This window comes from Hippoglossus stenolepis, chromosome 5, assembly GCF_022539355.2.
Source record: "Hippoglossus stenolepis isolate QCI-W04-F060 chromosome 5, HSTE1.2, whole genome shotgun sequence".
In the NCBI taxonomy this organism is placed as follows: domain Eukaryota; kingdom Metazoa; phylum Chordata; class Actinopteri; order Pleuronectiformes; family Pleuronectidae; genus Hippoglossus; species Hippoglossus stenolepis.
The window spans coordinates 5,414,318-5,486,110 of record NC_061487.1 but is presented as its reverse complement, the minus strand read 5'-3'; the positions used below and the strand labels follow the sequence as shown (position 1 = coordinate 5,486,110).

The 71,793-nt window shown below is 41.5% G+C and overlaps 5 protein-coding genes across 6 annotated transcripts in view; 4 read left to right on the top strand and 1 right to left on the bottom strand.

Moving 5' to 3' along the window:
• The window catches only part of hyal6 (hyaluronoglucosaminidase 6), a 12,400-nt gene extending 4,396 nt beyond the window's left edge, over positions 1-8,004 (top strand). For both annotated transcript variants that reach the window (XM_035155963.2, XM_035155964.2), the window contains 3 exons: positions 2,636-3,605; positions 3,840-3,929; positions 5,204-8,004. In XM_035155963.2, coding sequence (XP_035011854.1) covers positions 2,652-3,605; positions 3,840-3,929; positions 5,204-5,683 — 1,524 coding nt within the window. In that variant the 5' untranslated portion in view covers positions 2,636-2,651 and the 3' untranslated portion in view covers positions 5,684-8,004. The remainder of the gene's footprint in view (positions 1-2,635; positions 3,606-3,839; positions 3,930-5,203) is intronic.
• Positions 8,005-20,230: 12,226 nt separating this feature from the next.
• Positions 20,231-36,802, top strand: LOC118110245 (hyaluronidase-4). Its single transcript, XM_035157950.2, has 4 exons — positions 20,231-20,415; positions 28,973-29,962; positions 32,119-32,208; positions 32,881-36,802. The coding sequence occupies exons 2-4, from the start codon at positions 29,006-29,008 to the stop codon at positions 33,379-33,381; spliced, it is 1,548 nt and encodes a 515-aa protein (XP_035013841.1). The 5' UTR covers positions 20,231-20,415; positions 28,973-29,005; the 3' UTR covers positions 33,382-36,802.
• Positions 36,803-38,492: 1,690 nt separating this feature from the next.
• Positions 38,493-43,788, top strand: LOC118109093 (hyaluronidase-5). The gene is made up of 4 exons (XM_035155917.2): positions 38,493-38,566; positions 39,458-40,380; positions 41,146-41,235; positions 42,644-43,788. Exons 2-4 carry the CDS (start codon positions 39,463-39,465, stop codon positions 42,971-42,973), a joined length of 1,338 nt encoding a protein of 445 aa, XP_035011808.1. The 5' UTR covers positions 38,493-38,566; positions 39,458-39,462; the 3' UTR covers positions 42,974-43,788.
• A 2,052-nt stretch (positions 43,789-45,840) lies between these two features.
• On the top strand, positions 45,841-51,461 carry LOC118110106 (hyaluronidase-5). Its single transcript, XM_035157715.2, has 4 exons — positions 45,841-46,093; positions 48,193-49,153; positions 50,194-50,283; positions 50,376-51,461. Exons 2-4 carry the CDS (start codon positions 48,212-48,214, stop codon positions 50,787-50,789), a joined length of 1,446 nt encoding a protein of 481 aa, XP_035013606.2. The 5' UTR covers positions 45,841-46,093; positions 48,193-48,211; the 3' UTR covers positions 50,790-51,461.
• A 13,295-nt stretch (positions 51,462-64,756) lies between these two features.
• On the bottom strand, positions 64,757-71,575 carry gpr37a (G protein-coupled receptor 37a). The gene is made up of 2 exons (XM_035157114.2): positions 70,202-71,575; positions 64,757-66,478 (listed from the first exon to the last, which is right to left on the bottom strand). The coding sequence occupies exons 1-2, from the start codon at positions 71,153-71,155 to the stop codon at positions 65,651-65,653; spliced, it is 1,782 nt and encodes a 593-aa protein (XP_035013005.1). The 5' UTR covers positions 71,156-71,575; the 3' UTR covers positions 64,757-65,650.
• Positions 71,576-71,793: the final 218 nt, after the last annotated feature.

Genomic DNA, 71,793 nt, shown 5'->3' with positions numbered 1-71,793 from the left:
TAGTTCATTTTTATACTTATAAATACAAATACACCACAGCAAATTCACTGTATGTGTAAACCTGCTTGGCAATAAAACCAGATCGTGATTCTGATTCTGATGAAGACTCCAGTCATGTGCATTGAGAGCAGAGGGAGGGTGCTGGCAGGCAGGTCAGTTAGTGACAGACAGGTACGTCAGCAAATCATTTAATTTGGTCCGAAGGACATGAAGGGTATTTCGACCAATGAGATTGTAAGTGTTTCAGAAACAATTTACCAATTCGCCATACCTCTAAGACTCATACTGACATGGGAAATTGAGACTTGGCAAGTTCACTAGCATGGAGAGCCTTTGTTGCTTTTTCAGCAGCCCTCTGCTGATAAAAAGTATGTATTTTTTAGAACAATAATATGATACACGGAAGTAAACAGCCCAGTCAGAAGGCTGGTGTGACTGGTTGGCTAGTTTGCTTAGTAGTTCACATTAATAATTTCTGAAGCAGTCACCAAAGCAATGAGGATTCTCTGGGTATCGTGAATGTCCCTCTCTTTTCTTAATTTATGGCAATTCATTTAGTAGTTATAATTGTTGAAATATGTCAATCCAGACTGACTGTCTGCTGTCCATAGAGCCAACCAACTATGGTGGCAAAACATCAGGATGGTTAACTCAGTGTGACAGCTTACTCCCCTCTGTCCACATCTGGATCCAATTAGTTGAGTTCAGCTTCTTTTCACCGGTTTGTTGTCTCTGTGTGAGACAAAACATCAAACTGCGTCTCCTGTGTCAGTCTTGACTCAGACTTTTTGTTTTGGGGGGTCCAGCGGCTCTGGGCCTCTCGATGGTTTGGAGGACAGTCTGACTGGCTTAACCACACTTTGTTTGTTTTGGATCAGCATAACCAGAAAAACCATAACTCAGGGAGGATTATGAAACTGGTGCGAGACACACACAAAGCCTTAAGAAATGCTTCACAAAGCTGAAGCGGACACGAGGGAAGTTCTAAAGAATTCCAACCCTCCTAAAATGCTTTGCGGGAAAAATGTTGACAATTTATTTGTGACTATATAAACTCTCAACTCCTCAACCTTTCACCCTCATCTCCTTCAGCTCTCCACTCACTGATCCACATCCAGGATTACTGCGATCATAAAGTTCTTTTGCCATTAAAGTCATCAGAAAACTCAGATGAATGAAAAGTTGAAATGATTGGAGGAGCCTCAGCCCACTGGTGGTTTCCTGCAACCCTGCTCTGGTTACAATTCTGCAAAGAGAATGATGAGAGATTTTCCGTTGCGTCCTCGGAGGCAACCTCAGTGGTCGTGTTTCCCAAGAGCTGGGTCACAATGTCTTTTTCCCCCCGACTTTGGAAAACATTAAATATGGATTACTTGCATATGAGGGGGCGCCAATAGCAATTATATGGGGACAGTGTGTGTATGTATGTTAGGGGGCTCTTACATAAAGAGCTGAGGGAATAGTTTCAGATGAATGATAAAAAAGATGTGTTTGACTATGTACTGTATGTGCAACTGAGGAGACAGTATACACAGAATTAGACTTTAAACTTAATAGATGTGGTTCCACAATAAAAAATACACATTTTGTTGAAACATATTTCTGCTGTAATGTGAAACGTTAAAAAAATGTATGGATCCTGTTGTCTAAACTGTAACTTGACTTAACACTGCTTCAAGACAAGCAATTCATTTTTGAGGTCACATCATAAAGAACTGCTGAAAACCATCAATATCTTTATAATCAGAGTGTGCATTTCATTTGAATGCATTCTGTTGCTTCTGTTTTCAGCAAGTACAGAAACTGTGGTTGCAGCGGTTAGGAGCAGTTTAAAGAAATATGTTGATAATCTCAACCAGGCCTGTCATTGTTTTCATGGCTAAATGATTGTTGCTGAGTATCTTGCTAGTTATGTAGGAATATGATCTTCACATTCTGAATTTCTTCACTGCCACCAGACCAGTGGCAGATCTATGATTTTTCTAAATCAAGGGCCATGAAAGGGCCTTCCTTTACACAGATGGGCTAATTACATGTCCAACTTCCATGCACAATTGCTGATTTAGTAATTAGCACATTTAAGTAATTCCTTGATGCTGTTAGCTCTATAGTTTTAAGCAAAGCCACACATCCCTGAATAAATTTAGAAAATTGTTCCTTGTTCAAGCACATACTTAAAAATACTTAGAAAATAAAAATAATTCTTAACAAATTGTTTTACTATTATTAGTATCGTTAGCCAGTGACTAGTTTATATAAAAAATACTACTGTCGGGACAGGGCACTGTAGGGGCCAATCAGATTCCAGCCCACAGTCTGACAGTGGTAAAAGCATTGGTTATAATGGATGTGAAATTATGAGAAGTAAAGGAAAAGAGGGAACTTATCCTGATTGCTCTTCCTGTCCACAATGTCTCTGTTGATCTATGATTTGAACTAGCATCTTTTCCATTCCAGTCCATCAGAGAACAGGGGAGCTTTGTGTTTTGCTCTATTGTGTAATTTGGAGCATTCACTTCAGTGACTTCATCTCATGTGTCCTGCCACAGGCCTGCTTTATTATCTATGTTCACTGAAGCTCATAATGTCTTAATTTCCTCTCTAAATGTGTAATTTCTCCTCTCTCCCTGTGTAGGACCACTAATTGCTCCATGAAGAATCGGGGGCCATGGCACAGATGGGGCTCCCATCTCCTTGCGATGGCCTTATGGGTTGGCATTGGAGTAAAGCTCCAAGTTGGGGGTGACCAGATGAAGCCGGCCCGTGCACCTCTGATCCCCCATCGGCCTTTTGTTGTCGTGTGGAATGCACCTACGGAGTCCTGCCGCCTTCGATTCAAAGTAGACCTGGACCTCAGTGTTTTTGATATCGTAGCAAACCTCAACGAAACCCTCAGTGGACCAAATGTCACCATATTCTACCACAGCCACCTGGGATACTACCCATACTACTCCAACTCTGGGTTCCCCATTAATGGTGGTTTGCCACAGAACCAGAGCATCTCCAAACACCTGAGTAAGGCCCGGACTGACATTGACAAGCTTATCCCGCACAAGGATTTTCGAGGCTTGGGTGTCATTGACTGGGAGAACTGGAGGCCACAGTGGGTCAGAAACTGGGGCTCCAAGGACATATACCGCAATAAGTCCAAGGATCAAATCCGGAAACTTCACCCAAACTGGCCAGAGAGCAAAGTAGAGAAGGAAGCAAAGGAAAGTTTCGAAAGAGCTGGGCAAGACTTTATGAACCTGACCTTAGCTCTGGCTGAGGGCCGCAGGCCGAATGGGCTGTGGGGGTTTTACCTGTTCCCAGACTGCTACAACTATGGGTACAAGCAGCATCCACAACAGTACACTGGCGAATGTCCAAATGTCGAGCACGTTCGCAATGACCATCTGATGTGGCTGTGGAAGGAGAGCTCAGCCCTCTACCCTTCCATCTACCTTGACTATGAGCTCAAGTCCTCCCCCAACACTGTCAAGTTTGTCCATTATCGAGTCAAGGAAGCCATGAGGATTGCGTCTATTGCCCGTACAGACTTCACATTGCCTGTGTTTGTCTACTCCAGACCTTTCTATGCCTACACCTTTGTGGTTCTTTCTGAGGTAAGTTTTTTGTCTTAAGACAGATGCTTAGGGCATCTGCTCACAAGACATCTCATGAATAAGAAGAAAACCACTAAACAAAATAAAATAAACCCATCAAACTTCTTAAAATAACCTCAAACCTGAAACTAGTGTGTTTGTAGAAGGCGATTGTAGAATAAATCAGTTGAGAAAAATCAGGGAGAGTGGTTGAATTTTAATTTCGCCACAGTGTTAATTATCTGTCTGTTTAAGAGTGACCTGCTTCATACCATCGGGGAGAGCGCCGCTTTGGGAGCATCAGGCGTCGTCCTCTGGGGATCATCAGAATACTCTCGATCACAGGTAATGGTAACTAATGGTAAACATCAAAATATATTTCAAAAATGATGAGTTAGCATTGACTTAAGTGGTACAAACTTGGTTTTTATTCACCAACATGGACTACAAAGGTCTTTAAATATATTTCAATATGAAATTCATTTACCCCTCCCAAAAAAACTGAGCATTCATCATATTCTCAGATTACCACTACATTACAGCATACATTACATAAAACACTATTAGGGAACCACGGATGGTGTTATTGTTTGCGGTCACAGTGCATAAAATAAGACTTCATGATGACTGACAGTGATAATTCCAAAAAGTTTTCTTTAATTTCTCCTCCATAACCCTGTGTTTGAATCCAGAAGACAAGAGATACATGTGGTTAATTGGTTAGTATTTCCGTTGGTGACATTTTTTGCAACAAACTCCTAAAGAAAAACTTAAATCAACAAAAAGACATTTTCAAACATAACATGACACAACTGAAATTGTAAAAATAAGCTTGTGCTCACTTGTCATCAGAAACATTAATTTCAGCAACAAGTCTTACTTCTTAATTGAACACAAATGTTGTTGTTTGCTAACGCAGGGGCGGCTCCTGGCTCGCGATCTGCAGCGATGGTTTAGGGGTCTGTTCTATTTTTTCTGCTCGCCACGAGTGAATCGGGCCAGAAAACACTGAAAATCCATAATAAACAAAGTGATATATTATATAAATGATTAAATATGCAGCCTATACAGACAGACACACACAAGCACACAATCTCTTGTGGGGGGGTTGCGACTATAGGCTTGCGTAGGTCAGTCACCTGTGAAGACCATCATCATTTACCCCCGAACCGGCGCAGAGAAATGCGCTTCCTGTGTGAACAGCCAGGCGGCTGCTCGCACGAGAATTGGCGCTTCCGCCTCCGGTGTGTGTCTGCAGGGTTACTGCAGTTACAGTCAAAGATGAATCAAAAAAGGATAAAATTATCGGGTGCACAATTCAGAAGGCGCCACAAAGAATAGGAGGAGAAGAAAGAATAATATAGAAGTAAGAATCACCACGATTGTGCGCCAATCGGAAATCTTGCCTAGGGCTCCAACAGTGCCAACTTTGATTCTTAAGTTGCTGACGTGGCGTATGGTGCTGTAACAGCAAAAGTGTGAGGAAAATTAAATGGTAAATGGTCTGTATTTATTTAGCTAACTTAAAGTTTATAGTTAGGTATGAAATAAAAATACTGCTATATATAATAAACATTTTTACAGACTTATGATTGTGTTTTTCCTTCTGCCTCCTACAGAGGAACTGTCTGACAGTGAAGAAGTATATCGACGGCCCACTGGGACATTATGTTATCAATGTCACATCAGCTGCTAAGTTGTGCAGCAAAGCATTGTGCAAGAAGAATGGCAGGTGCGTCCGCAAGAGCCTCGACTCAAACGCTTACCTGCACCTGAATCCACGCTTCTTCCACATTCACCGCAGGCCGACACCCAGGGGCCCCCATTTCCACGTCAGCGGTCACCTCAACAACTATGACATCCTGGACATGAAGAACAAGTTCACCTGCCAGTGCTACCAGGGCTGGACGGGGGTTCATTGCGAGATGCCCCAGACCCCGCCTCCACTACCCCCGCCTCAGCCTGCCATCCCTCTGCCGCACCCCCACGAGAACAGCCTGCTGGGGGATATCTTGCTCCTCCTATCCCTCCATTTCTCTTGTCTGTGCATCATTATCTTCCTGGGTCTCTGTCTGATTATTAAGTGTCTCAATCTGTAGCCAACAAGACTTAAGCCGTTGTGTGTTAGCTCACAGTGTGATCAGCTGCAGTTTCTCAAATGTCCAATAGATGTTGTTTCAAGAAAACTCGGACTTTCCTGAAATAGGAAAACCTCCAACATTTCAAAGTCAGCTCTCACTTACTGACTTCACTTCCTCTAATGTGTACCTTAGTGGTGGACATTTTTGTCTGAAGGAATATTACACCAAAAATCATGTTTTATATATCTAACAACCCAGCAGACTTAACATGTTGCCCTGTAAAGTTTGTAACTTGCCCATTTGCAATGGATAATGTTAAAGATTTGACATAAAAAACATCCATAAAAACTTTAGAAACCACTGCCACCACAATAACCTCAACATTTTTTATCCAGCCCCAGGATGTGGTGAAAGCAGGCTCATAACAAGGTATCCAGAGATCTCTCTCTTCATCTATGTCCTTCAGCTTGATCGGGGGCCCAACCCACATCAAATGAATTCTTTAGAACCAGTGCCTCAACTGCAGGCTCCTTCCAAGCTTATCACTCTGTCCTTCAGGCTGAGCAGAAACATTACAGGTCTCTGTTTGCCGAGTGTGTAAGATACACTGCCTTTGTTGCTGGTGAAATCTGGAAGGAGCAACGAGGGGGAGTGAATTATCATTCAGATGTTTGTGATTTCACAAGTTTCTATGGATGGTTCAATACCTGCTATTTTTATTTTGCTGTGTCTCGTGTTGATCCATTACACCTGTGGTGAATCCAGACAAATCAATTACAGCAAGCTCCAAATATTTCAGATCCTACACGGGGTGAATATCTTCAGATGTAAATGTTAACTAGCTTCAAATTAGCTACTGCATTATCAATGGAACACTGGATTTACAATTGTACATGGTGTTGGAATCCCATGAACCTTCTGCTTTAGGTCTACTGCAGAAGAAACTGCTCTTTTGAATGTGTCATTGTCTGTCGCTGTTAAATTCTTTACATGAAACTGTAAACATTGAGGGAAACCTATCATTTCCTACTGTCAGACCACCTCCTTCAGGGGAAGCGGTCTACACGTATACGTAACCCACGAAGGTTGTTGCCATTTTGGACTGTGTTGACCACAAAGGCAGAGAATTGAGATTTCAGAAGATCTTTGTGATCTGCATCACCAGCTTGTCCTGTCCTTACCGCTGTCACCTAACAATAGTGCTGCAGTTTGACACAACAAGAAAGATTCAATGCACCTTGGTTTTTAACATGTTTACCAATAGCTGTTCAGCCTGATATTTAGGCATTGGACTTCTTGTCATTTGCACTCATCATTTTACATTTGAAAAACAATTGAAGAGCAATCCTGGCCTAGCCTAAGAAGGATCCAACCATTGGATGATGACAGATTTATTGGCCGCATTTGGAGGAGACTTTGGCCTGTACTCACCTGGTGTTCACATGTGGTTTTTGTGATCCGATCTCAAGTAGACACCTCTAAGTACAGGTGTGAACGCACTCAGATCAGATATTATCACTTATCTGTACCCATATGCTGATTTGGTTTTGGTCATCGCCAAAATATCAACACTGACCAAGACATCATGACTGTTGTTTTTTAAAATTTATTAAATCTCTCTTTACTGCAGCTGCAGGAGATTCATTCAGCGCCTCCTAACTACTCTCTCTCTCATGCCGACATACAGACACACAATATCGGACACATCTGTACACTCAAACTGGGTCAAAATTTTGTCGTAACAAAAATCACATACGTGTTCATTTGCATGTAGAGCGGGGAAGTGAGATCCGATCACATGTGGTCACAGGAGACACCTTCAGGACACATTTTAATGCCAAGTGTACTTAGCGCTCGCCACATGTGACTGGATCTCTCAGGACAGATGTTAATACAATGTGTGTACAGTGCCTTTGAAATGGAAAAGCCTAGTCACACTGCTGTGACACAATTGTTCATCAAATGCAGACACCAAGGAAGGAGGCACCCTAATTTGGACACTGCTCACTAATTGTGAAGAAAGAGCTGCTTGAGTCCTCCATTGTTAGCTATTGTGTTTTCTGATGCTGGAAAGTCTAGAAGAAAACAAAACAGCACCCTTCAAACTCATGCGCAGCTCACTCTGACTACAGTGACAACTTGTGCTAAACTATGATATTACAGTTGCTGTTGAGGGGAGGGATTTGGGGCTGTAGACTTCATTAGTCTTCTTGTAATCTACTGCATTTGTCTTTTTCACTGGCATTTATACATGATTTATTTAGTGTAACTTGTGTGTATGTGTTTGTGTGTTTACAGCCTAAATAAAAGAGATAAATAGAAGAAATCACTCTCGTCAATTTTAGTGTAGCAATGACATTTCTGATGATTTAGAGAACACATGAGAGAAAAACTGTTCTGTATTGTCTTCAGCGGGAGGACAAACGAGACGTAAAAGTATAACAACCTAAAAAAACAATCAGTAAATCAACAGAGCCCTTCAGAAGACATTTCATTTGGTCCAAAGTCTCAATCGTTAATTTGGGATAATGACTGTAATGAGGCTGACATCACAGCCAGCCCTCCATCAGGCTGCTGAGTGCAGATGTAGTTCGGTGGTGACAGTGCGTGTCAAATGAGTCACAGCGTGCCGTGGCAGGACGGGTCACGTGACCAAACAACACAACAATAGTCCCTGTGTTTGTCCCATGGGAAAGGGAAGGACAACCCTATGTCAAATGCTGTTTCTGTTGATGAGAGGACGGAGCAGCGAACTTCTGTTGCGACTGGAGGTTTGAGTTTCACGCCTCTTAAAAAGAAAAACTGTCTCAACAGGGGATTAGAGGAAGTGTTGAAGTCAGCTGATTCCTCAACAGCTCAAACTGAACAGGAGCTTGAGAGACGCGGCACTAATCTGCTGCTGCTAGAGGATCAGAAAGCTGCATGTTTTTTACCTGTAGATTTACTGTGGGGCTGTGGGTTTGATAAACCCCTCACCTTATTTACCTTATTTACAACAAAGTCAAGGGAAGAAATAGCTCAGCTTTATTTAGGGTTTGACCTGCTGTCATCTTTGTCTGCACTGAGAAATTTCTAATTTGCAAAATTGAGCCTTGATACCTACATGCCAGTGTTTTTTTGATGCTGGCGATGACCCTGTTGCAGCTGTGGCTGCATTATCAGCTGAGATTCACGGTGGGACATGAGGCTGCAGTCTGCAGCTGGCTGGATGATCACATGGCAGCTAACAGCATCTGCAGAAAAAGAATTGGGGTGTGATGAGTTATAATAAACCAAAGCCTTTGAGGTGCATTTGTGTTTTGGGACTATATAAATAAAAATGACTTGAGATGACTTTCTCCTGTCACTAAACAAGCGAGTGTTTTGATTTTGACCTTTAGGTGGCGCTAGCATAAAAGCAGATCAGACCACCACCGTCATTAGGATTCATCCTGTGTGTACACTGTATGTCTGAACTCAATTTCAGGGGCTTCGATGTTCATGATGAGTAAATGCGGCTCTTGCAAAGCATAAGCTGACTTGGCTGAATCATTGCGTCAGTGCGTCTTTGTTGCTGTTATTATTGGATTATGATGATTGGCAGCCAAGGAAGCAAACAGCCGTAACATCTGCAGTTTACAGTCCTCTCAGTTTCATGTCAGATTCTTTTTCTTCTTCACCTTCTAAATTCCAGCCTGACAATGTGAGGACAGAGAAAATGATGCTGTGTGTGACAGTTCTATCAGAGAATAATTTCTTTCCTTGAACTGTTTTTACATAACCACATCTGAAGAGTTGATGTTTTAAAAACACTGAATACTGGATCCACTTCATAAAATAAACTCTGAGGTTCATCATTCAATGTGTCCTAAATACACAGAAACCAAACACCTGTAATTTGACAGACCTCAGGCTTCACTTTGCTCCTGTACTTTAACTAATAACCATAATCTGCTGCAGCGCAGTGTCAGCAGCGTTCAGCTCGTCTGCAGTGAAGCTGGCACAGACTCAACATGAGTTTGTTCTCTGTAGAGCTAAAAGTCTCTAATTAAAATATAAAAGCTAATTAAAGAATAAGCACAGCTCCCTTCTGTTTTCTCTGTTGTCATCAAAACCCTTGAAAATGACGCAACCTATGACGTCCATTGTCCAAATCTTTCTGATTTCTCTACCCTGTCTTCGACCCTCAGACCAAAGCCCACTGGTTCCCACTAATATTTTAAAAATTGCTCACAAAAATTATATTGTTAAAAATGGCTCAGTGGTGTCCTGAAACAGTTGAACAAGAGTTTTTTAACAAACAGTAGGAGGCTATGTCTTCACCCCTTTGCGTTTGTTGGTTAGTTAGTTTTGGGGTTTTAAACAAAATTTCCACACAAAAAAAGAGAAGATTACCACAAAATGTGGTGGAAGGACTTGGGTCCAGAAAGAACCCATTACAGATCAGCGTGCGGATCCAGGAATCTTTCTTCACTTTCTTTAACATTGCGAGATGGAGCGCTTTTTTTTACATTTTCACCATTTTCTCAGAGAATAATTCATTGATAATTGAAATTGTGCAGTTTGATTGAATTTGAGGGGACTGTTGGGCCTTAGTGGAGGTTATGCTCTCTTCTGCCAGTCAGCCAGTCAGATTGACCTTTAGCCTCACCGTACCCTCAGGTTTGGCTTTTAACGTTATTGCGATTAAAAGGCAACACGTGATGACGCCAAGGTACAATTGAGGATTATTATTATTATTTTCATTATTACAACCAGTGTGACAGAGCTTAAATGTGATGGTTGCGCAGCTGTTCCTGGTCTCTCTCTCCCATCTCCCATTTATTTGCAAAAATCTTCTTCAAGCCCCAATAGCCATCAACTAATAAATTGATTTGAAAAAAAAAGAAGAAAAAGGCCAGTGTCTGTGGCTCTCGCACCACTGTATTAAACACCTGTCTACCTGTCTGTCACTAATCAACCGTACTGCCTGCATGCACCCTGCTAGTGTTGTCACTGTGCATGAGCGGACTCTTCAGCCGGAGAGACATACACCACTGAAGCAGAGACGATAGCCAGAAGTTAGCAACCCTTCTAGCAGTTGTCAACGGCAGAATGTATGAACTGAGTCCAACTTCTGTCTTCACCTCTGATTGGCTGTTTATCAGCGGTTCGTTACCAACTCTGCAGCTTCTGCTTCAGCTTCATCTGCTGCTGCTGCCGATTACAGGGCTCAGGGTGAAGCAGCTAAACATTTCTGACTTGAGTAAACAAACAATTAACCAGATCTAAACACTCACGACTGATGTTTCACCTCCAAAACAGCCTCAGGTGGAAACAAAACATTCATATCAGCTTCACTTCCGTCTCTCTGTAAGCAGAGAATGATGACTGATGGGTAAAACACATCACTTACCTCCTTTAAAAATAAAAGTATGTATTGAAGAAGAAAAGATAAACCTACAAAGTTACATGTGGACTCATTCAGCTACAGGTTTCAGGCTTGACTGAAGCAAAGGGATAAATACTCAGAATTTCATTTTCACTTTTCTCCTTTTATGTGTCCAAGTATAAATTTGAATGTGAATGTGTCGGTCAGTATCAGTCAGGTTTTGTCCTTTGTAGACAAATTTATGATGTAGTGTTAAAATGCAGCAATAATGTTTTATATTGTGGTTCAGATTGTGTTTGCAAGTTCAAAGCTATATGTTATTGGCTAATTTGTGTTTTCTTTTGGTTTTCTTGTCATGTGCTCATGACAAGAAAACCAAAAGTGTAACAATAAATTACTAACAACCATTTTTGAAATAGTGGGAATGAAAACTGTGAGAATATGTGTTTAAAATGACGTTGTTGAAACAAGACTAAGAGCCAACAGCCGTGCCAAGATCCCTGTGAGGCCGCACTGAGACAGTGGTTACATTACATTACATGTAATTTTTTTGGGGTTCAGCATAGTGCTGTTGAAATACAGTATTTATCTACAAACCACAAATATCAACCTCATGGTGGCGCTAGAAAAAAAGGCAGGCGATCACAAAGTTTAGTAGGATTCATTCTCTTGACACCATGGATATCTGACACAATTTTCTGCAGTGGTGAACTGACCGACCAACCAACTGACGCTGCTGCAGAGCCATGGGACTATGACTAAAGTAAACATCAGTGCAAAACTTGCATTGCATAAACTAGAGACCATCTTTCAATGTGATCAAACCAGTCTGTCGGTCAAACGACATCATAACTACATGAATATATGAGTGCTCAGAGATCACAGGTGAAACTTCTGTTTGATCTCAACTCCTCGATCACCTGTAACGTTTCATGACCGCATCTTGACCATAGACTCCATAAACATTTTAATGACATGACGGCCTCTCAAAAGTGAAGCCAAAGCATCTCCATTGCCACCTGGTGGCTGGCAGCAGTATAGTTCATATTCGTCCTTCTCTATGTTACCAGATGGGACATGGGCCAAACTGAAAAGTCAAACTACATGGCAAATAATTTTTTCCAAGATGGTTTCTGTCATTTTAGGTAGTTCTCATCACAATGATGTTGTTCAAGTGCTCATTTTTCGGGTAAGGTAATAAATATGTGCTTTATTTGCCTTAGTTTCATAAATATCTCGTCAGTAGCACTTGTCATGGTCCAGCGTTGGTAAAGGAAATATGGCGTGAGGACATCATGGAGTCACCAATATCATTAAGAGAGATCCTGTGGTGGTGCCTGATGGCCAAATTGCATGGACGCATATGCCTTGAGCAGCAGGTCTCTGGTTTGACTCCTGCTCTGCCAGCCATACCATTTCCTGTGTTTAATTTCCCTATTTCTCTCCCCCCTTTATTTCCTGTCTCTCCTACACTGTGATATAAAAATGTAAGACGTAAAAATGCCCCTATGATAATAGTAAAAAGAGAATTTTCCATCGTAATCCCAAAAAATTAAAAACCACTCGGAAGCGTTTTCTAGTATTGTGAGAAGAGACTCAGTTCAGAGTGAGTAGGAGTCGTCCCCTCCAGTAAAAACAAGAACTCGGCGTCAGTGTGTTGATTTTGAATCCAGTCTTCTGCTCAGATCGCGATCCTACATCAACACACAACAACTCTGTGCAGCTCCTCGAGGGCCATAAAATGCAGAGCTAGCTTGGTGGGCGAGGATGGCATCAGAAACAATAATAATGCTGTGGAGGTAAAACTGGCAGCTTTGCAACAGAACACACTGCCTGTGAAATCCACTGACACATGAGAAACAAACCACAAGAGGAGTGGAAGGGGCCGCTGACTCCTGCTGCTCACGGTTTGTTTAAAATGTGCTCATAACTGCGGATAGTAGACTAATTCTCAGTCCCTGGAGGTCAAAGGTCAGAGCCACAGAAGACTGGCCAAGATGAAAGAAGCTCTGCTCGTTTCCTCCTACGTGATGGTCTGATAAAAGCAACAGAGATGAGGTTATGACGCTGGTTTTAACAGGAAATGATAATTATGCTGTACTGTAAACTGTTCAGATGAGATAATGTGATGGGTGCAGTTTGTGTTTTTTAACTTGACAGTTTAAAAAAAATATTTTCTTAATGATTTTTATCCTTCAGTTTGGTTGTTGTGCTTTTATTATTTGTGTGATTGCATGCAAATGTTTTATCCAACTGCCCCTGAACATCACAGACACTGATGAACTCCAGGCTGCAAGTGGCAACAGGACTGGCATAAAGACCTGCAGGCAGACATGGAAGACAACATTGGGATCAGGCCCAGGATGAGCAGGGCCAGTTCGCAGCTCTGCTTTACAAAGAGGACTTCGGAGAAGGCAGAAAAACAGAGGAACAGGAAACCACAGAGAGCCAGCCGAAGCTATAGCGCGACCCTGTCGGACTGGACCATCTGCACGTTCTGGAGAAACACAGGATGGCTGGTGGTCCAGGACGGCTGGTGGCCGCCATGCATGCATTGTGTTTTTTGGTTTGTTTGCTAATTTCAGATAGTTGCACTAACTAATAACATCCAAGAAGAAGTAAGACTTGAAATAGAGCACAAGTGAGTTCAAATAGTCTATTTTGCTTAGGAACCTTCCTAACTGAGTGAAATGAGCCTGAAGTATTTCAGCGGCCGCCATAATAAGAGCTGTTCGAATTCTCTCAATGATTATGAAAGGAGTTTCAATGCTTCCTAACTTATCTCCTTTAGGATAGGAAGCATCAGACCATCCTTCATGAAAGGAAAGGAGAAAATGCTGACTCACAATTCATTGCGACAGCAACATTTAAAGCGACACAACCTTGTAGTTGCACCTGAAAAGTTGTCAGCATTATGCAGCAAGAGCTTAGCACCAGTTCAATAAGAAGGATTAAGCTGTGGTTTCCTTTGGTTAAAAGACAGGTTAAATTGCCAAATTGCTACATAGGTTTTTGGATCTTATTTTTTACATGTTTGTCAAAAAGATGAAGTATATTTTCGACAAAAGTGAAGAAAAGAAACATTTGACAAATTTTGATTGTTTTCATTTAAATTCAAAGACACCAGTGGAAGGAAGGACATTTAAAAACTTAAGGAGAGATTGAAAGTGATTTGCAGTAGTTTAAGATATGTGTAATGTTTAGATTAAAACTAAAGGAACCAACAGTCAGTGCAGTCAATATGATGAAGGAGTGCCGACTTTCATCTGCAGCCACCACAGAAATCAGTTTCCATTTTCCATTCTTTTAAATTAAATTTCTTTCGACCATCGTTTTGCAGGAGCAGGCGCCATGCACATTTTTCAGATGAAAATCAGTTTTGCTTCTCAGAAAAACCCTTCATATCATACAGTATGTACTGAACGTGAGCCGACCCTGAACCATCGCTTCCTCCTCGGGCAACTTGATGCCTCATTACAGCTGAGGCCATTAAAGCGGCGGGAGGATCCGTGCTGTCTGAGCCCACATTTTTATAACACAGTCCATGTGTTCGTGTGGAGGCTCCGACCGCCACAGCCGCGGACGCTGAGGTTTCCATGCAGTGGGTGGGTGGGTGGGTTAGGCGGCGATGGTGAGGAGGTGAGGGGGGGTTGTATGGGTTCAGGGTGGGCCGTTCAGCCACAGAGGTGATGGAAACTAATCTGCAGGCAGGATCACAACGCCAGGCCAGAGGAATCCAAATACACTACCCACCCACCACCCCCGACACCCCACTTCACTCCACCCTCTGTGGGAATGTGGTTTCCTTTACACACACACACACACACACACACACACACACACACACACACACACACACACACACACTGGGGTTGAGTTGTTATGAAATCAGGCTGTAGGTGTGTTTTTTTCTGAGTTTGCATTTATTAAAACACTGTATAAGAACAAAGTGTGTATATGTGTGTGTAAGGTTCATTGTGTCCATTAGTTTCTGTGCAATGTTCATTGGAGCTGTTGACCTTGAGAGCGAGGACACCTCTGGAAAGTGCAGACATGTTTGGTAACGTGAGGACATTTATGTAAAAATAAAGATATGCAAATTTATATCACTGTAATTTTATATCTTTAAGTTTTAAGAATGGTTAAGTTGTTATTTACCTTTGACTCTGAGAATCTATTGAGGTCGTTTTCTCTATTATCGGACATTTTATAAACTCAACAATTAATTTAATAATAATCTGAGCATCTGTCTTTTCCTTGAACACCTTTTTGAAGAATCACGGTGCACTACAATGCTGGCAGGGTGTGGGGATTTTACATAGCAAACAATGACTGAAGTTTTTTTGACGTTCAACACACACTGTCCAATATGCAAAACACACTCTCAGCAGGTTTCTGCATCCACTGGGCCTGACAAAGCTTAAGTCAGCTTACCGTGGACAAGGGTAATGTTATTAGAACCTGGATAGACAAAAAGCAACTGATCTGTAATTTGACCATGTGATGAGTGGACACATAAAAAAACGGAGACAATTAATTCGTAACATTAAATATTGCAGCTTAAGGGAATTATAAGACCAATAGCAAAAAATATTTGATGCATAAAGAAAAACTAAAAATATCACACTGCGGTTGTGTGCCTCTAACAACCAGAACAGCTGCAGTCTACATCATTTTGTTTCCAAAGTCATATACTGTAGGTCACAGTGATCTTTGACCACTGAAATCCATTCATCTTTGAAGTTAAAACTGGTCAAATTTAATGAAATTCGATAAAAAGGCAGACTTGAGATATTGTGTTAAAGAGGCTGAAAACATGTTTAATCAACATTTAATCAGTTCTTCTTTGAGTCCAGATGAACACTTGTACAGAGGTAGAAGAAATTCACGGCGTTCTTGAGATATCGCATTCACAGGGAAAAAAATGGGCTTTGTGAGGTCACAGCTACTTTGACCACGAAAATGTTTTGCTTTGGCTCCGGAGGTAGATCGGGTCGTGTGAATGGCAAAATTGTACTGTAGAGCATTTTGAGTGATCATTAGGACTAGGAACACGCTATATATATAACCCTAACCCTAAGTGCTAAATGGTCTGTATATATATATATACAGACTATTTAGCACTTACCTAGAGTCCAACAATCCCTCCTAAAGGTGTCTAATCAGATATCATGTTTGGGAAAGATGGATGGATGAATATTTTGGATGGACGGATGGACAATCTAATAACACAAAAACATAATCCAGCCATTGGCTAAAGACGTAATAAGTAAAGGGAAGCAAATAGATCAAGTAAATGTTTAGTTTGTGGTTAGTTTTTGATAAATTCACCTTCTATCAGAAGTGACTTGGAAGTCAAACTAAACACAAGACACAGCACATTGTGACATTCATCAGTGCCACATACATGCAACAAATAAAACAAAATAACACTTGTAAAGTAACAGCTCCAACTCCATGAATACTGAGTTTGCAAGTCAAACACAATCACTTGACCTTTTTTATTTACTTCTTCATCATTATTTGGATTGAAAAGCTTTGGAACATTAGTTGTTCCGAGACTCTTTGGCTGGTGTGGCTCTTCTTATTGAAAACAGCTTTGGGTCATTCAGATAAAGTCAAAATGTTTGTATTAGCAACCTAAACCTCAGGGACCTGCTGCTCACGATCAGAAAACACACTTAAACACGGTTGACTTTTCCAAACACTTTTACGCGTAATTGCAGTTCATGTAATTACAACCCACAATCTGTCACAGCTGATGGAGACTCACATTAGTTGTCAGAACGTCCCAGGCTGCAGATTCTACCTTCGGCCTGACGAGTGCTGAAACACACAAACTGTTGTTTGTGTGTGCTGCTCACAGTGCGTGCTGGAAGTGCTGCTCAGGGAGCAAATCAGAGAAACCTGCACAGGAGGCAGTAGAGAGAGAAGATCTGAAGGAATCACTGATGACTGAGTGTGCAGGAGAAAGGGAAAAAAACACATCTGAGATTGGCGTATAGTAGCTGCTGATATAAAACAGCACAGTGTAAGAATTTCTCACAGGTACACCCAGGGTCCCCCTACAGGTTGGAGGCATAATTCATGTTTTACTCACCATGGTAAATACAAGTTGCTGTTCTTCTTATATCTATAAGTTTATACCGTCCTCTGAAGGCAGAAAGGATTGCCCCCCCGCCCCTCCGATCAGCTGGAGATGGTTAACCAGGTTGGCATCTGTCCTGCTCATCTAGCAGCACCAAAAGAAGAAGCCATGGTGGCTCCTGTAACCTCTTCAGTCTTTTGAGCCCTTTAAAACAAAAAGTCCTCGACAGTTAGAATTAGTCTAGACCGAAGATTAATGAGATTTGACAGATTACAAAAGAATTTGGAGTAGCTTTGTTTCAGAAATTTGTGACCTCATGCACATACAGGACTGCTGCATGAGGGTCAGTGGTCATAAGGTGTGTGTTGTGCATGAGCCTTTACTGCCCACAAAACTGAACCTGTCCTAGTAACACCACCCTGTCCCTCCACGACTTGACAGCCTGTTGCAGACTGATGGCCTGTTTTTGTTCACCATCTCCAAAAGCCTTATAAAACAACCTGACAGTCCATTTAGTTAAATCACAACTAAGAAGAAAATATGCCTATAGAAAGACCCAAGTTTGTAGAGGTAACAGAAAAATAAACAATTCATCAAATTAATTAGAATGCTAATCTGAAACTAATTCCAGAATTGTCTGTTTGTATGTATCTCAAATATCTCGAGACACTTGACATGTGTAAGGGCCAGGGAAGTGTAATTTCGAAGTTGCAATTTAGACACACAACATGTTCATTATTTATAAAAGTTAAATAAACAGATGACCCTTGTTCTGTAGCAGGGGGCTGGGACTCATCAACAGCCCATTCGTGACAGCAGGTGCATTCATGACAACAACTGATTCCCCAGTTCAGTGTTCTGTGTACTGAGGTGAACTTGACTGAACTTTTAAAAAACAGGTGAACAGCTCTTTGTGCAGCAGTGGTGGTGCAGCTGCAGTGTTGTTCAGACTGAGTCGGAGTCTCCCTGCGGCTCAATTACTGCAGGGCACTCTAAGAGTTTCAGAAAGAAAGCTTCCACCGTCACCACAGACCAAGCAAACTGCCCTTTCCAAACAGGCAGGTTTTGAACTGGCACTGCACTAGTTTTCCTAATTTTGAATTTGCACCACTTTAAGCTTCTTAGCATGGAAACACTCTCTGATGTTCAAAGCTCATAATGAATGAACACAGAGGATCTAAGATGTTAATAAACACAAGTTTTACTGATGCCGTGAGCGAGTCAGGTTTCTCTTTTAATAATATGTTCTGCCATAATCTAACAGTACAATTAAACATACAAACTATGCTGCGTCTCTCTCTGCTACATGAAAGTGCTGTTTAGTTGGATGACATATTTCTCATATGAAAACACACGGCTAAGAAAAGGGAAAATCCATGTGTATATTTAACGGAGCGACTTGCAGGGACCGGGTTCACTGTGACTTTTGTCTCCTTGGTTGTAAATATGCGTGGTTAACCACTGGAATCTCTGCTCGGGCTGGGTTCAAGTGCTGGGTCCACATGTAATGTCATTTAATCAGCACAGTGACACTCTGCTGCAATGGGAATACAAATTAAAGAAGAATACATGCATTTGAAAATACTAGCTAACTGTGCTTCTGACAGCCTGATGTTTGTTCTGCTCCACACATTTTCTCAGGGGTTTTTGAGGATGTGTGTTTTTTACTTATTAAATTGGTCTAAAAAAGCGACATAGTGACACAGGGTCTCCCATTAGAGTCTTCAGAGAAAGATGTCAGAGACAGGACTGGTACAAAAATGTACCTTAGCATAAGTTTAGTCATCAAGTCTTTATCCCCTTTCAATCAATCTTAAATCTCTCACTCTCTCTTTGCTTATTAATCAGCTGATTGTGGGCGTTTCTAAATGGCCAATCAGATTCTGCCACAGTCTCTTCCAGCCAATCATGCGGCTGCTGTCAAACCTTAAATCCCTTTTCCTCTCTTCCGCAGTCAGCCGTCATTCAGTGAGGCGCATAACCCACTTCCACCCCGATCTCCTCCAGTCTTCAGCAGAATCACCATCGACTTATCTGGATCCTCAACCACAACCAGTGTCTAGACCCCGGGGTGGATTCCTGTACTAGGTTCTGCTTCACCCCCATCTAAACCTGATGACATCACAAAGGGGTCGAAAACGCCCAAACACCATAACATTCACATCACTTTCTCTGTGTGCATGTGAATAAATGTTTGTTAAAACGTTGAATCAAAGTCTCTCCTGATTGAAGTTCAGCTATTGGTGCAGATGACTCCCCGCATGATGCTTTATTTGGTCAGTTACCTTCAAATCCCAAAACTACTTGTTAGAACAGGAGTTATACCTGTTTCCTGGAAAAAGTTTATATGTCCACTGTCAAATATATGAAGTCATATACTGTTTATGTTGAACCTTCACAACTCAGAGTGGTGGTGAAAAAGTCCTAGACCACGGTATATCTTGTTTCATGGTCAAAATGCCTGTAGTTTAAATATTAACCATCAGGGTTTGTTTCTGTCAGAAAGTCAGGTATGGTAAAAAGAACAGAACAGAACATTTTGTGGTGGAAGTAGACTTTTCACCAAGCAAGCTGGCGTTTGTATCGGGTTTCATGTTTTGAATTTGTTAACTTGGTTTGGAGTCCGCTCGTACAGAAAGCCCTGAAGGCTCCTGTGTGCCTGTGTTTCCAATCTTACAGTTTCTTCATAAGTTACCCAGATATTTGTGTTTAGAAAAAAAACAAAAAACACTTCACACATCTTCACACATTCATATTCACCAAATTGTAGATGTAAACATTTGAAAAATGCCCTTTCCTGTCCTGGTTTACGTTTTAAAATGACATTTTTTCCTGAATTCAGACTTGATTATAGAAACATAAAGTTTTATACACACAGACACACACACACATCAGGAAAATTGTTGTTGACATCTGTGTGTTTACGTCTTTCTTCCCCTCTGATCCTGATTGAAGTGGATGAGTTGAGACTTTTCCTCCAGAGAGGATCAGACCTTAGAGGAGCTCAGCAAACTCACAGGGATTTAAAACCTCTCTCTCTCTCTCCCCCCCCTCTCTTCTCTTGCCTGTGTGTCTCTCTGTCTCTCGTCACCCTCCCTCGCTGCACTCTAATCGCTGTGTTGTGGTCGTGAGGCTCTCTCCTCCCTCTGCTCTCCTCTCTGGGCTGTATATAAGTGTGTTTCACTGGCCTGTGTTTCACAGTGACAGACTGAATGCAGGCCTGATGGCTGTACGGCGCTGAGGTCCATCATGACCCCGGGAAAGAGGCCCCCCGCGGACTGCTAATTATCTGGTGATGTGCAGCATCTACAGGTGAGCTGTTCAAATCAGGGAGCAACTTTCCCCCGTGGTTTCATAGTTTCATTTCTATCAGGCTAAAGTTAGAAAATCAAGTTGCTCTGGAGTATCTTTTATTTTGCCGCACAAAGATTAAGATAAGATGTATTTTTAAACCCTGGGTTGTTGGAGCATGGATTTGAGCTACTGTTTTGGGTGATGCAGGAAAAGGGAAGGGTTCTGTCATGTCAGGAATGTTGGGTCACCCCTAACAACTCTCTCGCAGTGAAGAAATGTTTTCTCATTTCGAAATTGGACACACGGGAGCACGCTATTCTTAAGTCTCGGTGGGTTAAGTGTTTTGCTAGAAGGCTGCAAATCTTGGTAGAGTTTCAGTCATTTAGCAGATGCGCTGTCTCACAACAACCTACAGTAAATGGTGAGACATGCAGACAACACGGGAGGTCATGGTTTTCAAGGAACGTCAAAGAGAGCACAAGTTCATCAGAGGAGGCTATAAAAAGTCCCTCACTGTTTATGGGAGCGTGCTGTTTTCCAGTCTGCCCTCTCCGCACAGACACAGAGCGTTAGAGTGTCTGAGGTTAAAGATCAAACGCTGAGCCGGGAGTCTTGATTAGCTGGCAGGATTTCAGGACTGCTTTAAGCTTTAAGATCTTTATTGTCTTAAGCCACTCAATAAGATACTGATTCACAACGGAGCCAGATCAATATATCAAATCTAGAGTAGCTGAATTGTTCAGCCAATTGTGGAAAAAGTATAGGTACAAATATTGATGTAACAAAATAATCTGTTACAATCCTATTTAACTTTCAAAGTCTTAAGTTTTGGTAGAAAAAGTAAAACTACTCATAAAGCAGAAGGAGGTTTTTGAAAGTGTTAAATTATGGGCTGCCACAGTGCTGAAATATATATTTTCTTATATGCACAAAGTGATAATTTGTGGGAAAACAGTGGCTTTCATGTTTTACACTAAATACATGGTTGTTTTAAGGAGGAACTTATTAAAAATGTCTGGGTATGTTAGCGTGTATGTGTTTGTCGGTTAACAAAATTTTACCAAAATGGCATTTGCCTCAAAAATAATGAATAGACTATATATCTATTTCTCATCTCTAATGTTGTATAGGTAAAAGTGAATACATAGTTTCATTGCTGAAATTGTTCAGGTCTTATAGCTGAGCCAATAAAACAATGCAGATCATGAAATCATCATCCCCCTTGAAGAAGAATGATTTTTTTACTAAGATCCATTAATTATTCCCTAAAAGTTGAAAAAATGTGAAAAGACTAAAAACCTTGCATCTTTAAAGTGATAAAAAATTACTGGTTCCGTACCTTTGTCCTGAATTAAATGGTTTCCAGTGTTTCCCATAAATGATCTAGACTATGGCGGCCTGCCGTATTGTAATTTGTCCCGAACAGTTTCATAATTAAGCAATTTTTGTTACACTTCTCACTACTAGAGATTTTTAACTTGGTGTGTGCAGCGCAGTTTGCTGTGTGCTTGCTCACGCTGTGGGGCTACTGCATGTTAGTACTATGGTCCATAACATTTTTACCATAAACACAGACAGTCAGACCTCATAGTTTCAGCTGCAGTTGTGGCATCAATGCAGTTCTTTCAATTACAAGAGAATTTGTCTTTAACTCTCTAAGTTTTGTACCTGCCACTCGGAATCTGTTGTGCGTGAGAGTGACCTTTGTGTGCATGCTTGACAGAAGCACACCTGTTACCACCATAGATTGAATAAGTTCTTTGGAAAACGCTGGGTTTATTTCTTGACCACCAAGTTCATGGAAATCTGCTCAGTAGCTTCTGCGTAATCTTGCTGACAAACAGACAAACAAACAGCTGGGAAAGAGCTACTTGGTACAGCTACTAAAACAAAGATCCTCAGACTGTCAAGTTGCTCTTTTAAAGGGGACATATCATGAAAATTCCACTTTGTTAGTGCTTCTACACATTAATGTGGGTATCTAGCATGTCTACCAACCCCAAAACTCTGGAAAAAAAACACTTTTTTTGTGTTTTGTTATGGTTCCTCTAAGTCAGAAACGTCATGCTTGAATGACTGGAATGAGCTTCCTGTGTACTGTGTCGTCACAATACACTGGAAGTCTCCCTACATGGTCTTGGCCCACCCCCCACCTCATCCCCCCACACTTGTTACGCCGGGTTTACACCGACGCAGCGACGGCAGCGCCGTTCTCCGCACGCGCCTGGCTGTTCACACGGGACGAGCATTTCTCCGCTGGTCAGCCCCATAGACTGTATATATAAGGTCAGCCCGCAATTCTGCTTTCTCCGCTTGTTGTTGTACCCGTTGAATGTCGGGGTTCGGGGGTAAGTGATGGTCTTCATAGCCCCCCCCTCTCTTTCTCTCTCTGTCTGTCTGCTTGTGTGCTTGTAGTGGATGGGCAGAGGGGGACATTTAATTATGTGATTGGGAAAATTAAAACTCCAGGACAACAAGGGGAATACAAAGTATGGGATGCATATTTGATAATTTATATCATATAAAATATGTAATTTATATCGTTTAAAATCATGGGGGGAGAGGGGGGAGGGGGGAGCTAGCTCACTAGCATTTAAAGGAACAGGCACTCAAAACAGGTCACTCTGTGGAGGGCTGTTTTATACAGGGTAAAAAGGGTGCTGTTTTAAATGATCCTTGTGGTATTTTGACCAAAGTATGTTACAGACATTTCATTAAAACCCCAAGGAACCATATCAACTTGTGGTAAAATGGGCATGCTATGTCCCCTTTAAATAATTTATCAGATTCTGGGTAGAAATTTTTTTCTGCCTTCCTTTCTTTATTTTTGCTCTATTCATTTTGTCTTCTCTCTTCTTCATGAGATCATCCATCTGTTTTCTCCATTTGACAAATCCACCCCAAACAGAGTGATTTCTGGAGCCTCGGCGCTCACCAGGCGCTGGATTAACTTTGGCTCAGCCGAGTGGAAAGATTTCTGCCTTGGTGGTTCCCGCTCTCCGTCTTTTGTTTGTGAGGAACATGAATCACGACCACATTCAGAATACCACCAGGAATATTTGTTAGAATATGCCTCTCTTTGCTCTGGTTAACATGGGGCAACCAGCTTTGTGTGTGATTCATGGAAAGTCCTGATTCAGAGTCGTGTTACAGTTTGGAGGATTTTCATGGTCTGTTTTCAGCTGAAGCATTGCATGGGCCCCTCTGTGTGTTGAGGCCTCTACTGGTCTGGTGAAACTGTTGAAAAGACTTAAATACACAATCATTAGGCTCTTGATGTGCTGTTGGCTCTGATTTCTGAGTCTCTCATTTAACTTGTTTCTGTTTTGTTTTTCCAGCTCTACAACAGCACCCTATAAAAAACTCTGATAGAAATTAAGACCTTGGTGATAATGACAAAATTGCACATCAATTAAACTGTGAACAGATACATCACTGCTGCTCTGGTGAGAATTTACAGTTTCGTCTGAGAGTCATGAAACAGATACAGTGCTGTTGGGTTTGTCCAAATCCACAAAGTCATTTTTGTGACTCTAGTTGTTCCACAGCTTTGAGTCGTCTCTGTGCTGCTGCTGACTCGCTCGCTCTGTTGAGCTGTGACGTTTAGCCCAGAATGGTCTTGAGCTTACGGGAAATGCTGTTCGTTAAAAAGGCTGCTAAAAAATGGCTTTAGATTATTCTACTGCAGCGTGAAATGTTCATTACTGTCATACCATTTGAAGCTCCACACATTCGGAATGAGCCTGTGTAAATAGTGATGTGACTTGGTGTTGGAACATATTTACATGACAGATGGCTTTTGTGACAAAATCTGGTATTTTGGCTTCTGGCCTTCAGCCAGCCATCAGGGGTTCGGCTCGATTCCCACACATCAAACCCAGCGAGTGCTTCTTCCTCTCCTGGCATCTCTGAATGTGCTCAGTGTTCTCATCTTTCTATCCTCTCAGAAGTGCCTCCATCACACTGTCAGCTTCATTTACCCCTGAGTTCAAAATGCTTTCTTTGGGTACCAAGTCCTTGGTGAAATGAGACCCTGCAAGGTTGCTGATGTTGTTGAGGTCATGCAGCGGTACTCTGAGCCATGCACCAACAATAAAAACTGTCTTTACTTCAATCCTCGTTTGAACACAGAGATAGGACATCATAATCTGAGCTTCTATAAGCTGTGCAGGTGTGCCAACATTCCTCCTTCTTATTTTCCTCTTGACCTTTGCCCTGCATCATCTTCTGGTTCATGGATGCTGCTGAGAGGCCGACCAACCCTCTGAGGCTCGATTTCACCCCAGTTTTCCAGCAGAGAAAATGAAAATTAGACGCTCTCGCTTTTTTCTCTCTTGTATTTGCTGAATGAGTGGAGCCATTCCACAAGAACCACAGACGTCAACAAACTCTTATCTTAATCGATGCCAGACCGACCCACGGCTCCAAGCTCCTCTGGATAGATAATTCACGTCGACACAAAGCCGAACTTTAAACATGAGCTTAAGTGTGTTTAATCTGAGGCTGCTCCCTCCAGCTTTTATCATGATAAGAACCATCAACTGAAGCACATGAAGGTTTTGGTCCAGTGCAGCCTTCCTGGTTGACCCAGACTGTGGTCACAATTTTCTTTTGTTTTTTGTGTGCCTATGATTACATTTAAATTGCCTAACAATCAGACCATCTACAGTTAGGGAGAGTGTGGTTCCCCGAAACATAACAGCACTGGCTCTGTGTTCACACACTGTGTTTTGGGGCTGGAACAATACGTTGGTCAATCAGTTACTGAGAAAATGACTGCAGCTGCTTGATAATTCATGAATAATTTCAATCCTCCCTGGTTGTTGGACTTTTAGTCAGATAAATCAAATCAATCTATTTGAATTGAAATGGAAATTGAATAGATAAAGCGAAAATATGTGCTGCACAGGTAATAATGGATAGGTACAAGGTCCCCCATGGCAACTGTTTTATTCACATTTTACATGAAGAATCATGACCCAGCAGTATGACATACAGTACAACTCTGGACTGTATGTCATACTGTATGTATTAGAGCCCTTATGTAGACTATTGATCAGTACTGAAGCACCTGAGATAGCTAACTGTAAACTGCAGCTGTAATAACTAACTACTGACCAAGTAAATCACACATCACTGGCAAACACTGTAAGATTTGAATGATACTATACAGACAGAAGTACAGTAGAATGTTCTGATTCAATGAACAAGTGTGATTTGCTTGCGAAAAGCAGAGTTGACATACATCAATGATTGGAAATAAATTGGAAACTCTTGATTTGCAACAAAGCATAGGACATTTTGCATCTTCTCATGCACCAACATTCATCGCTGATGTCTTATTAACCATGACCACAATCGTTATTCAGGAAAATTTGTCGCATTTTTGACAGCTTGAACATACTGTACCTGAAAACTCACCAAACTTCGCAGGCGCGTCAGGCCTGATGAAAATGTACGTATTTTGGAGTAATTCAAAATGGGCATGGCAAAATGGCTCAACAGTGCGTTGCAGCCCTAGTTAAAATTTGGGTTCTGATAACTTTTGATCTTATTTGTTAAATTCTCTCTACATTCTGATAGCCATCAATATATAAAGTTGTCTGGGGGGAAAGGTTGGCTTCTAGCAGTTGTCAGTCAGTGCTTTAGGGCTGTAGCTTTGACAAGGGGGCTGATGGGAGGAGGTGAGATGTATCAGTTGCATTTTTTCAATGTGTAGGCTGCTCTTGCTTACTTTTTTAGGATTACCAACCCTGGCTTTAAAGCACAAATGTAGCAGCTGTCTGAAATAGTCTTAAAATCTTGCAGATTGTAAAAAACTATTATCACAAAGTGCCTCTTTTCAAGTTCTTTCAAACGCCTGTTCAGATAATTTCATACTTGAATAAACTAGAATTTTAAGCTTTTCAGAGGTGCACAACCCCTGTGTACAAATCAATGTTGCATAATGATAGTAAACCGTAAACAGTGGTCTTTGATGGTGTCCAGACAGCCAGCGTAGCATTATGGAGGTCTGGGATTTCAAGCTCCATCAGAAAAATCATGGGGAATCAACCTAAAAAGAGAAATAAAACAGGTTTATGAGCTCAGTTAGAGATTGAAAACAGGCTAAAAGCAAGTTAAATAATGGTCATAATCAGAAACATTCCTATCATCAAATCATGTCGGCTTTGCTCTCTGCCAGGCTTCATATGGAAGCAGTTTCAGCTCGAACAGAGGACCATTAAGCAGCCATACATGCATACATTTACTGCAACACTGCAGAACATTCTCAGGGAAAACAGCAGTCAAATTATTTCCAAACCAGCAGGAAGAGACTGGCAGGAACATAAAGAGAGGAAATGACTTTGATTCCAAACCGACATAACTCTGAGTGGGAAAAAATGAACAAATAACATTTAAAGAACCAAATCTGTACAGTAGTTTAAGAGTTCTACTAGTGGCTTAGCAGGATTAGAAGAAATGTTCCATCATTTGTCATCCAGAGCTACAAATCGTGTATATTGAACTGATGAGATTGTATATTCATCACAGGAAGTGTAAAATACAATATGATCTTTATTTAAACGGTTTCAGCTGCTAATAAGTAACTAAAACAGCCGAGATACCTTTTAAAAACATTCTTCTTTGGAACACTAATGGCATCTTATGTTGACGTTTTTTAAAAACATGAGTATTAGTTGTGAAATAATTTTACAGATTAATAAATTGAGCATATAATAATTAGTTGTCTTTAGTTGATTTGCCTCTTTGTGAATATTTTTTAACTTTTAACGGATCTTTATGACTTCCAAACAAGAAAAACAAGCAGACACTTCATACAGAGGCTCTAGCTCTAGAATGTATGGTCCATTCAGTAATCCAAACATATTAGTGTACACACTATCTTTAAGATGGCAATGGGTTAAATGCATTCTAATGCTTTAAGGTTAAGCTTTAGAGTCCCTGCTAACACAGTAGCATGTTTTTTTAATTTTAATAACAGTTTGACTTTAAATTTCATAGATGGTTGAAACATTTTGAAGGTGTAACGTGACTGGGTGAGGTGTTCAGGACACAAAGTGCACACATAGGATGAAGGCTGGGGCAGGGAAGAATATTTCAAGTGATTAACAGGCGCACAGATGCTTCTAAAGGGAACTGAAACATGAGATGAGACAACTGACAAAGAGGAGTTAGAACACAGACACAAGGAGGCAGGGATCAGTGGCCACAGGGGCCGACAACAACAAGTCCAAAGTCCAAAAAGTCAAAAGACTATAAAGAGAGAAATATTGAAACTTTTAGAAGTGATCAAAATCCAAATAATGTCCCAAAGCGAGACAGACTTTTAAAGCTATAATATATATGTTGTGAAAGTCAGGGAGAAACAAATCAACACTTGGTATGTGGGGTAAAAAGTCAACTCTTGAAATTCACTCAGTGGCAAAGAAAGAAAACAGGCTGAACAGATGAAGTGCAGAAATCAGACTTCTGATTTGTGCGTCTGCTGCTCTCTGACTGGATGTTTGGTTCTAGCAGCTGGATGTGCGACACAGAGACACAGCAAACAGGGAACCTCACTGAGACATTTGGCAGGAAGGCCTGTCATTGTGGCCTGAGGCTTCAGCTCTGGTCACAGGGAGACTAGCTGTGGACAGGAACGCAGCGGTCTGTACAGCTGAAGTCCTCGTTCCAGTCACTGGGTGTCAACTGATTTCCTCTTTGTGACCTCTGACCCCTGTTAGCCATGGAAATGAGCCAAAAACTATTTAGAGCAAGTCTCTGAGGACAGCGCTGATCAGGAGATTCAAATGTTTCAATCAATCAATCAATCAATCAATCAATCAATCAGTCTGTCTGTCTGTCTGTCTGTCTGTCTGTCTTTCTGTCTATCTTCCATCGATCCAATTGTATCTTTTTTTGACTGTATTCTCTGATTTCTTCTTTTTGTTTGTCTGACGACTTCGTAATACAATCTGACCAACTGGACAATAAATGAGTAATTACTTAATTACGACACAAGGTTGTGCAGACTGTTGGGATGCTAAATACATCCCAGATGTTTTCACACGCTTAAAGATGGAAACCCAGCTCAGCTCATCAAATGTTACAAGCAAATGCAAAAGTTTTCATGATCTGCGTAAACGATGTTTATTTACATGGCAGACGTTGTGGGGGAGCAGTTTGAGGTGCATTTAGAGGAATCGCTGAGCTCATCATAAACTCTTCTATAAACTCAGTGAACAAAAATAATATAAATACAGTTAGAAAGTCAGAGGAAGTTGAGGGGTATTCAGCTGCAACATGCAACTTCACCACTAGATGTCACTAAATCCTACATACTGAACCTTTAAAGAAAAACTAAACCAATCAAAGATATGCTGAATTCAATTGTAATAATAACCTTATAGTGACTGCTCCCCATAACTAAATAAATTACAGACATGGAAAGAGAGAGAGAAACCAGAGAATAAACAGAAAATAAATAAATAAAATGGTCAAGCTAAAATAAGGTTGGGAAAACTCAGCTATACCAGTTTAATGAATCAAATATTTACTTTTATCCTCCTTGTGTTTCCATCCCTCTCTTTAGGATGATTGACAGCTGCTCCTCCTGAACCCCAGAATGCCTGTGGTGCCAGTGGGCGGGACATCCTCCTCCCACCCTGTTGTACCTGTTGCCCTCACCTGCTCGTGGCTGCTTCTGCTCTTTCACGTTGCCTTTGGTCAGAAACCTGCCAAGCTGCCCTTGATCAATCGGAAGCCCTTCATCGCGGCCTGGAACGCCCCTCTCGACATGTGCACCATCAAGTACAATGTCACCACCAACCTCGACCGTCTTTTCCACATCCACGGGAGCCCACGTGCTGGTTGGACAGGCCAGAATGTCACCATTTTCTATGCCAACCGGCTGGGCAACTACCCTTACTACACCCCGCAGGGCGACCCTGTGCATGGTGGCCTGCCACAGAACTGCAGCCTGGACATGCACCTGCTGAAGGCCTACCAGGACATCAACCACTTCATCCCTGCAGAGGACTTCCGGGGCCTGGCTGTCATCGATTGGGAGTACTGGCGGCCTCAGTGGAGCCGTAACTGGCACAAAAAGGACATCTACCGGCAAAAGTCTAGGGAGCTTACCGCCAAGGCTTATGTAAACGTGACGGCAGCGCAGGTGGAGGAGCTGGCACGGCGGAGATTTGAGAAGAGTGCCAGGGCATTCATGCAGAGGACTATTCAGCTGGGGACACGCCTTCGCCCCAATGGGCTCTGGGGTTTCTACCTCTACCCTGACTGCCACAACTACAACATGCATGATCAGAACTACACAGGCTTCTGCCCCCTGCTGGAGAGCATGAGGAATGACGAGCTGGGGTGGTTGTGGAACAGCAGCACGGCGCTCTTTCCCTCGGTGGCAATCAGGAAAAGCCACACAAACAGTATCAGCAACCTTCACTTCTCCCAGCACAGGATCAGAGAGTCGCTCCGTGTTGCCTCGCTTACCTCGAAGGAGTATGACCTCCCCACATACGTGTACCTGAGGCTGGGATACCGGGACGAGGCCATGGCCTTCCTCACCGCAGTAAGATACATGGTTTACAACAGAATTAAGTATGAGCAAAATTTAGATTGGACAGTTGCCACTCTACTGATGAACAAAAGAATAGTTAATTTCCCAAACAATGTGTTTCAATTAAGAGATTTTCCCCCTCATTTGTCCAATCCCAGTGAAGTCTAAAGGTTTCACATGACAAAGGATGATCTACTTTCCCTGTCATGTGACTTAAAATCTAATTTAGTTTATTCCGAGCCAATCGCCTAATCCTATTCGTGAATTAAAAAAGTAAGCTTACATGCACTGTTAGTTAACGGTGCCATGATGTTAGAGTGTTACTGTGCCTGGACAGGACTGAAAGGTTGGACCTCTACATGTATCTAATGTCACAGGTGTTTGGTTTTTTGACTATTAAATGAGTATTTCCAGCCACTATGATGTGTTTATATATATATACTGTATATACAGCACAAAAAACACTTTTAAATGTGTGGTATCTCTTTGAACATCTAAACTCAAAGTCTTTTACTGTATTTTCTTGTTTTTGTTGTAAACAAACAAAAATCGACCAACTTGACTCACAGTCAACTAATGACAGTATAGCAGATGTACAAAATAACATGGACGTGGCCTCAAATAGAACTCACAGGCTAACAAGCTCTGAGTCTGCAGTTCATCATGTACAGGGTGAGGCTGAGGGTAACTCTGTGACCAACTGCACTTCTTAAAGCTAAACTTTGTCATACAGTACTGAGTGAGTTTTTTAAGACTTTTAAATTTGAGCAGTTAGGCGACATGCCAAACCGACAAATTGGCAGGAAAGGCAAAGTTTGGGCAACGGGTCACTGTGATCAGTGTTATCACAAAAAGGCAATGGAGCAGATTTTGCATCAGAAAGAACAGTGACTGCACAGGGGGGAAACAAGGCAGACTTAGATGAAAACTAAATCTAGAATGAGGGAGTAAAGCGATTTCAAAGATGTCTACTGCCATAAAATCATGTGGGACGGTGGTATGTATGTTGTGTATGTTCCTGTCAGTTCAAACTGAAAAATCTCCTCAAGTGACTATGAGAATAAAGTCTGGGTTTAAAAAGGCACAAGGAGCTGTTTCTGTGTTTGAGCTGTCATGCAATCATTTTAACTCCAGATATATGGTTAGGTTTGTTTTAAATCAACCAAGGACTGAAGATACTTGCATAAGAAATTCATATTTAAGATAACATTGTAAACATTTATACTCATTCATCCAAATTATTTACTTCCAATGATTTACTCATTTCTTTGTGTTTACACATCATTAGAATGAGCTACAACTAAAATTATAAACTGTGATGCAGGACTCTCAACCAGTTATTTGTTGGTTCTTGGTAGAGGTCCAGAGTCCTAAAAAGGAAGTCTAAACATATAATAAAGGTAATCACACAGAAATCAATAAACTAAGTAACAATAGAAAACTCTTAAACTGTCAGCCACTTCCCACTCTGCAATTTGCAATATCTTAGGTTGAGTTGATTTATTATCACTGTTGTAGCCAACCCATTTTGAGATGTCCTGACGAGAAGCTTCCTAGGCAACAACTGAACTCAAGCATTTCATACAAAGATGCTTATTAAAGACATATCAGTATATAAATCTCTCCTGGCAGCAGTGTGTCTATACTCACAGTGAACTTCCTTAAGTTACGTACTGCCATCTTGTGGAGATGCACAGAAAAAACGGCTTAGAGTCACAAATACAAACCGTGTTGCTGTGGTTTCATTTTTATACCTAAACTTCATCAAAGTCAACCAGAGATTTCTTCAAGCCAAACAGCCTCAGTGCTCTACACACTGTGTGAGCAGTGTTTTGAATAAGCTTTGAAATATCTGTGTTGAAATATTTGAGTCAATAGCTAAGTTGTTTCTTCACTTAACCTTGAAAATAATTTGCAGCGCCTCCTTGTGGCTCTTTGCTCCATGATTTTTCACACTGGTCATATAGATGTATGTATTTGTTTTTCTGTTCAGAATTCAGATAGCTGTGTCTTTTTAATCATCCCATCATGTTATAAAAATTCATAAATCCTATATGTGCTTTGTATATTCACTGTGCCTATGTCACTTCAGTATGTTTGATATTCAACGTGTGTCAGTGTGTCCATGAGTTGTGACCCCTGCACCTACTCTTTGTGTTTTCCTGCAGAAAGACTTGATCCACACCATCGGGGAGAGTGCTGCTCTGGGTGCTGCGGGATTTGTCATTTGGGGTGACCTGAACTTGACCTCATCCAGGGTGGGTGTCCTCTTTTTCTAATCATTCTCCTACTTTCGCTCAAAAGCAATCTGCTCATGGGTCACAGATGGAGAACATCTTCCAAAATCTCTGTACTAGCTAATGACACAGATTATAGAAATAGATCATACAGTATGTGTTGTTGGGCTGAAGATCTGTCCAACTTTTTGTGCTGTTGAGTCCATTGAAGTCTAAATTTGTATTTTTCCGTGAGAAACAATCTTTTCTCAGGGGCCTTGATTTTTTGGTAAATCCAGACAAACTGCCCCTGTGAATAGTCAGACAATAGGATGTTGACATTGTGTGGCCGCTTTGTGTTTGACATTTGGAAAAGTATAATGCATGTATGTTTTGGCTCGCTGTGACCCTGTCTGCATGAAGGAAGAAGCATGGAATTAAAGCTGCTTCAAAGAAATGTGCTTTATAATCTATCTATGATCTATCTTCCTCTCTTCTCCTCCTCTCTTCTCCCTCAAGCTTTTCATCCTTATCTCCTTAAAATCAGCTTAGCTTAGAAAATACCTGATTTCAACCATCATAATCTTGGAACACTTTTACTGCCACCGGGACAATTTCTGGCCACTAGGGGGCCAAACAGCTGTCTACCTCCACATCATACAAACCAACACACATATGGCATCATGTTTGTTCCCTGTTTTTTTGTCTCCACAGTCTAACTGCTCCAAAGTGAAGACATTCCTGAGCTACCGCCTGGGTAAGTACATCATGAACGTGACGCGAGCAGCTGAGGTCTGCAGCGACTTCTTGTGCCAGAGCAACGGCCGCTGTGTCCGACGGGACCCCCGCGCCCGCCATTATCTCCACCTGAGCGCCAAAAGCTACAAAATCAGTTCCTCTAGCAATGTGGAGTTCACTGTCACCGGGTGGCACTCTCAACACGACCTGCAGCTGCTGACTGAGAGGTTTCGCTGTCACTGTTACGAAGGTCACGAGGGCGAAACCTGCGAAAGCATCAACAAAGTGAAGGAGGACGATGGGCCGTGGAGGGGGGGGGAGGAGGACGAGCAGGAGAGGAAGAGGACGGAGTGGGAGTACGAGCAGGATGAACAACGGGAAATAGGGGAGAGTGCGGCGCCCCCCGGTGGCTTCAGCCTTCACGTCATGTTGCTGCTGCTCCTGTTAAACTTAGTGTTTGTAAAGACAGTCGTATGATGCACGCTGACAAAAGGAGGAGTCATTTCTCAAGCTGAGTAAAGACGTTACTTTTCCATGAACACGATGTCCGACCAAGTACTTGAGGAAATGACTAAGTACTAATTCCGCCTAATCATTTAGTCTTAAAAATGTCAAACAACACAGTAAGGCTGCATGCTAACATGCTAAGAATAACAATGGCAACAGCTAATGCTCAGCAGCAACATGTTAACCATGTTTACAATTGTATTTTGGCATGTTAGCATATTAACATTTGCTATATTAGTCACTTTTGCAGGTATTTGGTCATTAAAAAAGTATTGAACAAAAGAAGAAATTCTACCTGTTGATGGTGCTAAAAGTCAGGGATCACCAAAGTCATTAGGATTTATCACATAAGGGCCGTGAATGTCTGCACTAAACTTAGAGGCAAATAATCATGTAGCCCATAGTATCTGCACCAAACCAAGCTAATGGGATGTTGGCTGTGGCATTGTACTGTATATAACAGACAGACATGACTGTGTTTTCAGTCTTCTAACTCTGTGAAAAAGTGTATTTCTGAAATGCAAGAAGAGTTCCTTCAAAGCTCAGCCAAGTGGCTGCTGAGTGCAGAATACAACTTTTAAAGGAATGGTTAAAGGTGGTTAGTGTGAAATGAATGTTGAAAAGTGACAAATGTGTGAAAATCACCACTTCCTTATTAAGGAGTGTGTGATGGCACAGAGGTTTGGCACGTTAACAGATGAAGGTTTGGTTGATTGTTAAACAATCACCTGAATGTTGCAGCAGTTTCTGCAACAACCTGCACTTCATCTTTAGCCGACAACTGCATCAGTTTTTCGAGGAATGTTCATCAGTAGATATATAAATATAGAGTTGTGGTTTATTAAAGTGTGGCATGAGTCACCTTCGGCAAAATAAATGTTTGACATGATGATTCAGCGTCGCTGCAGAGCTGAGGGATGGGATCAGAGGGATCACGTTTTTTTTACTTTGAAATAACTTTGCGAGGCAGCTGGATTTCTTGCCAAATCCATCTTATTCAGAACCACAGTGGTTCGTACCCATCTGCATTCTATGAGGGGGGAACTACTGGCAGCTACAGGCATGTCTTAGGTGTGTGGCAATAGCAAGAAACAACTGTTCATTAACAACAATGGCAGCTCCCAAAGGGGGTTAGCCGATGCTGCTATAGCATTAGTTATATATACGATTTTGAGAGTATTTCTTCATTGAAAGATGAGCCAAGAAGGGCACTGAGGGTTTTTGTGATGATTCCGACTAGAGACAGTAACCGTGATAGATGGCGAAAGACAGATGATTCATCCACTCACCTGCCAAGATCTACTTGAAAGTGTTGCGTGCCCTTTTCCAGACAAATTTCCAATGAAGCCTTCTCACACGATTCTGTGCAACCAACCATTTGATGTGCCTGCTTTTAAATGGTTCACAGTAAAATCTGGCTTTACTGCAGGAAGAGCATCTTGTTTGCCTCTCGGAGGAAACTGAGGAAACTGTGCTGCACACAATCATATGTGGAAAGATAATCACTAAGATCTGACACTTTGTTTGTGGTATTTTTGAAGACATTTATTTCTGATATGAAACCTGTTTATTTCCTCAACAATAAGCTGTTATTTCACTTGTTATTACATACATACATTGTTTTAGTACTGTTGCTTACTCTATACTCTTGAACTGCTCTGATCAGGAAACGCCACATATTTGAGCCTGTGTGGGACATGGCGTGCACATGTTATAGGTACTAATAATCAGTATAACTGTATTTTCTTTTCATTTTTGTTGGTTTTGTTACTCAAAACCTAACCCAAGATATTGTGCAGAAGTTACTATATCTTAGTCTGGAAGAATGGGATCAACAGGTTGTGTCAGGTTTGGGATTTTCATTCATCTCAATGTGGCTGCACGGCTACTGTCTCTTATTATTAATTCTTATTAAAACTGACAAGGACCTAACCTGAACACATTAGAGGTTCTCCCTGGTTTGTTGATGGCTCCAGTTTAAACGTATTGATTTGTCTCCTTCTCTATCCCTGAAACAGCTGTGAAACCTGAGGATCTAACTGCACCAGACAAAACAGCCATTCACCATTTCACTTCATTATCACGTTTGTCTCAAGGGCTGCAGTCAGCGTTTATCTGTGGCAGCCTGCATACTAGAAGCACAGCAATCTGCTGACAAAAGATTTTTAAAGAGAATGAAAGACAGTTGCTCAAATGCTAAAGTAAGTAGTTGTTAACTTGACAAGCACCTTCTGTTGGTTGCATTATGATTTGTGCCTGTCGGGTCATTGTCAGAATGTGTGTGAGTGGCGTTGAGTTATAGTGCCACAAAGAAATCATGGAAAACCAAAAACAATGTATGGTTTGAGTGGATTAGAATAAAATAAGTGCAGCTCCCAATTCTCCAATTTGACAAACTAGGATGCTGAAACATTACTACATTTCCCAACTTGCATTCGACCACTGTGTGTGTTCACAGAGTTCGTGGAGTGTATTTTAGAGGCAGCATGAATCATGATAGAAAGTCAATGAAAAGACACAATTAGATGCACATTTTCCACAAAGACAAGAGGAAGAAGAGGGACTGTGGTGACCATACTGCACAGCGCTATGTTCCACAAAGCTCCTGCATTCATAAGAAATAGTTGCCATGCTCTGCTCCATGTTAAAAAGAAGGTTGAGGTAGATGTTTGACACAAAGTGTTCAGATCGATCTAGAGTTCTGTATTACTGTTGAACTTGCTGGACCTAATTCTGGCAGTTGAAGTTTCGACTATCGGTCTGGTACACACTTCTTATAGGAGATCATACTCACTCACCAAAGATACATAGAGCAAGAACAGATGTTCAGGGTGAGGACTGGGACTGAAACAGGAAACATTCTCTCTATATCCAAGTCAGTGAACCGTCAAACTCATTTGAAGCTGCTATTTTAAGGTTGAGAAAAAGTTGTGATGGTGATGCTTTTATTCAGTTCATGCCCTGTAAAACATTTGGTGTCTTTCCATTGACCTTACATTATTAGCTGTGTCTCCATCCATTTTTGTCCAATCCAAATTTAATCACAGACCACAGATCTGAAACATTTATACTCAAACTCAAACAAAATCCAGAACAGAGGTGGCCCTGAATCTTGGTTTTGGTCATTTCATCATTAAATTAAGGTTGAGTTTCTTTGAAGTGGAACATGTAGCATCTGGCACGACTCTCTGTGACATTGATCCTGGTTTATAATGAACCGTTATTTTCATCTCAAACAAGCCTCTCATCATGATGCTGTAACTGTTTCCTTTGCTGTTTTTTGTTTTTGTTTTCCCCCTTAAGATTGTAAACCAAATATGCACCAAGGACTATGCAACACATGAAAAATGTTGAATGTAAATGCACTGCAAATAAAGACTTCTCTTCAGTACCTCTTATTTTCTTTGTGTTTTATCTGTTCATATACATTTCTTGGGAGTTGTTGCCGGCCATGTACGGACGATCAAAGCAACTATCTCCACTTTGTGCAACATGTGCATACTGTGCATGATGAGCCTTAAAGATTCACAGGGCTACAAGTGTGGATGCAGACTTTCATTTTATTGCTCTTTCTTCTTTGTAAAATACATCCCAAGGTGGAAACAGGCACTCTACTCTTTTCAAAGCAACAAACCGCAAACATGAATCATACATGAGCTGTGTGGTCTAAACACTGAGGACAGAAAAGAGGAAGATGATTCTTCCTCTCAAGAGATGATTGTCTCTTCTTTCTCAATAAAGATGACTGGTGAAACCCTGAGACTGTTTAATCTGAAGGAAACTAACAGTCACAAGCAGCTACTGTTCAGCATAAATTGTAAACATAAACAAAAATTGTCCCTTTTAAATAATACGGTCAGCCATTAAACCTTTAAACCCCTCAGAACAAAAACAAGATGACTGCATGTAAACAGGAGGCCACTATTCTGCGGTACACTCCTCACATCATAAAGGTACAAAGATGCCTTCAAAAAGTAGCTATCAACACTGTTATTTCATCAATTTACTTGATGTTTTGTGAAACTCAGTAGTAGAGTTGTTAACGAGTTGAGCCCGAACCTGAAAAGACCAGGACACGTTCTTCCCAATTCTGGTCCATCACTGTCTATCATTTGAAAGATGGGGCCCCAACCTGTGTGGAACTGAGAAACACTTGACCCAAGCCCAACCAGTCACAGATCTGAAGTTAACATTAATTCACAAAACCAAACTCTGTGTCTTGCCTAATGTATTGTCAGCAGCGTATATAATCCATCCTCCAAGAAAGTACATCCAGGTTTTCTGTTTATCTTGCTAGTTGGAATAGCAGCATGGCAAACTTAATCCACAAGTGATTTCAGATTAAAGGTCAATGTATTTTTGTTGCTGTATATCAAAGATAGCTTTGACTATTTGCCTTTCACCAATTACATGTTTTTTACCATGGCTGCTACCAATGCTCATAGGCTGCTGGCACCATCATCTGCCCTCTCCAGACCAGTTTGAACTCTTCTCTTGCCACAGCCAGGACCAGGTCTTCTCAGGTTATTACACATGTTCAACAGACCCAGGACCGTGGTAATAGAACACGACTGAGTAGTGATCTTCTTAGGTCCACCCACACCATGGGACCCAAGACCCAGGAGCCGTTTGGGTCAGTGGGGTCCAGACCTCTACTCAGAAGCACAATAGAAACACAACAAACAGAAATGCAAACTGTCCAATCACAATAGATATCTATGATGAGGTGAAATATTGCCAAGCCTAACTATAGCCCATATTGTTGCCTTAATGACATTGTTGTACATGTTTGTGCTAATAACTGCCCACTTTAATTGGTGAGTGCCACAAAATATATCAGCTACTGATAGCTACCAGTGATCAAACAAAAGTGCTATCTGTCTGTAGTTATTATTATTTCATTAAACACAATAAAACATGTAAAATCACAAATAGAGGCTATAATACATCAGCTTGACAGCGTACAGCTGACCCCTGAAACACCAACTCATTCAGCAACTGACTGAACCAATGGGTGCAGGCCTGTACATCAGGAAATCAGATAACCATCGATCAGAGTGAAGAAACTTTTCTCTGACACATGAATCAGCAATCAGACACAGAGAAGTTCAGAAACAGTGAACAATCCTTCACAGACCGCTGAAGAGAGCAGCAGGTAGGAACCGATGAAATGTTGCAAAACTATTTATAATTCAGATTTCACCGATATCTTGTAAGATACAGGAGGTTTTAATGGACACTTTTAAATAATGTGAAATCAATGATCTTAACAGCTTTGACGAAGCCGTGTAGCCCCGGGGATAGAGTTTGTGATGATTTTGTAGCAACAGTCAACTGTTAGATTGATTTTGTATTAATGTTTGATTATATTTATTTAAAGAGGTTTGTGAGCTGATAATGAAGAGACGACCCTATTTCTATAACATATTAAGTCTTTGGGTAATGAGCAATAGCTGGCCATATTTCATACTTGTCATATCTTTAGACAGATACTTTTCCTCTGGTCAGTGGAGTTTTGACCTCAGAAAAGCTCAAAGTTGCAAGATAATACAATTGCATATGGGTTTATCATCTCCCAAACAAATTATTTCCTTAGTTTGTTTATTATTGTTTCTCAGAGAAATGTCCTATGGTACAACTGAAAACTGAACTGAAACAAACTCACGTGTAATATAACTTATACAAGGAAAGGAATTAAAGTCCACTGTGGAATTAAAACATTCGGCAATGTTTTGTTTTAAAGGTCTCATATTTACCAACTGCTTTTCTGCAAATTTTTGTTATGTAGGCCTAAAAATGGTTAGCTGGTAATTTATTGAGATAAAGACATGGTTCTGTCAAATTCTGCGATTTTAAATCCACCACAAAAAGGTACAACCAGGATTTGTATACACTTTCTGCATTTGAGGTAATAGCATGTATATTAGTAGGAAGGGGAATTATGAGGCCACACCGATTAAGACTGGCTCCTAACGGTTTGAGATGGTCTCTTGCAGATTGAGCCTAAATTATTCGTTTTTTTGTTGTTTCTTCTCTTTCTCCACAGCCGCCATGATGGCCATGCCCTTTCTGTCCTGCACCGCCCTCTGTATCATCGGATCTCTCACCACCATCCTTGCCCTCCCAACTACCGAGCCGCCACTGATCCATGACCACCCCTTTGTAGCTATATGGAACGCCCCTACCGAGCGTTGCCGACAACTCGACATCCCCCTGGACACAGCAGCCTTCCAGGCAGTGACCACGACCGTCACCAAGCCCGGTCAATTCCTCACCATCTTCTATGACGACCATCTTGGCCTCTACCCTAAAGTCAACACCGTTAAACGCAAGATCTACAGAGGTGGAATCCCCCAAAACGGCAACCTGACAGAACATCTATCCAAGGCCCGGAGTCAGATAGATCATAACATCTACCAAGATTCTTCTCCTGGACTGGTTGTCATTGATTGGGAGTCCTGGCGCCCCCTGTGGGACCAAAATTGGGGATCAAAACGTATTTACCAGAAACTGTCCATCACTCATGCCCTGCAGATAGCCCCATTTTTATCAACACAGCAAATTCCCAAAGTGGCCAAGACACAGTTCCAGCATGCCAGCCGGCACTTTATGGAGAGGACCATCAGTCTCGGCATTGGTGAGCGCCCGAGCCGCCGATGGGGCTTCTACTTGTTTCCTGACTGCTACAACTACGACTGGAAGAAGTCTAATTACACAGGAGAGTGCTCTAAGAAGACTCAGAAGCAAAATAACCAGATGCTGTGGCTGTGGGAGCGCAGCACTGCCCTGTTTCCCTCCGTTTACCTCCACTCGACTCTTCGGAACTCTCCCCAGGCGGCACTTTACGTCCGCAACCGTGTCCATGAGGCGATGAGGGTGGCAATGCTGCCCAAACGTCCGTATACAGTGCCAATCTACGTCTACTCCAGGCCACTGTACAGGGATCAGACCAAGAACTTAGAGAGCTTGGTGAGGCAGTCAGATTCCTTTAAATTTGCTTGAGTAGCTGGTAAACTAACCTGATGATGATTATGCAGTTGGTATCATTTGGTTCTTCCATTTTGATGTGATCAGGGACTTCTAATATGTCAGATGTATCACACATTATTAGCCGTTTAGTTAGATTGGATTCCCATTTCGTTTATTTTGGGTCAATACAGAACTGTTGTAGTTTTCTTAACGCTGTTCACTTAACATTAGTCAAATCAAGTTATTTATGTAAGTTCACTCACAAACCTGCACTGCTGCAAGCATCTCAGTCATGCTTGACCTTAACACAACACTCTCCCGCCTGTAGAAACTGGCTCAGGTGTTTTCCAATCAAGCAAACAGACAATAAGCACATCACCAGACATATTTTAAAAATCAGTAATATAGGTATTATAATATAGGTACATTTCTGTTTTCCAACATAAGGATTCTGATCAAGTTGAAATTAAAAGCAAACAAGCAACTTGAAAAACAAAATAGTGTGTGTGTGTGTGTGTGTGTGTGTGTGTGTGTGTGTGTGTGTGTGTGTGTGTGTGTGTGTGTGTGTGTGTGTGTGTGTGTGTGTGTGTGTGTGTATTTAGCAGCATCACCACATGAAATTCTCCAGGTTGAAAGTGAATTTTGATGCAAGAAAAGAAATGGATTAAAAACAGGTGATTGTTAGTTTTGGATAAGATGATGGATGGATGGATTTGTATTAGTTCATAAAGTGTTGAGTCTCCTGTGTGTTTCTTCCTCTTTCAGAGAGACCTGGTGAGCACCGTGGGAGAGTCTGCAGCTCTGGGGGCTTCAGGGGTCATAATGTGGGGAGGAACCAAAGACTACAACAACAAGGTAACCACTGCTTTGTCAAGTTCAATCACTGGTTGTACTGGTCTCCTCTCAGTCAAACAAGGGAGTTCAAGTCTGTTAACTTCAAAGCAAGATTCACATGCGATCATAAATATACATACCTTTACAAAAAGTATTTGTGAAAACCATTTGATTGCTTTTCATATTTTCTTGCCAAAGTAGAGAAAAACCAGACATCATCACATCAATTGAAGACAGGTCTCTGAATATGTTTACAGCAATGATAACACATTTCACAGATATGAAAAGGGGAACAAAGATGACCAGGCTTTAATCAGCAAAGAAATAAACTGACCTTGTTTCCTCTTTCAGGAGGAACTAAGGGCCGTGACACTGAAGTATTTGTTATCTCTGCCAACAGACGTGTGAAAGAATTATTTCTTTGTAATTAGTGTGAACGATGAATCAGCACAACATTTTCTCACCAGAATGAAGGGAACTTTGTCTTCTTGTACACAGTGGACATATTTCAGCAGAGGGCTGAGTGGTTTGTATTTCAGACCACTGAGCAATAAGAGACTCTTCAGCTGCTTCATGACCTTCAATGCTATGTGACCTCTCTCATTTCTGAAACATATAACACAAATGTGGACATGCAATCTGTAACACACAGACACACACACAAACACACACGTTAACTTTGTAAACAGTAAATCTTTTAACACCTCAAAAGTGACTGATGGAATCTTCAAATCCTCTTTAACCTTCCTAACTTTGAACTTCAATTACTTCAACATACTTTCATCTACAGACGGAATTTAACACTTTCACATTTCAGCCTCCAGCTATATCCATCTCCAGCAATGCTGGGTTGTTTATCTGAGCTGTCAACGTTCACTATCAGCTTTCACACAAACATTATACTAAGTTATTATTACTTGCTTTAGCCATTCATATTTTTCTATTACAATCCAGCTGAATAGGTGTATATGGTAAAATACATTTTCAGATCTAGTAATGAGCTTGTTATCATTGAAATGGAGAAAACATCACAAATCTCTTCTTTTATGCAGGACTACTACATTTTTTCATTCCTGTGGTGACAGCACTGGCACTTTAATTTGACAAGTGCAACTTCTGATCATCTTTTAGTCACATTGAAGTTAAATATTTGATGTATTTTGAATTCTACTAAAAATCCAAACCATTGGAAATTACAAATCCTTTAACCTCTTCTTCAGCTCACTTTAATGTTTTGTAAATCAGACACGTGACACAAAAATCAGCTCTAAATTTTATGTTTGAAAATGAGAACAAAAGACTTTGTTTTTATATCATATATGTATGGATTAATCAATGGTTTAAGGACTAAACCAAACCTCTAAATGTCCTTTTCCCTCTGTGCTTATATACCTGAGTCTGATGTGTAAACCCCACCCCCTCCCTGCAGGCTGCCTGTGAGTCTCTGTCCGATTACCTGACGTCTACCTTGAACCCATACATTGCTAATGTGACGGCGGCCACCATGCTCTGCAGCGAGCTCCTTTGCCAAGGGAAAGGCCGTTGTGTCAGGAAGAACTACAACTCCTCCCAGTATCTGCACCTGAACCCCACCTACTTCCGCCTCCTGCGGGCCAACAGGAAGTACGTGGCGATTGGTCTACCCTCCTCCGCCGACCTCGATGACTGGGCTGGAAACTTCACCTGTCAGTGCTATGCAGGGGGGAGCTGTTCCCCAAAACTCTCCCAACCGACCGAGATCAAACAGATTTGGGTTTAACCTGTGAGGAGAGTCAAAAAACATAATTATTCATCGGTAATTAATCAGCATTTGGTCAAATCCCAACAAGTTCTAGTATTTGAGAGATTTATTTCAAGAGGGAGATAAGGTCTAGACCTTCAATCACTCACACAGAAAATGTTCCCTAATGTGGCATTAACTACTAATATCGTTATTTCAACTATGCAAACAAAATAGAATTCTATAAGAAATTAAATCAAGCTAAATTTGAAAGTCTGTCCACAGAGTTGGTCATAAATTAAGAACCAGTGAGAACTGAAGTAAAAACTGTGACATGATAACTAATTAGCTCCCATGATAAGTCAGTGTAAAAATGCCTACAAGACCAAGACAAGTCCACCTCAATAACAACTACATGTCAGAGACGAGTCTGAAAGCAATAGAACTAGAATGGCCAGCAGAAGAGCATATAACCCTGCCAAGGCCCAACAGTCCCCATTAATCCAATCAAGCTGCACCAAATGTCTCAGGGTCATAGATATCAGTTCTCTAAATATGTCTGATTGCTTTCATCAAGATCTGGGAATTATTCCCAAGGGAAAACAGTTAAAATGTTGAAAATCCTCACAATATTAAAGGATGACCTGGTTTCTTCCCTGACCCTTCCACCAACTTCATTTTATATTATTTTATATAATTATATTATTCTATTTTCTTTTATCTTATTTCATTTTAACTACTGATATTCTGATGTATTGCATGTTGCTGTCTTCTTGTTGTACCTAATACTTTGTGAAGCCCTTTGGTCAACTTGTCTTACATGTGCTATATAAATAAAATTGACCTTGACCAAGTTTTGTGGAAAACCGTTTAGTTGTTTTTGTGTAATCTTGCTTACAAACAAACAAACCAGCCAACACATGGACGGGGTGAAAACATTACCTCCATAATTGAAGTGAAAAACATATCAGACCGAACTACAGCCCTGATTTTAGAACAATTTCACTGTGCATTTCGATGCTGGTTACAGTTACAAGTGTTTTATATCAGTACCCCTATCAGAAACTACCACTTTGATAAACTATTGAGGGTTATATGAGTTTTGGGGTTTTGTATTTGCTAGATCAACAGGTTCTGCTGTTTTTAGAAGAACTTTTAATTCTCAACAGGCTTCTCTCACGGCAGACATTTTGACTTGTCTTTTGCCAGGAAGGTGTAATTAATAATATCACTGATGGATTCTTTCCATTTAGGTGTGTCAGTAAAATGGCATGTACCAAATCAAGGGTTTGGCAGTGGCATACCTGAATTATGATGCTATTATTTATTTTTCCATTTGACAAGAGAAAGTTGTTTGAATTCCTGCTCATCTGTGAGCAAGTGTAAGAGCTTTGGGGTAAGGTGGGGCGAAGGGTTGGTCATCGTACTTGGGGATTAAAGCGAATATGCATGAGTCAGGGTAAAAATGTATGTCTGAAGTGGGTCTTGTGTAGAGGCGAGGTTAAATGGATTGACCGCACCCTTTAACACCAGGCCCTGCAGCACACTTCACCTGTGATGCATAAAACTTGGTTGCAGCAAGTATTGTGCCAGATGTACAAAAAAAGTTGAAACCTAAACCCAAGAGGTTGGCCATTTTGAATTTAGAGGTTATTTTTGTCAACTGCAGACATTGTATCAGAGTCCTGGCGTAAAAATATCTACATAATATTGTCTGTGAAGATTCTCAGTCATCCAGGTCATGGTATCCTCAGAAGTTAAGTACATTGCGTACACTTCTGAGACTACATAATATTGCTTGGTCACAGTGATAGTGCCACCTACTGGGCAAGGGAAACAACAAGCAGCTGAGTAATGAACATTTTTGTTAATCCTGAAACTTAGATTTACCATGACTTAATTCACTTTATACAGACGTCCATGCTTCAGTGTGAACATTGAATACATATTGATAGTACATCATTTCTTTATCTGCCATGGAACAGTGCCTCCTAAAAAATATGTGTCTCTATCCTAACTGCAGAAGCAAAAAGATGCTGATTGTGTAATCGTGACTGGATTGTGTTTTTTAAATATGTAATAAAATGATAATTTACATATTTGGTGAATCCTGAATACTAAGATACTGAATTCATCAATAAAATATTCACAGACTACTTGTTAGTTTCCTGATCTTTCAGTATAGTATCAACTTGTAGTGACTGTTTTATGGTCATGTTTAGACTTGTGCCGCACTTGGTTAAGGTTGGCGAAAGATCCTTGTCTGGTTTAGCACAAGAAGCCTTCAGCCACATCTGATGCGTGCAGAACACTCCGGGAGGATCAGCCAAACCACATGTGGACATGGCTCACACGTTAATCACACACACACACGCACACACACGCACACACACACACACACACACAATAACAAAGGAGTCTGATAGTTTATTACACACTTCTTCTAATCACGCAACAGTAACTAAACAGGCAACACTCAAATCACACTATTTCCATATGGATTTTATGTGTTTGCTACACATTTAAACAATCTTAACAGAAAAGAATCATTCCTACAAAGACTAATTCATAATTTAATCTGGCAGAATCAGATGTAGACCTCTTTCTTTTGTTCGACCCTTCTCGATGAAATGCATCTGAAAACCAGCTGATTTAGTAGAGTTGAGTTTGACTCTCAGCAGGAGTTGATAGAGCCGGTCGAACTTCCGCTTTACGTGATTCTGCATTCTGGTGATGAAACCAGGTGGATTTCCTTCAGCTTAATGCATTTCTAACCCACAGCTGACCAAGTTCAAACTCTCACTGCATTCCTTGCGTGTTTGGACAGAGGCCTCAAACATGAGTGGCAGTGTGTCCACACACATTGTCCTCGTCCTGGAGCTTCTGCTGTTATCCTCCTCCTGGCAGGAAGGAGGGAGCTGGTCTCAGCCTGAAAAACATCAGGACATCGCAATAAAACCCAGAACACCTCAGGGCTGCAGATCTCTCAGCTCTGACAAGTTTCCACAAGTGTCCTGCCTGTAATGTCGCAGCGTATTTAAAGAGGAACTATTGACACTCCCAAAGGAGTGTGAGGGTGGTGTTTATGGGTAACAGGTAATAATACCAGGACTAACTGAGCGTGCCGTTTCAACAGCGGGAGGTTGGACCCCAAAGCAGGTTGGTGCTCAGCTAATGACGTCTCCTTTCACTGTTCAACTCATTTGGGTTCAAAGGTTTATTGGTGTTTTTTCGAGAGTTAAAGTGGAGAAAGTTACAAGGTGTAGTGTTTAGCCGCACAGTTTCCCCTCAAATTTTACTTGACGAGAGTGAACTTCATTCATTAAGTCTGCAATGACAGAAATCATAAAACTGTCAGACTGAGTGGTTGCTTGTAACCTGCCTGGAGACAAAGATGCTGTAGCTCCACTTCAGATCTTTTGACCTCATAAAGATATTAATGTTAACACTGTGTGGAGTTTGTAAAACTATTAGTCAGTGCTGTGAAGGGTGATCACCATCCTAACACTTTCTTATAGTCCTACACTGTGTTATACTGTAAGCATATAGGGCTAGTGGGGCAGCAGAGCATGTGAATACAAATATAATAAATACAGTCAGTAAAGACAGCTGAACAGATTAGAGCTTGTAAAATGCTCCAAGTGCAGATGATAGTTTTCTAAGAGGCTAAAGATTTGAAAGTAAGAGACTGTGGACATCAAACTATAATTAGAACTGAGTGTATCTGTAGCATCTGTGTCCGATTTCAATTCGCTCCGTGTCTTTCAAATCCCGGCTCAAGTAACAGAGAAGAGCCGATGAAAGCTGATGCGGACACTGATCTTAGGTAGTAAAATTGGACCAACTCATTCATATTGGTGAAATGAATTGAGAATTTCTGCCTGATTTAATGCTGAAAAGATTTGACATCTTGGGCACTCATTTTTTATCATAAACTGCATATTCCATTTACATTTAATAACTGTGGATTATGTTGTAACTCTGATTGCATTTCTTCACATTTTCAAACAACAGAGAATGACTTTGTTCATTCAAGATGAATTATGCCTTTGCCCTCAGGAGGCAAAGTGCTTATCAGGTCCACATCCTCAGTCAGTGACGGAGGGGAAAGTGTTCCCATCTTAGTTTGCTGCTGGTTTGTTGCATGCCTTCAACTGAGAACAACAGACATACTGTCATATTTCATCTCTATTACGCAACAATGGGAAATCCAGACAATTACAGAGTCAGCTTTTTGTCTTCAGGATATTAAAAACATAAATCTTTCCTAAGTCAGGAGATTTAGTGCTGTTTTCACTTGAACTGATGCCTCGGATCTGCTCAGCTGGAAAAAAAATATGGTTGAATAAATGTGCCATACGGTTGATAATGTAGGAAATTCAAAAATGAAAGAAACAATGGAGCTCTGAGAGTTCTGTAAATATCATTCACTACAAAATATTTAATGATATATGTTGCAAAATAATTAAAATAATGTTATAAAGTAAATTTAAAGGTTATACTTTCTTTGAACAATGAAGTTAAGTTGATTTTATTAATTTGATGAAATAACCCAAATCTTTGATGAACAAAACCTTTATAAATATTTTTTTTTTAAGAAACAATTTTTTGCTATGATGATGCCAGAATGCATGAAAGTTAAAATTCACATAGCTATATTATCTAACAGTGAGATTTGTTTGTTCCTTCTTAGCTAAAAACTTTTTCTCACTCAGCCAGGTAATCACCTCTCTCTCTACATTGTTAGCCTTCCAACCAAAGCTGTACATTTGAGCTTCATTGCAGAAACAACACAGAGTCTACAGCCATGCTAGCTGCTCTATGAGGCTGCATGGTAACAACCACACAATGCTAATGTGTTTATGATTAGCAACCACAATCACTGACCAACCAACACTGCCATCCACAAAACTACTAGCTAGCATGGCTTTAAATAACTTTTTATTATTATTAAATTATTCCTTACATCTGCTCAATGCACTATGGATGGAGAAGGGAACTGTTCTCACACTAACTTTGATTCTGTGTGTTAGCTCATACATTTTTTGAGATACATTTTGATATTTCCACTGGTGAAATCTTTTCTTTTCTTTTGTTTTCTATGAAGAACTTTGATGGACAAAAACAATACTCAGCTCAATCTCTGAAAATATGGCATGTTCTATTCATATCACAGATACATTTCTTAAAGAGCAGCAGAAACTCATTCTGACCTCCTAGTATTTCTGATTGATGTTTGTGTTTCCTTCTCCCCACAGATACAATTCTTGATTGAAAATGAATCAAGTCAAACTGCATCATGACAGAGGACATTTCTTCGTCTTCATCACCATGTTGTCTCTGCTGAGCTCAGGCCAGGCCTTACCGAGGACGGACCCTCCCCTCCGTGCTGATCAACCCTTCCTTTTCATGTGGAATGCCCCAACTGAGCTGTGTGACAGCCGCTTTGGCATTGCCCTCGATCTCTCCTACTTCCACTTTGTCAGCAGCACGCTGAAAACAGCGATCAACCAGAGCATCTCCATATTCTACACCGACCGCTTCGGCCTCTTCCCGTACGTGGACGAAGACACTGGTGAGATTTACGATGAGGGTGTACCACAGCTGATAGACATGAAGGAGCACCATGAGCTGGCCGAGGACGACATAGAGCACTATATTCCTTCTAACCAGCCAGGTCTTGCTGTGCTTGACTTTGAGGAGTGGAGGCCACAGTGGGTTCGAAACTGGGGCAGTAAAGACATCTACAGAGAGATTTCCATAGAAACGGTCAAGAAAAAAAATGCATCATTGTCTGACGATGAGGCGGAGGATCGGGCGAAGATCGTGTTTGAGCGTGGAGCAAAGAAGTACTTCCTCCGCTCCATCAGTATTGGGAAGAGGCTAAGGCCCAACAGACTCTGGGGTTACTACTTGTACCCTGACTGCTACAACTATGACTACAACCAGGACATGGCAGGCTACACTGGAGAGTGCCCTGCCATCGAGAAGGACAGGAACAATGAGCTGCTGTGGCTGTGGAAAAATTCCACAGCGCTCTTTCCATCCATCTATCTGGAGCTGGTGCTCAGAGACTCCAAGCAGGCTCGGCTGTTCGTCCGCCATCGAATCCATGAAGCCATTAGGGTGTCAACACTCCCCAACAGTTCCTACTCCATCCCTGTATATGCCTACATCCGCCCTGTGTACAAGGACAGCACTGATGACTACATGTCAGAGGTCAGACACACTTGTGCTCACTCAGAAACACAGGTTTTGTCACCTTTAGGCTGAAAGTAGGCTATGATGCTGTGCCTTCATTCCACAGAACATACTCTGATATGACTGATTGGCTGCCAAGTGTCTTGCAGCCTTATCTAATGCTCAACGTACATTAAACAGCACCTTAACCCAAACCAGAGAAATATGCATCAGGCTCTATTAGAATGATAAACTCACCTGACTGCAAGAGAAACTGACCACATACACACTTTTAAATACAGAGGAGGATTTAAACATGGTTGGCCTTTGTTCCTTGTTTCACTGGAATAGGCCTGATAATTCACTGTGTGTCACTCTTCACACCTCACATTGTGTCTTTTTTTCTGCCCCTATTACTGTTTTATATCAGGACCCTTCATCATGCGTTACTATGCACTTGCATTAAAACGTTTTTCCAGTATTAGTTTTAGTGGGTTTCCAGTTGTTACCTCAGCCAATGAGGATATGTTTGTCTGTTTGTCAGGAGGATTATACAAAAACTGCTGAATGGATTTTCACAAAACACTGTGGAAGGATGAAATATGGGCCAAGAAAGAATCCATTGAAATTTGTCAGTGATTCGTTCAGTAGTCGTTGCGTACTCCACCTGAACATCAAACCAACAAACCAACAAATAAACCATTGGTCAGGGGCAAAAAAATAACATCCTTGCCGGAGGTGATAATTAATGTATCTTTATAAAAAGATATTGAGAGGACTGATATCTCTGAGTGTCTAAAATACTTTTAGTGCAACTTGATTGATTTTCAGGGGACTATTGGGCCTTGGTGGAGGGAAGTGCTCTTCTGAGAGTCACTCTCCTTCGACACATTAAATCATGATTGTGTATAATTACTTTCGTTCACAGTATTGTTACCATCTATTTAAATCTATTGGTTTAAAATAGCTTTTTTCATATTCTAGTATCAAACTTCAATAGTGAGGTTTGCAGTTTAGGAATCAATATGACTGATGTCATCTCCTGTACTTCTCTGGCTGATTGTCTTTGTTTTTTGCAGTTTGATCTGGTCAACACTATTGGAGAAGCTGCCGCTCTTGGTGCTGCTGGCGTTGTTTCCTGGGGAGACATGAACGTCACAGATACAGAGGTAGAAAGTGGTGGTAGTTTAGTATTTTTCGGGCAAGGTTTGTAACTTAAACTTACAATAACTAAATGGTCCAACATCCCACACATTTTTAGGAATCCTGCTTTGATGCTCGAAGCCACCTTGAGCAGGTCATGAACCCGTACATCCTGAATGTCTCGACGGCAACACAGCTCTGCAGCATGGCGCTCTGCCAGGGCCGAGGCCGCTGTGTGCGGAAGCGTTGGGACGAGGATATCTTCCTCCACCTTGACCCGCGCCGTTTCCGTATCCAGCGGCCGCGTGACACTGGCCCGCTCACTGTGAGCGGTGCCCTCTCGCAGTACGACATCAACCAGTTTGACCACAGCTTTGACTGCATGTGCTACAGCGAGAAGCCGTGCAGATCAGTTATGACCTTCAATGTCATCCAAGAGGCTGTCATCACCAGGGGCAATCGAGGCGCTGACAGGCCCCGCCCCCTCCTGCTGGTTATGATTTTACTCTTTCTGAAGTGTGTTGTGATGTGAATAGTCCATGATGATAATATAATTACACTGTTATTTCAGCTTGTTGTTTGTTGTTTGTTATTTGTGACTGTTTATACCAATGTTTAAAATGTTTTGAATTCCGTTTAGCCTCATGATCCTGTCTCGCTCAACACCCGGGGGGGCAAAAATCTGTTGGTAATGAGATTAAAGAATAACCCAGCTCTTTCCTGTGTATTGTTTATGAGACGTCCTTATTTGTTATTGTTGTTATTGTTTAAAGATGAAACTGAATTTCTCCTTGCGGGAATATAAACTGAACTGACTTATTGTGTAACGCACCATGAAATGTTATTGCTAATGTCTGGTGTTTTAACTTTACACCCTACAGCCTGGAATGAAACCTACACTTTGACATGACTTCCCTTTTAAATAAAACTAATGAGCAAATTTACATTTAACACATATTCTTAAAATTAAAAAAATCTTCCTGAAGAACATGTACTAGCTTGTTCTACATATTTCTGTTCATGATTTCCAGAGGATGATCTCTGATGCTTTAGGTATCATCTGTCTTGTGGCATCATGAGATTGATACGTTCAGATTGAAATGTGTCTCTATTGAAGTTATTGCCATGCAAATAAATTCAAACACCTATGTCCCCCTTAGGATGAATTGTAATATTTTTATTTATAAAAAGGGTTTCAGCTGTGTACTATGTGTTTTTCGTGCTTATTAGGAAATGTTAGCTTATTGATATGCAAAACTAAGTTGAGTGATTATGATTGAAATCATGTGTGAGCTTGTTGACACTGTTTAGTTCATGTAGCCAAAGTGTTTGAAATAGACTCATTTGATCAGACTGCGGCCATGCAGTTGAGAATGAAACACAATACAACTGAGAGCTTGCTGTATTTCCGTAGTGGTCCTTCTTCAAGTCAGGCAAGGCAGACAAAACACATGTATGCAATAACACAACAATTATTTACACAGGCTAAATAAACTTCAGATAAAACAGGGTATATATTCATCAACCTTCTCTGTACCAAACCCTATTCAGAGATCCTGCAGCAAAGAATAAAATCTATTCTCCCTAATGGAACTGTTTAATCTTAGGTGCCATCCACACTGTTATGGTTTCATTTTAAATGACTCTTTGCTACTTTACTCACACCAGCCATCCACATTGCAGTGGAATTTCATGGCCATTAAAATGCAGTTTTTATGTTGTAATAATGCTATTTCATAATGACATCACTTATACCATATGATGACGAAAGATTGGTTCATCAAGAAACAAGTGGGTCTCTAATCGTATTGGCTGCAAAGGTTATTGCATGACAACTATATGACATACTGATGATGTCAGAACATTTGATTATAAATTATTTTTTGTTATACATAAGCTTTATATGAGCTTTTAGTTGGAGTTGGAGAGGATATGTAAAAATAAAGTCACTTATCATATGATGGTTGATCATTTTCTGATCATCAACTATTTGTGGAGATATCTGGGAAAATGTGTGTTTCAGACTATATACTTGTTCACTTTGACCTTTGACCTTTGATCAGCCCCAAAAGCTTCCACTTAGTTTGGTGAAAATCCATTCACATCATCTATCTAAGACACACACACACACACACACACACACACACACACACACACACACACACACACACACACACACACACACACACACACACAGGTGAAAACAACACCCTGCTTCAGGCTCTGCCGGCCGTCTGGGTAATTAAATAGTAATGATTTGTAAACAAAGAACAAAATAATATTTCAACTAAAGGTCAGAGAGAAACAAAGATATTCCTCCTGAGTATCAGTGAAGTAGCAGGATCACAAACCACTGACTGATATATTGTCCGAACACACACGTTAGCTTGCACCATAAACACATGGCAAAAGACTGGATATAAGAGAAAATAAATTATCTTGAAAGTTAATTATCTGTGAAATTGCAAACAATTAAACAAACAAAAGAATCTCAATTATTTATTGCTTCTATGTCAAAGTGAACTGTCTGTGTTGTACTTCATGTTACTGTCCTGCAGGGGGAACCAGAGCTCTGTATCGTTTACACACTTCAGCCTCACTGGCTTTGTGATGTCATGTGCTCAACAGACACGTCACACAATAAACAACAATTCTCCCACTTACTTATTTACTCCTGAGGTAAAACTTAAAGATTGACATACTCAAATATCAACAACCATTAAGTTTTCCCTAATATGATCAACTTGATTTGATTTTCTTTCAGATTTTATCACGACAGTCAACACAACACAACACAACATAAAACTGGCCTTTCCGGTGCAGAACACTTTCAGATTAGGGGAAGTGTAAGAAACTCTCTCAACAATGAGCAGTGAAAGCAGGTCAAGCAAATCACTTCCAAGCAGTGACTCCAGAACATGCTACCATACTAGCAGCAACATCACACACACACACAGACACACACACACACACACGCACACAACAAATAATGGTAATTGCATTGCATTGCATTCAAAAGGTATTCTATCATTGCATCACTCTGGGACAACAAACTTTGTTCTTTGTAAAGTGAAGCTTACGTTTTTGCATAATCCTACTAAGGGAAAGTAACACTCTGACAGGGCCAACATATAGTGACAAACAGATTTAGAGTGTCCAATCTTCATGTCTTTGGACTGTGGGAGGAAGCCAGAGTTCCCAGAGACAACCCACACAGACACAGGGAGACATGCAAACTCCAAATAGATAGATTCCGGTCAAACTGGGATTCAAACCAAGAACCTTCTGGCTGTGAGGCTAAACAAACATTTCTAGAACAAGTGAAAAAAAACAGTTCCAAGTCGCAGTTCCAACCTTAAGCATGACAAATGATTCATGTGGTGTGCCAGTTCTCTTGTTCTTGGTGGGCACGACTTCCACAAGAGTGAAGGAAGACACATTCTAACCTAAACTACAGGAAAGACATGATGAATGAAGTTAAAGCCGTGTGATTGGTCGGTTTTGGGCCTAGTAATGCCACCATCACTTTTCCATTGAAAGTATGTTTTCTGTTTGTCTTTGTTTAAACCTGATGAACAGATTTTCACTGATCACTTTCACCTTTTTTTCTGGTAAAGCAGCCTGAAGGTAAAATTAGGGACTCGGTTACTTCTAGAATAAACATAGGTGTTATTAACATTTTCACACATTTTCTATACAGTATGTATAGGTGGAAGACTTGTGATATCCCACCGAGGTAAAAGTGACCTTGTACTTACCTTACTCAGTTCTTCATGTGTGTATATGTTGCCTGTGATGTATAGCATTAGTTTACATTAAACTCCAGTTCAGCCTTGAATGGCAGAACTTGCTTCAATTAACATTGACTCTGCAGCCAGATCTGGGTTGCCAGGTATTGTGCTGTTCGAGGTAAAAGTGTAGCTCAGATCATTTCTAAAATGCTTTATTATATGACCAAATTCAACATTTTGTGTCTAGCATCCAGGGTAAGTTGGGATTTCTTTGAGGCCTGGTTATGCTTTTATTGTGCTGCACAGCGCCCTTACTCTTTTATATAACTATTGTGTAATAAATTGCCTGCCTCAAGTCAACATTGGATTGCTAGTATCTGTGGGGAACTCAAATCTATCTAGATAACTCTTCCTGGGGAATTTAACTCCCAGGTGGCATTCAGGGTTCACTGGTCCTCATGGTTTTGCCTCAGTTACAATAAAAAATCTGAAAACTCCACACAACTTAGTGTCCGTTGTAAAATAAAACTCATTCTGCATGTGTGGAATGTGCAGTTATGAAACACACTCATTGTTGACTTGTGTGAATGACTTTCCTTCGTGCACAGTGGGATTTAATGTGAGGACTCATGTCTGACTTGATCTAACATCCCTCTCATCCATATGCAGGACTGGCAGCATCAGCTGCTCTTTCAGAAGAATCCGGCCTCTGAGTGACGGAGCTGCTCAGATCAACGGCCTGACTGTTGTGTGCTGTATGAATATTTCATGTCTGGGATCTCTTCCTGGTTTCTGCTGTGACCTGCAGGTTTGACAGATCTCTACTGAAATCACTCTGAGCTGCTGAAGAGATGGATTTAAAAAGATTATCGTGAATATATCAAACTTTCAAGTTTCTACAGTAGTAGACATTTTGCACAATCAGGTATGAATATTCTTACTCTAAAGCTCATACAGCATCTCTCCATGTGCATTCATACATATGAAAATGTGCAGCTGTGGCTTAGGGGGAAGGGTGGGTCATCCACGAATCAGAAGGTCGGTGATTCGATCCCTAGCTCTTCCAATCTACATTTCAAGACACCGGACAAGACACTGAACCCTAAATTGCCAACAGTTTATAAATAATGTGTGATGTGCAGCTCCTACCTTTATAAAGTCATGGTATGAAACATCATTTATTGTTTTGCCTCCAAAAACGTATATTTGTGTTTTTTAGAGCCTGTGATGTCACATTAGCTGGGTCCCAGCTGAGGGGCTGCATCCTTCAGAGGAATGTGCAGGAATCAATCTGTTGATGCAGACACGTTAAGGCTGAACTGAATGAAAACAGTCAGGTCAACGGAGGATTTCCTATTTCCCATCACAAGCTTTATACCGCCCTTTGAGCTGCTGCACTTACTGCAGCTCAGTCAGCCGCCTATTAAGCTGTCCAAGTTCACTAATGAAATGTAACTTATCATGTAAATAACACATTGAGGTTGTATGGCCCCTTGTTTTTTGTAACATTTGTACTGTTGGTTAAGTTTGAAACCTAATATTTACACTTAAAAATGTTTTCCTGACTCTGTATTGTTTCTGTATTTGCTGCTTGTGGCAATGCCACCGGGGTCTCCTTCACACAGCCAGAGACGGCACTGGTTCCTTTCAGCATGTTTATTTTCTTTAAACAAACACATAAATTCAAATCTCAACTTAAAGTGCCAGCTATTTCAGCTGGCCCCTGGCTTTGCAGCTCAGGTTAGTTCAGTGTAGCCTCTGCTTCACGAGCTTCACTTATGTCCTCCCGAGTCTCTGTGTCTCTTCATCTGGCAGCTCCGCTGCTGCCTTTTGAATCCAGGGAGAGTTGATTGGCCAGCTAGTCTCAGTTGTTCCAGTCCCCTCTCCCTGGTTCCCCTGGAGCTGCTCACTGAGCCACCTCCTCACTGCCAGATTCTCTTTTTGAAAAGTGATCCATCCTTCATCCCATCCTGAGATATACAGGCCTGAGAAGATCCACTAATTTACTTTGTTGCTTCAGAACGCAAAGACTCATTTCTCTGCTGCATATGACGGAGTCTTTGAATGGGAAGCCTCCAAAAGGTGTGGCCCCTGAACTGGGATTAACCAGGTCCCATTTCCCTAGTGGTGAAGTTGTTGGTCTGTGTGTTCATGTGCTTGAATGTGGAAAAAACATGGATGCTGTAAACAAAATATGTTGTATTTATGTGTTTAAACACTTGACATTTCTTTCTAATATTTCTAAAATAACAAAGAGCAAAGAAAAAGGATCAGGTGTGATAGGCATATAGCGTTAATGCACGTTCATCCTAAAAATGTTTGCAATGGCTAAAAGTCTGGTGTTGGAAGATATAAATTGACATTCAGTTTGCAAGTGACAAAAGTGAAACATTTGAAGCTACTTTTAAAAGCTGATTGTACATTAATGGTTCATAAGGGATGACATCAGCAATTCAGCAATTTTTATAACTTTCCAAGTTGTTGATCCAACTACAGATGGTGTTGAGGAAGTCATTTTTTCTGATTACTCCAACACCACATGGAGGCCAAGACAGCAACTGACTGCTTTTCAATACATTATCCATTATTATGAACTTACAGACTTCACCTGTAAACTTTAATAGATTCACAAAGAACTTGTGCAACACAATCCAGGCACCAGATGCAAACATCTCTTAAAACTACAACTGTGTTCATGCACTCACAAGTTCTATTTTTAATATATAAGGCTGCAGTAGTTCTCTCATTGTGGGCCAGGGCAGAGCTGCACTCCTGTCCCTATTTTGTTTTTATTTTTGAGTATCATTAGTTAGTGGCTAGTTTAATAAAAAGAAAAAAAAAAGAATTGGACAGGACAGGGGCACCTCAGGGGCCAAACAGATTTCAGCTGGGGCCAGTGGGACATGGGGAAACAATGGCTTGAATGTAGATAAAGTAAAAATTCATTCGTGTTTGTTTAAAATTATCTTTGTAAATGTTACTTTGACAAAAGTTGAACTGCTGTGTAGAAAATTATAACTCAATTAGTGAAACAGCCTAGAAAAACTCTGATCTCATATTTAACATCCACCACAGATAAGTTCAAAAGACCAGTTGGTGTGAGGGACAAGGCACGTGCATGGTTTTTGTGTGTATGAATCCTTTATACATTTTGCTCCGGGAAATTAAGAATTTAATTGTGCGTAAAGATGACATTTTGGTGTAATGTTGGCATTAGAGAAAAGGTCAGCAAAACCACAGATTCATTGTGAATACTGACAGCAAATGTCCACTTAGCTTTCATGGGCAGTATATGGGCTGATGATGACCCAACATGAAAAGTCTGGGAGGGGGGGAGTCATAGAAAATAAACAGTTGAGTAAGAACACTTGGCAACAGCTGACTGAACTACAGCCTGCTCCTGGTGGAGCCTTCACCCTCTGTGATCTGGCAGCCTGGTCCGGCCCAACTCCTGCCTGCATTATTATCTGCTCTGTTGGATGGAAGCTGTGGTCAAGGGGGGATAAGAGCTTTATTGTCCTGATTCTCTTCCTTTGTTGGGGATTGCTACATTTCTAGGTCACCGGCTGTGACTGAACTCCCCGCTGCCCAACCGATGCTTCACTGAGGGAATTCACTCCCCCCCCCGTGTCCGCCACCCCTCCCCATATTTCACTCAGCACTGTCAGGGGGGAACGCAATTAGAAATCGGCTCCGGGCAACAACAGCCAGGCTGCGACCTACCAAACGATTCCAGCGTCTGTTTTCTGTCGCAGCAGATACATTATGGATGCTGACTCAAGCGGTTTGTCAAAAGGCTCTTTCATGTGATAATTGGGCGGACGAGCCTTCAGATCCTTTCCACCATTCACATTTCGCCTCATAATTATTTTCAACCTTTCACAGTGATCACTCTCACTGGGGTTAAGCTCACATTAATGTTCTTGCCTGAGGTTACGATGCTGCTATAAGAAGCTGCAGCTAATCACTGATGATTGTTGAGTTAAAAACATTTATGTGACAATAATTTGAGTATATTAGTGTCTGAATGTAGAAATATTTTAAAATAAAATGTTTACCATCCACATGAATAGACCCAAAATAAAACTAAACTTAAAATGCATCAGTCTTTTCGTTAAATTATAAAGATTTACGACCTTTTAGCTCAAAGAGGGATTTAAATCTTTCATGTACTGATGTTAAATTTTGGTCTTTTCCTGGCAAATTTCATTTTGCCAAATATTCGTTGGGGATTTGTTTCAGGAACAGATTTCTATAGCAATGCTTGTGGTTCTTGAGCGAAATGCGAATGTCAGCATGCTAACATGTACAATACTCAGAGAATAATGATTAGTAGGTTTTCCATGTTCACCATCCCAGCACCAAACACAATGTACAGCTGAGGCTGATGGTATTTGGTTTTTAAAGTAACTCACCATGTAGGGGACAATATCGTGTTTGCAAGACTTAGAGGGATAGTTGACCGAAAAGTGAAATTGTATTTAGCGTCTACTCCCCACTATGCCGATGGAGGGATGGGTGAAGTGTTTGAGTCCACAAAACACTTCTGGAATTTCAGGGGTAAACATTGTTGCAGCAGAATCCAATACAATTGGAGTGAATTGTGACCACTTCTTCAAACGGAAAAAAAACAACCAAACACAACATGCCTCCATACTGCTCAAGTGTTGTCATCCAAGTGTCGACAAGCCCCGACATTCATATTCGACTACAGACGGCGTCATTTACACCAAGTTTTAAGCCTAAATGTCCTCTGGTATCCTCCTCGGAGGTGCGTTCACATTCTCACAGACACACAGGAAAACCTCACACACTCTCGTCCAAGGGCATGCATGGGGTGTGCATTAGCATCACTGCATGTGCTAAGCATTGTTACTTCCGAAAGTGAAAATTTAGGCTTTCAACTTGGTATAAATTACACCGTTTCGAATCGAATATGAATGTCGGGGCTTGCAGACCCTTGGATGACGCATTTAATTTTTTTGGGGTGAGTAGATAATGAGTGAATTTTCATTTTTCTGTGAACTATCCCTTTAACCCCAACCTTCTATGCACAGTATGTATTACTTATTAGTTATCGTTTCTTGTCACGATTTCCAGACTCCAGTTTGAATGTTTTTACAGCTTTTCAACCAACAGACAGTGAAGCAAACACAAAACACAACATCTGAGCAGAAATAGTGAACTACACATCTCCTGTAGTGTAGCAGGAACTTATACAGACCGCCTGAAGTTTCTCCTCTTTATCTTTCCAGGCTGATTCAGTTGGTTTTGTACAGAAACAGACTGGATGTGAAGAGTCTGCAGAGGGAGCTGCAGCAGACGTCTGGAGGGAATCTTTAGAGCGCATCAGATCACAGCAACTGTCAGAAAGCAGCTGCCACAGTCAGTCGCCATTAAAAGTCTTCAGCCGACGGCACGATGAGCTGCTGCCCAGTCCCAGCTGGTTGGCAGCAGAAACACTGTCACCTGCAGAGGAGAGAGGAGAAGAAGTGGGTCCACATTCAAAACACACAACGAGCAATGGCAACATATTGAGTGCTCGGCTGAATGGCACAAATAGGATTCTAGATATTTTTCCTCTAGTCTGTGACGAGTAGAAAATAAGGAAAATTAGTAAATCAGTCCACTTTAAAAGATGTTTTGAAAATCTCTGTCCAGAATTCCAAAGGGATGAAGCTTTAAAGGAAACACATTATGTTCATATGGTTTTAATTTGTGTTATTGCTTAAAAAAGGTTTACATGCTCTAATGTTCAGAAAACTCCTCACTTTCCACAGACTGGCCATTGCTGCAGCTCCTCTCTTCAGCCTCTGTCTGAAACACTTGGTTTTAGTTTGTGTCTCTTTAAGGCTTTGATTGGCCAGCTGGCTCACTCTGTTGGGATTGGTCAACCACTTTCAGCTTGTCTTGGAAATATCAACCTCTGCTCTAACTTTTCCTGCTTTTGTTAGGGGGCGTGCCATATTAGCCTCTATGCGTGTATTATGCAAATGTGAGGCATTAAGATGGTGCTGAATTATCAACTGGACTACTGACAATAACCACTGGAGTTTTGGAGATAGACGACCCATAATATCCTATGAGACCATCAACCGTCACATGTTCTTGTACCAAAACAAACATGGATAACAGCAGTGAGCATACAATTCATATATGTGGAGACATTTGTGCTGAACTTATGAAAAGTTAGAAAAACAATGTGTGGCCGTGATCCTGGATGGAGCGGATGTCGGACTGTGGAGCATACATAGGGAAATGGAGGAGAGTGAACTTGTAAAAGGAAGCTAACTTCTGCTAATCTACGACATTAGTTGCTTGATCAGATTTGAAAGATTAGAATCTTTACATATCACACACTCAAGGGTTTTAACCCTGACTGTCAGCACCGACTGGCCCAGACTGGAACAGACAACTTGGTCCTGTCAGTCATCACAACCAAATCCCACTGATAAACAACAGCCGTGAGGTGTTTCCCCTCTGAATGTGCTGGAGCCAGTTAGCAGGGCTCAGTCCCATCGCCACATTGGAACTCGACACATTTTTCTCATCACCTCTGGCATGTGGTGACAGTTTGTCTGAGTTTGTCAGGGCAGAAAATTCAATCAGGTCAATGGGTACTGTCAGGACTGAATTCATTCAATTCTTTTACGGAAGGGTGGAATAATGGGAGCACCCCCCCCTGGGCACCTCCCACAGGAAGTCAGACAGACTTGCATATGAAATTTGACAACCACTCTACCACTGCACGGTCTCTGCTACCACGGGACCATGGCCAAGAGAAACAATGATCTACATGTGCATGTTAAGATGTTGGAGGGTAGAAAAGGGATAACATGGATAACAACCAGTGGGTAGTACCATTAATTATCTATAAGATGCTGATAGAAAAGTTAAACAGCTCACCCTTATGTTTCCTTCAAAACATATTTCTGGCTGCAAGTTTGAAGTACAACAGTTAGTGGTACTAGTACAGAGCAGATAAAGCAGGTAGATGAAGTTTTCTAACTTTACTCTGCACCACAGACTGTTCATAAAAAGCTCTGCACACAACTCCCAGCTCACAAACGCTAAAGAAGTGACAGTATATTGTAGAACTGTTGAGGAGGACTCAAGGAATAATTCGGAAAGTAGCTCCAGAGGAGCACTGCACTAGATAACATCATTTCTAATGCAGACAGGGTTACTTGAATGCAATCTTTGTTAAATTGAATTAATTTAATTGAACTAAATAGTTCATTGGACACAGAAATGCTCACTGTGCGTCCTTTATTTATTTTTGCTTTTTTGCCAGTTTTAACAATAGTTGGTACAAAAGATACTTTAGGAAACAAATAATCCAACACAACACATCTTATAACAGATTCAACAAAAAATGGAACATTATAAAGTTCATTCAGAGAGGATTTATTGCAGGACTGTTTGTAGGCTGCATTAGGAAATTCATTTGTTTAATCAGGAAAAGGACGATCATCTGGTAAATGTTTTGTCTTGGCGTGACCAAATACAAATAAATCCAGACACAGCAAGTTTTGGTGTAATAATGATCATGACATTTTATTTGATATTTTGTTTTTAAGCACACAGCAGAAACAAGTTACCTGAATTTGCATTGTCCAAGACAAGTGGGTTTGTTACCCTGGTAACCTGGTGTCTATCCACCAATCAGGGGGCAGTGATTCCAGTGCTCCCAGGATGCCCATCTCATCTCATCTCATCCCAGAGCACAACCCTGGGAGCAGTTAGGAGAAGGTCAGTGAGCAGCTTGTTCAGCAGCAGAGCCTCAGTGTACCCGTCGTCCCATTGTTTCTAAATGAATGGGGCTGTCCAATTACTGGAGCAGGGACCAGGGCCGCCGGCCTCGTTCACAAAAGACACGAACATGCAAGTTTGGTGCCAGAGAGCGAATCAGTGCCAAACTGGAGATTAGACTAGAATGTGGTTAAATACAACAGGTCCTCTGGGTGATCCTGGTTTGAATACAATTAGACATTAATGATACTTCACTATCCAAAGACTGGAATGCTATAAATACAAGTTTAATTTTTAATCATATTACAATCATTTCATTTTAACCATATTTTCCATCTTTTCAATATCTTAATCTAACTTTATTGAGATATTCAGGACTTCATATGAATTCATCAAGAGCATGAGGCGTTCAGGTGAGGCAGTTTGGTATCTGACTTTTCTTGCAGCAGCATTAAAATCAAATGGCTGAATTCCTGACAATGAAACAATCTTCACCCATGTGAGTATTTAATGATACAAATGTATATTATGTTACATATGTAAAATAGATGGAATATATGCTTTTCAACCACAGACTGTAAATAAAGATAAATGATCTGTCTTTCTCCCGTTGTACAAAAATGAAGCTAGAACACTTGTGATACAGGTGCTTCCATCTTGCACTGATGACGTCATTTGCAGCCATAGTCTGCGCAGAAGTGATCGTGGTGTGGAGCTGCAGTATTTAGGCCCCGCCCATACACATGCTTGACCAATCATGAGTTGTCTCAGCTGTCAATCATGACGTTTCAGGCTGTTTATATAATATTAAAGAGCAAATTAAAACCAAACTTACCAACAATATGAGCACTTGAACATACAGTGGTGTGATGAGAACTACCTAAAATGACGGCAACCATCTTTGAGGAACACAGAGGAGGCGGAGGTGTATGATCTATACTGCAACCAGCCACCAGGGGGTGATCAAGATGTTTTGGCTTCACCTTTGGGAGCTGTCATGTCCTCCATCTTTATATACAGTCTATAATTTCAATAAACTAATGTCATATATGCCATATATCAAATATTGGTGAATGGCCCTTATGGATAGTATGGATTTGTATTACTCTTAGAAGTATTGCACACACCCTAACATTGTTTTCATGCCCAGTGTGCAAGTCAACACTAGTGGTTCAACCCATTCACTGTAAGAATTTGTTGAGCTAAAAGCAGTTCCACCAGAAACATGTACACACTTGTACAGAAACCAAGTGAAGGTGAAAGTCAGTCTCGTCCTCTACCTGTGAGCACACACTGTCTGAGCTGCTGCACATGTATTTAAACCAAAGAGAAGCTGTTCACAGTCCAGACTGCACTGGTTCAGACCAGAAACCATCAGTGACAACTCCTCTCTGAATAAAGCAGCCTGGACGGGCCGTCTGTCTGTCTGTGGTACTGTGGCTCTGTTCACCGAGGCAGCCAGCTGAGAGGAAGACTCCCTCTGTCGTCAAGACAACGGTGGACGAGGACAATGGCGCGCTGTGTTCTCCTCCTGGCTGGGCGGCGACGGTGATGACGAAACGATGGCGAGAGACAAGACAGCTGAGAGTGGTGCTGAGCTTGACGCTGCAGATAAACTAACATTAGAAGAAGTCCTGTTTGTTCCGATGGTTTTTTTTATCTGAGCAAATAGCACAAATTAAAAAATAATTAATGATGTTCTTTCATTGACAGTGGCTGCCTGATGGAGGTTCAGCTGTTTGTTGGACTGACTGTAACATGTTGTGTTGGGTCTGAACTGAACAAACAATGGCGGCTGTGTCCTCTGGATGGACAGCAACATCAACTGTCTGCTTCTTGGGGTTCATATGTTTCCTCCTCATCTTCTTCTACCAGCAAATTGGACTTGACCAAAATTAGCTTTGCTAAACTTCAGGATAAACTTTACATTTCTGGCTCCATTTCTGGTGGCTCGTAGCATCAAACGGTCCTTTGTGGCTGTGCTGTAGCCTCTGGTTACAGCAACAGGATTTTAGTGCTTGATGTTAGACAACAACAGACGGAGCTATTGAAGGTTCTGGAAGTGAAACTCAAAAAATATATTTTTTCAGATCGACTTATATGGGTCTCAGATCTGTGGCCTGTAGCAGCATGAAAATGTATAATTAGTCCCATTATGTTAAAAATGTATTTTATAAAAAGTCAAAAGATAGAAGCCTATGAATGTAAAAACTTAATCTGAAAAGTTACAGCTTCTACAGTACAATTTGGCCAATCCAGTCATTCAGCTTGAAAACATGCTGCACTAACAGTGGACAACTAATGGTTATATAGTTGAGGATCTGATTTGATAATCTAAAGCCTAATTGTGGGTTCATGTTTCTCGCTATTTGTCCATACATGGCCACAGCAGCAAAGGCTCATGGGTATTGTAGTATTTTAAGGCAAAACCGAATTGTCAGAAAGCATGATTTCCCCAAAACTGGTGCCTCTAACATGGTTTATCCAGGAGAGTCTCAATAAAAATAAATTTTTAATGAAAATGGTTAAAACAGTTCTAGTTCAACACTCATAATTATTCATTTATGCGCCTGGTGCTGAAACCAGCTCCTGCTAGCGAGGAACACAGTGCTGGCTAGCTTCTTAGCTAGCTGCTAACAGCCGGTTAGCAATTATATAATAATATAAGTTGGACTGCAGACTATATACGTATTATAGTCCCACTTATATGACATTGAACGTGAATGTGGATCAACCCTATTCAAGTGGTTTGCTAGCAGTGGAAGTTTGTGTTTAAATGTTGAACGTGTTTACTTTGCTTCTGTAAGCGAATCCATAACTTGAAGTGACAACTGAAGCAAACAGATTTTCCTCCACAAACATGAGAATGAGTTACATGTCTTGTCTGTGTGTAACAACTTTCATGTTAGTTCCAATTCTTTTTCAAATTTGAGTTGTTGAAAAAAGTGACTGTACTGTTTTGTTTCTGCCTACTCACATAATTAAACTCTTTAAATGCACACAAGGGTTAAAAAACTATTTTGAAATATCTTTTAATCCAAGTGACACTTTTCAAGTGGCAAACAAACCTGTCACATTACAGACTAAGTGAAGTGAAGTTTTCTGTGAAGAACAAAATACTCACAAAGGCCTGATTCACGGGAACATCAGCTAACACAACACAGCATCTACAGACATTTCTGTTACTGTTCATCCCACTGAAATAACTCACACAGTGACAGAACAGATTATAAGCAACTACAGATGCTGAGAGCAGCTGTCTTTCCAAGACAACAATCAAAGATAACACTTTATTGTATCAACTATTTTATTTCCCTAAAGTTTCCTGAAAAGAACGCTGCAGTTCATAGTGTTTGATTTGTACATACCCAATGAATCGACTTAAAGTAATTGCTATTGTAGAACAGAAAGTTTTGGGGTATGCATAACAGGAGTGAAAAATAAATTAATATTTACTTGTGTTTACATGGAGCAACAGCTCCTTATGAATTCAACACAACTAACTAAACTGACTAAAATAATTTCCATTTTTCCATGGAAACTGTTGAGACATGTCCAACACAGGCAATAAAGATACGGGACAGAATAAATGATCAGTGTCCAACAAAACAGTGACTACAAACAAAAAATAATGAGTGCAGATTGAGTAAAAATACTTGGGAGTTAATTAAAAAAACTAAACAAATAAATGCTATGAATTAATACTGTGTTTCTCTCATATAAATTCTGTAAACAGTGAGTGGACAGACAGCAATGTTTGCTGTCTGTCAATGAAATGTGAAAATGTGTTTAAAATTGTGGGTCCTTCCCAGGAATCTGCAGCCTGATCCACCAATCAAAGCCTTAATCAGATCACAGGAATGATCCAGAACCGGCTCCACTTAACACTGCTGATCTTTGACCTTTGTCCTCAGCAGTGTGTCCCCACAGCTGCATAGCTAGTGGAAGTGGACGCCTCCCTGCGGATTGTGCTGAACGGTGAGAGCTCCAGCTCGGTGGTGTTGCACTCGTTTTCGGTGTCGCTAGTGGCGGTGGCTCCGGGCGAGCCGCACTCAACACAGCAGCAGCAGCAACAGTCCAGGAAGGCTTTGGTAAACGGCTGGCAGAGGAAGAACAGTAGCACCGGCGTCACAGCTGATTTACAGAAGAGCAGCAGCTGGCTGACCAGATGCAGGATGTCTAGGGCTCTCCTGGGAACGCTAGCCGCCATGTAAACGCTGATGATGTTGCAGATGTTCTCCGGGATGATGCAGAAGCCGTAGAGGATGGCCAACGCCACCACAGCACAGTTCATCTGGCTTTCAAGCTGGATCTGTTTCTTGCTGCCGCGGATGCAGGCCCGCTCGGCGTGGCGGATCTTGCGAGCAGTGAGGAGCGAGCTGCAGATGGTGAACAGCGTTGGCAGACAGAAGTAGCAGCCAAAGTACCACCAGAGTCGTGCACCATCATAGGTGAGACCCAGGACATATAGTGTGTCTGGGAGCTCGGTGGAGATTCGGACCACGCAGCGCTCGCACGGTGTCACGTCGGGAGGATCGCCGTCCTCAGTGACCAGCTGACGAATTAGCAGCTCGGGTAACGCCAGCAGCAGAGCGCCCACCCATATGACGGCGAGCTTGGCCGTGGTGGACGCCCAGTTCTCAATCATCTCATAGTACATCTGCACATTGGTGGCGGCTCGGAACCGATCGATGCACAGGGCGCACAGCGTGAAGGTCGTGACCCCGAGAGATGCCACCTGGGAACAGAGGAAAAAAAATCTGGTTACACTTTGAAAAACGTTCTCACACATGTTTGGAGGGAAATGACCCAGGAGAGAAAAGTGCAACAATTCTCTGTATTAACAGAAACAACTGGAGACTCTCTTGAGTTGGATAACACCCTCCTGTCAACCTGTTGATGTACCAAACCATGAGGACTCAGTAGTTAAACATTATTACATGAGTGCTGAGTGCTCAGTGCTCATGGGTCGTACCACACCCATCTTTAAAGTTATGATCTCAACTACACGCCTGCACTTTTATCACTGTGACAATACACCTGACAAAACTGGCTCTGGGGCAGTTCCTGCAGACTTACTGTATAACCTCAACTATAACTACTACTTGCTTAACTTACCTATAACCTCCCCATAAACACATCTTCATCTTAAAAGTCAACCATTTACACTTAGGTACATCGGTGCATCTCTGATTTTCACACACACAAGTGGCCCTGAGACTATTATTTAAAAAAAACACATGCAAATAGACACAACACGTGCAAGTGGAGAAAACAACAGTTTGACAAAACATGCACTGAAAACATGCTGAAAATACTCACAACACAACCAAATACTCACTATGCTTGTGTTGTAAGTATTTGGTAGTGTTGTGAGTATTTGATAGTGTAGTGAGTATTTGATAGTGTATTGAGTGTTTGCTTGTGTTGTGAGTATTTGGTAGTAGTGTGAGTATTTGCTAGTGTTGTGAGTATTTGGTAGTATTGTGAGTATTTGCTTGTGTTGTGAGTATTTGATAGTTTAGTGAGTATTTGCTTGTGTTGTGAGTATTTGATAGTGTTGTGAGTATTTGATAGTTTAGTGAGTATTTGCTTGTGTTGTGAGTATTTGCAGTGCCTTCTTTTTTGCAGCACATTTGTTGTTCAATTGATGAACAATTATTATTACATTAAAGAACAGTCAATCCTATATTACAATAAATCCATCAATAAAGGTTTTTAGAAAAGAATACGTTTAGAATTACAGTCATGTAGGTCATCGTCTCAAACAAAGAGCTGTTGCAGCTAAGAAGCTTAAACTCAGTAAACACGTCCTTTTGTTTTCAGACGCTTTTCACTCATCACAACCAACAGCAAACACGTCGAGCTGCAGCGGACGTTCACATGTTAGTGACCAGCTGATTGAAGTCAGCGTTGTCAGTGGGCACATGCACTACATGGCAAAATACACGTGGATATTGCAGCCATTGTCAAACATGTGATTATAAAAGCCTCTACTCTCCGTGTTTCAGGTATTTAAAGCAGATCTCTTTAAACTGCACTTTTAGTGAAGTCCAAAACTAACATGGGAGATAAGGTTTGTCTCACACTGTGAGAAAAAAAGGTTTCTTTATGGACCTGAATTGGTGCACAGGCAGGGACTTTGTTATTGAGAAACCAGAAACATAGATAATAGGAAACACACTAAACAAGAAAAAAATTGTCCCAGGTCAAAACTATAAAGCATCTGTGGAAGAAAAAAACCCTAATGATCTGCTCTTAGACCTCTTTGCTCTGTTTACTTGGATGAAGACAATCCAGTAATCAGAGGGGAAGGGGGGGGTGGTCCATGGTGCTAATCTCAGTCTGGTCAGCAGGTGTTGTCTTGTTTTCAGCAGCCTGATGTGACACTGATCAGATTAAACAACCTTCACACGAGGAGACATTAAACCCCGAGTGTAAACCCTGAGTGTAAACCCTGAGTGTAAACCCCGAGTGTAAACCCTGAGTGTAAACCCCGAGTGTAAACCCCGAGTGTAAACCCTGAGTGTAAACCCTGAGTGCAGTCTGGAGCCGCTCTGATGTGACCTGACCTCTGCATCAGTGGATATTTCACTGTGTAACATGCACCCAGTGACGTCACAGTTGGAACAGTACTTTGTTGGAATGATGAATCACACACTCATTTAGGTTTAATACATGTGCAATAAACTATGAACTAAACTCCTGCAGACACAAGACACTTCATCTCCATCTGATTCCTTTCAAGTTCAAGACTTTGACTTTTTATTACATTTTATAGTTTACGATTAAAAATTTAAACTCGTCCGATCATCACAGTTATAGTTATTTTTAGATAGAGCTGGTTCAGATCTGTCTTGGACCAGCTCTTAGTTCAGCTGCTATAGGTGTAGATTGTTGGAGGACACATGAGACATTGAGCTTCTCTTTCCTCATCTACCTCTTCCTCACATTAATGTCTCATTGATACATGTCACTGACATAACTTGTTCCTCAGAGTTCTTGTGCTTTGCGGCTGCAGAGCCTGGATCGTGATCGTGGTGGCAGCTCATCATGAATTATGGTTACAACTAGATTACTCAGTTTTACGATATGCCTATTCACATATACTATACTGACCATACCTCTATCATAACAATTGCCTTTACTGTTCCCTTCGTCTTTGTCAGACAAAACTTTTCATCAATGTTGTATGTGAAGGAATCTGTTATCATCTAACATCCAAACACAGCATATCTGCCATTTGTTTACCATTAGGAGAACAGAGCCCGTCACATTCCACACATACTCCCTTCTCTCCTGGCAATACCCAAGGCCAAGTTATCAATAGAGGGTAAACTAGGGGTAAATTGTAATGTCTAGGCTCAGGGACTTTCATATCTAAATCTGATGTCCTAAACAGAGAGGCTCCAACTCTTCTCCTAATCAGAGCAGAGGTAGAGAGGCAAGACACAGGGACACAACATGATTTAGATATGTGTGCTTTAGGTTTAAGTAACCAATAAGATCCTAGTACATACAGGTAAGATAGATAGTGACAGCATCATTAGCCCTCTATGGACATGTTGTTACAATGGGTGGTGCGAGGTGGAGAGGGACGGAGATAATATATTATAAAAGATATTATTTTGTTGATGAGCGCTGTTACACACTTCTGTCTGTCCTGGGAGAGGGATCCGTCACATATGACTCTCTGAGGAGTCTATGTTTTCCACGAGCTAATAGGGTTGATTTGGAGGGGTAAGGGCAGTGGATGATGCTCCTTGTTAAGCTCTGTGAGAAACTGTGTTTGGTGAATATAGGTTATACAAATAAAAATGGATTGATTGATTAACTAACTGATTGATTGATTGACTGATTGATTGATTGACTGATTGATTGATTGATTGATAAGGCTATGAAGCGTCTATAATTATGTAGCCTTGTGACAAATCCTTATTTTATAATTAGCCTACATCAGTGGTTCCCAAACTAGGGGCCGCAGAAGGAGGGTCACAAGATGATTTCCATAAATCAAATACAATTCAATAATACAATAAAGATAATTCAAAATGGCATAAGTTAAACCATTATCGTTACAAAAGCTCAAAAAATACTACTTTCTGTGTCTCCATGTGACAGCATCAGCTAGAGCAGGTGTAGTGTTTACAGCACCACAGGAAACAGCATGTGCACGGAGATCGATTTTTTTTACTAACTTGTTCAAATCAATGTCCTCTGGGATGATGCGGGTCATAAGTTTTTGGTTATTCTGGAGGTCAAGGACTGAACCCTTTGGGAACCTCTGGCCTACATCACACATGATTTGATGTTACTGTAACGAAGTGCAGAATCATATCAACCTGTTTGAGGTAGATGGATAAGATTGATGATCAGGTCTGATCAGTTCACTCATCAGACCTGATCTCAGAAACACACCTCATGTACGCGCACCCATCACCCTCAGATCCCCTCCTCTCACCTCCAGGTACGGGATGATCCTGCACGAGAACTCTCCCAGCAGCCAGTTCTTGGTGAGCTCGTGAAACACCACGAGCGGCAGGCAGAAGAAGATGATGACGAAGTCCCACAGCGCGAGGTTGGCCAGCAGCGAGTTGGAGATGCTCCTCATGTAGTAGTTGTGGCACACGATGCACATGACCGACACGTTCCCGATGATGCCCACGCTGAAGATCACCACGGCGAGGATCATGACCACGTACGCGCCGTAGGACTCCGCGGTGACCGGGAAGAACGGATTCCTCACCTGCTTGCGCCTGGTCCGCGTGTTCACCGGTACGAATGGCGTGGGGTCGGGAAGGTCCGGCAGAGAGTACTCCTCCTCCTCGTAGTCGCTGGTGTTGAGTCCGAAGGGCGCCTCGGCCTCCTGCTCCTGCGCCATGGCCACGGGCAGAGCCTCCCATGCGCCCGCGGCTTCGTGCTGCAGCGGCTCGCTTGGCTTCTCACTGCCGGGGTCTGCGCTTCGCCTCTGCCGCAGGTTGTGTCCGGTACTCGCAGGGATGCAGATGAGTCCATGCCGGGTTTGTTTCTCAAGTTCTCCTGACTTGCATACACCTCTCCGCGGTCCACTGATTTTGTTTCCATCCGCGCGTAAAGCTTCCTCTCTGGGAACAAGTCGGACTCCATTTTGCGGGTCACTTTTACGCACAGAGCGCCGGTGTACCTCTGTCCCCCGAAGCTCAGAGAACGACCTGTTTACAGTCTCCAGCCACGAAACCTGCGCACTAGCACCACGCGTCCCCCCACTGTGCACCGCGCTGACAGTGCGCAATCCCCGGCTCTGCGCATTCTTGTCAGCGGTGGTGGATTCATAATGAGGACTGAAAGTCGCCTTTGTTTTGTGCCCGTGGAGCTGACTCGACACGGCCTCGCTACACAGCCACAAACACAGTAACCTCAGGGGTGGAAGCTGCATCGTGTGGTTCCGTCTAACCGGTGAGATGAAACCGTGGGAACCCAAACGATCCGTCCATCTCTGGTCTCCTGACAAAACCTGACACGAAAAAAGTTCAGTTTACCTTCGTTTGTCACGAGAACAGCTTTCACCGAGTCTCTGGTCGCGTAAGACTGTGGAACCTGGTGTCGGGTTCAGGTGCGTCCCGGAGCAGTACCAGTCTGGAGGCATCACCAAAGAGACCAAAGTCCGGAGCAGAGCCGTGTCCTCAGAGTGGACTGGAAACAGTTAACCGACTCGTGTGCTCCGCAGCATGAGATGGAGCTGGGGGTGGACAGATGAATCCCAGTCCCCCCTGCGTTGAGGACAGTTTCTCCAAGGCGAGCTACACTGGAGCGCCTGGAGAGACACACCCGGAGGAGACGCGGAGCTCTGCCTGGGAGGCAGGAGAGGATCCGAGGGGAGGAGGAGGCGGAGGGGGTGGGGAGAGCAAGGGTCCAGTCATCTGTCAAGCTTATTCTGATCCTATATTAAACTATACAAACCACAGCATGCGTGGGATTATCCCTATATAGTATATATACAATTATGTATAACATTTCAAGATATTTTAATCATCAACAGCGGCCTCAAGTTCTCCACATAGTGCTGTAATTTGC

Excerpts from the sequence above, each read along its gene's own strand:
- LOC118110245 (XM_035157950.2), top strand. The coding sequence starts at position 29,006 with ATGCCTGTGGTGCCAGTGGGCGGGACATCCTCCTCCCACCCTGTTGTA. Across the intron at positions 29,963-32,118 it reads CCATGGCCTTCCTCACCGCA|AAAGACTTGATCCACACCAT; the intron begins GTAAGATACATG and ends GTTTTCCTGCAG. Across the intron at positions 32,209-32,880 it reads TGAACTTGACCTCATCCAGG|TCTAACTGCTCCAAAGTGAA; the intron begins GTGGGTGTCCTC and ends TTGTCTCCACAG.
- LOC118109093 (XM_035155917.2), top strand. The coding sequence starts at position 39,463 with ATGATGGCCATGCCCTTTCTGTCCTGCACCGCCCTCTGTATCATCGGA. Across the intron at positions 40,381-41,145 it reads CCAAGAACTTAGAGAGCTTG|AGAGACCTGGTGAGCACCGT; the intron begins GTGAGGCAGTCA and ends TTCCTCTTTCAG. Across the intron at positions 41,236-42,643 it reads CCAAAGACTACAACAACAAG|GCTGCCTGTGAGTCTCTGTC; the intron begins GTAACCACTGCT and ends CCCTCCCTGCAG.
- LOC118110106 (XM_035157715.2), top strand. The coding sequence starts at position 48,212 with ATGAATCAAGTCAAACTGCATCATGACAGAGGACATTTCTTCGTCTTC. Across the intron at positions 49,154-50,193 it reads CTGATGACTACATGTCAGAG|TTTGATCTGGTCAACACTAT; the intron begins GTCAGACACACT and ends TGTTTTTTGCAG. Across the intron at positions 50,284-50,375 it reads TGAACGTCACAGATACAGAG|GAATCCTGCTTTGATGCTCG; the intron begins GTAGAAAGTGGT and ends ACACATTTTTAG.
- gpr37a (XM_035157114.2), bottom strand. The coding sequence starts at position 71,155 with ATGCAGCTTCCACCCCTGAGGTTACTGTGTTTGTGGCTGTGTAGCGAG. Across the intron at positions 66,479-70,201 it reads GGATCATCCCGTACCTGGAG|GTGGCATCTCTCGGGGTCAC; the intron begins GTGAGAGGAGGG and ends CTCTGTTCCCAG.